Source organism: Leptosomus discolor, chromosome 1, assembly GCF_034619465.1.
Source record: "Leptosomus discolor isolate bLepDis1 chromosome 1, bLepDis1.hap2, whole genome shotgun sequence".
Lineage (NCBI taxonomy): Eukaryota > Metazoa > Chordata > Aves > Leptosomiformes > Leptosomidae > Leptosomus > Leptosomus discolor.
Genome location: NC_141391.1, coordinates 134,512,365 through 134,563,533, shown reverse-complemented (window position 1 = coordinate 134,563,533; position 51,169 = coordinate 134,512,365). Strand labels below are relative to the sequence as shown.

The window sequence follows — 51,169 nt, the reverse complement described above, 5'->3', positions numbered from 1 at the left end:
GGGCTTTGATGAAAGTAAATAAGATTGTGTGTCACTTCAGCTCCTTCAGTTCTTCACATTCATCTCACCTGTATACCAGTCCACTCTGGAACAGAGACGAGGCCGGAGGGCCAAACCAGGTCTGGTCCTCTGCCTCATCATCAACAGTTACGTTGGATGATCCTCCAGCAGGCTTTACCAGGGCATCAGTTGCATCACTTCTGGACCCTAATAAACAATGTTGTTAATGGGTCTGGCTCCCCCATGAGCTGTGTTAGCTCTGCAGGGCAAAGAGGAGCAAGATTGTCAAGTCTGTAGAAAAATTGGTTGATCTCTGAAGCTTGTAGCTCTGGCTCAGGTTCCCATCAGGAACCACAGAAGTGCTGCTGAGCCATAGCCTGGTTTGGGTTGTGGTTTGGAGTTTGGGGATTTGGGGAGGGGAAGTGAAGAGGTTGCATGTTTTGTGGAGTGGTAGCATGACATTCATGTTTCAGTGTAGCCTTGTGCTTTGGCATGTCAAGATTTACCTCTATGAGCTATCAATTTCTCTGAAATATTGTTACTGATAATTACATTGCAGATTAATCTAAGCTTTGCAAAGAGAATTGGGGGGTGGGTGTGGATGACAACCATCTACATGAACTATTTGCTAAGGGTGAGGAACCTGGGAAACATATATGCTGCTAGCGTGTTGCCACATAATCAGGCATGTTTCTATGCTACAGACAGGGTAACACAAAGTCAGCAAACTCCAGTGAGGCTGCACTTGGTTTCTTGCGTTTCCCTCTGGGTGCTGTGGTCTTGCAGGAATAAGAGACCTCAGGAGCAAGGAAGCAATTCATGGCCCAAAGGTGATCAGTTTGGGGGAAGTAATATTAACTCATTGAGAAGACAACACAGTGGATGGCTGGTGGCCTGTGGAAATCTCAGCATGAAAAAAAAAAAAAAAGTAGGAGAGAGGTTTGAAAGGTTGTGATATTCTTTTGGGACCCAGGTGAAAAAAACCTTTTGCTCACAGCAGGAGGCATGTAGCAAAAGTCGCCTGGGCTCACCATAGAAAGCAGAGCTCTTGGGTTTCTCCCAGCCCCAGACTTGGAATGCAGAGCCATCTTGGTGGCACAGCCATGCAATGAGCTGCACAGGACAGCACAGCACAAACTTCCACCCCTAGCGGCAGCCCTGCCAGCATCCCTGCAGGGCATTTCCCTCTTCAGCACAGCAGAAGCCATCCTAAGCTGACCTTGCACTAGGGCAGGACTTGGAAGTATGCAAGATGGCAATAGGAGCATCCACTGGGCTGTGGTCCCCGTGAGACAAGGCTTTGTCTTGCATTTAAGCTCAGCAGGTCCCCTGTGCTGTGCAGAGTTTGAGATGGGATTAATGCAACTTTAATCACTGCCTAGGATAATGTGCCTCAAAGCTCCACACCCTCCTACAAAGCTTTGTCCACGGGGCTATACACCTTGAAGAAAATCTGAAGCAGGGAAGGACAGCAGCGTGAAGCAGGTCTTAAAGAATGGCTCTTTAAGGGGAGATGGGGAAGAGCAAAGGGGAAGCAGAGAAGCAGGGAAGAGAAGAAGGAATGGGCTGAAACATCAGGGAAAACGCAGAGAGAAGCCCAAAAGCATGAACGAGTGCAACACCAGGTCACCCTTAGCTCTCCATACAGGCAGACCCTGCAATACATGACATGAGGCAGAAGGAGCTACAGAAGAAATGGGGCCATCAGCCCCATCAGAAGTTAGCAAGGAGCATGCGGTCTTTTCAATTCTAGTAATAGAGGCTTTCACATGGAAAGACACCATCTCAGGTCTCTGGCTGCTGCTGGAAGAGAGCTTGGCACTGCTTACACTGACAGATCACACATCAGATATGTGGTCATCACGGCTGCGCTCCAAAACCTGCCCAGGAGCAACCAGTTCTGAGAGCCTGTGAGCAGGTGACAGGTCACCTTTGGCTCCCAGACCTTCCAAGTCACTCAGCACCTCCTGCAGCCCTTTGAACCGGCACCAGGAAGAGAACAACCCCCTTCCTTTGCGCCCTTCTTTCACCACCTTGCCCTTCCATGTCAAGCAATATTAAGATGATGAACCACAAGCCTTGATATGACTCCACAGTGTCCTTCATGTCGGGGCACTGCACAAGCATACACCCAGTGTCTACACACCTGGTGGCATCACTCCTTATAAGGCTTTCCACAACCTTCAGATTTTCTCAGTCTCTACTCTTTTAAAGTGCTACTAATTCATCCTGACCCTTCCTTCATTAGGAGAAAACATGCTCTCTCAGTTCAGTTTAGTTAACAGAAGGTTAAGTCACAGACAAGGGAAAAAAAAAGAAACCATCTTTTCAGTCTTTTCATGAGCCACCACTGTGCCCTAAATCTTTGCTAGAGCTTAAGTTCTAGCCAGCCCTAGCATCTGTGCTTTGGCTGCTCTGTCCTCACACAGCCGGTCAGGAGGTGCACTTCCCATACCCAAGGAAAAGCGTTTCTCTCTCTTTACTTCTACTTTTTTTTTTCTTTTTGTGTTTTTGGTTTCAGTTACACTGGGAAAAAGAAATCAGACCTGCTTACACAGCAAAATCGCCCTAAACAATGTGTTTGATACACTGAAGCCTTCCACTAGCACAACGCTTTTAACTTTTGTGTGTGTGCAACCAAAGCATTACAACCTACATGATTACTTGTGACCTGTGTGCCGTCAGTATGAATACTATTCTTGCGTCAGAATGAGAAAAAAAGTCAAGAGTAAAGGCAGTGTGATGGTGCTCCATCACTCCCAAAACGTTTGTCTGTGGCGTGAAATAAGGAAGCTGGAAAGCATTTCCCTCAATGCTTCTGCACTGGCACTTTCTCTGAGGCGGATGAGTCCCCACAGATTTCAATCCAGTGGTCGTATCTGTCCAAACTGCAATTTGCTGACATTGGTCTTGGCTGGTTCTGTTTGTCAGGACCTTGTCTTGCATTACCTAACGCATTTAGGAATTATACCTTTGCTTTGTGTTTATGGAATGGCTGCTTCTGGTAGGCTACTCTGCTGACTTCAGCCTAGCTGAGACATCTGTATTTTGCATGCCCATCGGTTTTCCCTGACCGTGGCACTTAATGGGTCCTGAGCATTTATCAGTTCACCCTGAGCCTTTTATGCAGGTAGCTCTGAATGGCAGCTGACAATAAATTTCAGCAGTTGATGCTCTGTGAAAACTGTGTGGTTTGGTCGTTTTTCTCTTTGGGTTTGTATGAAAAATCTCATTCTGCAGATAATCGGGCATCCTAATTTCTAATCTGCAGGATGTGAGTAACTCTCTGCAGAAGCTGATTGCTCATATCCTGTGGGGCAGTTGTAATCTAGCCTACATGTATGGTAAGATACAGTCTTGAAGGTGTTGCTTTCATTACCAATGAAAATATAGCTATGGTGTGCTTAGTGGAAATTTTCAAAGGCCACCCATCATCTCCCACCACACCCGGCTTCCTTATCTGTGGTGGTTGTTAAAACTTGACAGTGGTGAATTTCTCAAAACAAGTACAATATCTGTGGGAACATGACGCAAATCCACTGTGATCTACCTGGAGACAGGACCAGTACAGGTTCATTAGGAAGCCCCCAGTTAAAAAGAACCATAGTGAAATACGTCATGCCTCTGTGCAGAAACTCAGTGAGAAAGTCGTGGAAAGGCTCGTACTATATTTGTCCTTCTTCCTCTCTCTACAAAAGCAACAGTCAAGTCTGTGGCTCTGCACTTCTATTTGATTATGTCAAGATTTCATTTAGGTAGGCATGAACTTTGCCCACCGACTTCCCTAGGGCCATCACTGTGTTCATGAAAATATTCAGCTGCAAGGAGGGGAAGTGGTTTGCTTAAGATCACTCAGCTGGTCAGCAGGAGAACGAAATGCAAGCTTCTCGGCTCAAAGCCCCTGCTCTGACCAGGAGGTGGCACTGCCAGCTTTTCTGCCTGAAGCTGGGGAGCTTTTTGCACAACCAGCTAGCATGGCCAGCAGTTCCGGTTCGACCCCTGCATGCCGAGAACCACCCCGATAAGACCTGGGTGATCTACCTTGTTCTGTTTGCTCAACTTTCACCCTGATTATCCCATCTTCCAATAAGGTTGCTCAGTTCAAAAGCCCAGAAAAGAAAGCACACAATGGCACAACATTTTGCTGCACCCAAAATACCTGGCCACCACTCCTCTCCCTATCTACATCAGCCTCCTCCCTGTCCCTATTCTCCCCTGCCTCTCATCTCAGACCTGCCAGAAGAAATCCGTAGATGCTGCAAACAAGTGCTGTGTCATGTGGTATTGCTGTCTGCTTTTAACCAGCAGGCTCAGCACTGCACTTGCATATCCAATACATTTGCAAGCACACTGATGTTTCCCCACCCTTTTCATCAACTGCTGTCAAGCTCTGCTTTATCCACAGGACAAAGAGGTCCAGAGCACCAGTACCTGTTTCTAGCTGTTGGAACAAGATTAGCCTTCAGTATAGCCCTTACTCCAAAGCCACCTGCATTTTTTTGTTAATTCCCACCACCCCAGTGTGTTTGGCAGCTATCTCTTTGTACCCACAGAGCACTGTTGGATGCACGTGAAAGAACTGGTTTGGATGGAGCATGGTGACAAAAGGACAAAGACTGCTGGGGGACAGCGAGTGCTGAGCTGCACATTCTTGGAGGATATAGGTTAGAGTTTATTTACCTCCTCTGCCTCTCAGCTGCCTTCTCCCAATCCATGTAGTCATGACACCATGACTAAAAAGCAGGATCTCCTACTGAGACACCTAATAGCTAGCTAACACTACCTGGTGGACACTTCACCCTGCTTTGTTCAGCTCCCCTCACAGCCACACTGCTTTCAAGTATTCTCCCATACAAGGTCTTCTCAACCACTTTTGCCTTCAGAGACCTGACCGCTCTTCACCACATACTTCCCTCTCCTTGTAACAAACAGTTTCCTCCTGTATCCTGCTTTAACTGCTAGACATACTGCCAGCAAGTGATATGCTCTGGGTATATGATAATCCTCCTGGCTAGTTTGCTACAGTGATCACCTTTTGCTTGCTCTAGGACTCCCTTCTGGAGTCACTCACTGTCTCTACCAGGCCTTCTGCTGCATCATCTCTCAGTGCTCCGCTCCACTCCATCCTTCCTTGGCTTCCTCTGTTCCCTAAACATCACCTTCAATTTCAGTTCAACTTTACCCCTAGTCCACCAGCTCTGTGCTGCCTCTCTGAGCCTGATGTATTCTTTTGACTGCTCTGAGACAGTGGAAGGTGCTTGTTTTGGGAGCACTACATTGTCCTTCAGCATGGACAGCCTCCCTTTTGTTCACATTCATGGGAAGCAAGGTAGGCAACTGTTTGTGTCCCAGAAATCCATAGTTTCAGTGGTGCCATCAGTCGCTCTTCCACTTATTTGCAGCATCAGAGGGTTGTAAAAAGACAATGACACAGCATTAGCAACTGTTTGCCCTGGACTAACATCTTGGTGGGTACAGGGAGATGAGGAATAAAAGACAGCGTCTTCAAATCATTTGTTCTGAAGCAAGTCTGGGAATTTTAGATGAAAGCTATTCTGGCTAAGGAAGGAGTTTGACAAAGAAATCAAATGCAAAAAGCACATCTGCAAGAGGTGGGAAAAAAGGGTAGGCTATGCAGAAGGAGGACAGAAGCACTGCTACTGAAGGACTAAATCAGAAAGGCCTCTCAGAGCCCAGCTGGAGCAAAAACTTGCATGGGATAGCATGGGTGACAGGAGAGACTGTAATTATCTTAGTAGTCAGTCCAGGGAAAATACAAGTCTGCTGAGGAATGGGGGACAAACTAGTGATGGATGTCTTGGCCTTAGAAGAAGATGAGGTGCTCAAAGCTTTCCTTGCAATAGTCTGTAGAAGCAAAGCCTTCTCCTAGATCTCCAAACATATAATAATGGTTTGTAAAGTTGAGGGATAGCCAGGAGTGGAGCAGTAACAGGCTTGGTACTACTTAGAGAGTCTGTATATATAACAATGCATGGGACTGGACAGGATAAACTTCAAGGGTGCTGGGATGCAACCGAAGCTGCTGAAAGAATTGCCTGATGTGATTATGAGACTGCAGTCTTTCATTTATCATCCCTGACAGATGGAAAAAGGGTGACTGTGCCAAACTGTACAGAAAGCAAGCAGGATGACTCGGGGAACTCCAGAGGGAACTCCAGACCAGTCATCCTTACCTCAGTACTATGTCTTCTTGGCACCCAGTGCCAAAAGCGCAAATGACAAGAATGTAGTCTGGAAAGGTTGATAGTGGTTTACCAAGGGCAAACTGACTGCCTTTTAACAAGAAAGTTCTGGCTATATGGATGAGGAGAGAGTGGTTGGTGTAATAACGTGAGTTACACCGTAGGTACTGTCTCACGCAGCATGCTTCTTTGAAGAAAGGTGAGGTATGGCAGCAAACTACAACTCAGCACACTGGGAAATGGGAAGATGTAAAATATCCCAGTGAAGGTGAATGACACCACCAGTAGACTAGCTCCTTCTCATTCCTTGCTGGTGTCCTGGCAGTGTGACATTGCCCAAAGAGTGCCTTGAGCAACCCATCACACACTTCAACACTGACACAGCATAGAATACATGAGAAAGACTAAGCATAGCACCTACACCAGATGATTGCCCATTAAAATATTCTGTAGCACTGAAGGTTGAACTGAAGGCACAGGTAAAGCGAGATAGACTATACAAAGCCATAACCAACTGACCAAACATTAGCAGATTTTCCCCAACATTTTCATAAGTAATATCTGGAAATGGAAGAAGCATCCCTCTCACATCTCTTTCCCCACATACTTCTGATGTTCTGCTAATGTACATCCACTAAATTTTTTCTTGAGCATGTAATTTGTAGGGATGCATTTGCCCATTTGGCAGCTCCATGATGCCAGAGGATAAGTCAACAGAGAATTCATAACCAGGGAAACAATGTGAGGAAGAAAGGCTTCACAGTAGCTTCAGCTCATGCATAATGGTCACAGGCTATTTCTTAAAAAAAATGTAACAGTGCATCTATCTAGGCACAAGCTGCTGGGCCCACTAACCTGTTCTGGTACAGTGCTGGCCACGGTGGGAGAGCCAGCAGGATGCTTCAATGTAGAATGCAGGGACTAAGATAGATAGCAGGCCATACAGGTTGACTAGCATTTTCTGTGTACTGGAGTGTGGAACAGGCTATTCTTCTAATAGTAGAAGAGGTGGGTCAGACACTGAAGCAGATGGGCAAAGTGCAGCGTGCCAATATCTGCAGGTTAGTATGGATCTGGAATGACTGGAGATGGGACTCAGCAGCTACTGGTCCATGTTCTGACACACACAACAGGGTGCTTCAGAGAATAAGGCATTGCTGTTTCCTTAGAGCAAAGAAGCCCTATTTCTATCCCAGTCCACTGAGAATGAGGAGCTAGTATTAAAGGCACAGACAGAAAATATGTAGAGGAGGGAGCTTATGGCTCCCAGTTCTAGGGTGATCAAGGTAAAGTGGAAAACCCCAGGTAGAAGGACTATTTTGGAGGAACAGTTAATTTTAAAAGGCAAATAGAGACAAGGTGACAGAGCAGGGTGATGACAAAGCCTTCTCCAGTGTCAAGACCTCCCCACAATTCACTCATAAAAACCTGCCACCTGTCCCTCTTAAGCTTCCCTTCCAGAGAAGCCACTTTTCTTCATAATTTTCTGATCTAGCACAGACCTAGCTGCTAAGGACTCACATCCAGTCCCTCCTCACTCCCTGAGACACTGTTCCCTCTCTACCCATGAGGCTACTATTGCATCACAGACACCTACAGCATTGAATCCTAAGAGTGTGGTGTTGGCACTGAGGCTGAGTGGCATGATAATGGGCTACAGACAGCTGGTCTTCATGTCTTTCAGTGTGATTAATTACTCTGTTATCTTGCTTACCTCCTCCAAGAGGACATCGGCACATCTTAGTCTCTGGAGTTCTGTAAGAAAAGAGATAAAAACAGTTTTGCGGGTTTCATACCTGTATGTCAAGGTTTCAATATGAAACAAGGGTGCAGACAGAGGAACGTAATATCATATTATTTAAAAAAATGGGAAAGATAGAGAGTCTGGTTTAAACATAGAAACATCTTCTATCCCAGCTACTTTGGCCTGCACATCTAATGCCATAGATTGAGCAAGTAATCAAGCACAATGGATGCGTGCAACCGAAGTGTTCACACCCACAAACCACACATCTGATATTTTTTATCTCAGAACAAAGACCAGGCCTCTAATATGAGTCTTAACTGGGTTTTGCAGTGTTAGTGTGGAGCCACTTCAAATTGGTTTTCATGGCTGCGCTCCAAAACCTGCCCAGGAACACCCAGTTCTGAGAGCCTGTGAGCAGATGACAGGTCACCTTTGGCTCCCAGACCTTCCCAGTCACCCAGCACCTTCTGCAGCCCTTTGCACTGGCACCAGGGACAGTACAACCGCTTCCTTGTGCCTCTCTTTTACCACCTTGCCCTTCCATGTCAAGCAACATTGAGATGATGAACCACAAGCCTTGCTATGACTCCACGATATCGTTCACATCAGGGCACAGCACAAGAAAATACACCCAGTGTCTGCTCATCTGGTGCCAAGCAAATGCATTTTGGTGTGACCATTCCAATGTCCTTTATGGCCTCCAGTCCAGTGAGGGCTTCTAGGAAACTGAGGTGTGTCCTGCCTGCTCTCCTGTCCCAGTTCAGGTTGCAGCAGCTGGTTCTGGCTCCCACGAACTGTCGGCATTTCCAGGCATGACTCCCATGTTTCCCTCCCTCCCAAACCTCTCAGCAGAGTTCACTCCTTATAAGGCTTTCCACAACCTTCAGATTTTCTCAGTCTCTACTCTTTTAAAGTGCTACTAATTCATCCTGACCCTTCCTTCATTAGGAGAAAACATGCTCTCTCAGTTCGGTTTAGTTAACAAAAGGTTAAGTCCCAGACAAGGGAAAAAAAAGAAACCATCTTTTCAGTCTTTTCATGAGCCACCACTGTGCCCTAAATCTTTGCTAGAGCTTAAGTTCTAGCCAGCCCTAGCATCTGTGCTTTGGCTGCTCTGTCCTCACACAGCCGGTCAGGAGGTGCACTTCCCATACCCAAGGAAAAGCGTTTCTCTCTCTTTACTTCTACTTTTTTTTTTTCTTTTTGTGTTTTTGGTTTCAGTTACACTGGGAAAAAGAAATCAGACCTGCTTACACAGCAAAATCGCCCTAAACAATGTGTTTGATACACTGAAGCCTTCCACTAGCACAACGCTTTTAACTTGTGTGTGTGTGCAACCAAAGCATTACAACCTACATGATTACTTGTGACCTGTGTGCCGTCAGTATGAATACTATTCTTGCGTCAGAATGAGAAAAAAAGTCAAGCGTAAAGGCAGTGTGATGGTGCTCCATCACTCCCAAAACGTTTGTCTGTGGCGTGAAATAAGGAAGCTGGAAAGCATTTCCCTCAATGCTTCTGCACTGGCACTTTCTCTGAGGCAGATGAGCCCCCACAGATTTCAATCCAGTGGTCGTATCTGTCCAAACTGCAATCTGCTGACATTGGTCTTGGCTGGTTCTGTTTGTCAGGACCTTGTCTTGCATTACCTAACGCATTTAGGAATTATACCTTTGCTTTGTGTTTATGGAATGGCTGCTTCTGGTAGGCTACTCTGCTGACTTCAGCCTAGCTGAAACATCTGTATTTTGCATGCCCATCGGTTTTCCCTGACCGTGGCACTTAATAGGCATTTCAATGCCCTCCTTCATGTGAGCAGAACCCGAACTTTGTGGACCAAGAGACGAGGTCCCACTGCAAGGAATGCTGCGGCTCTGACATAGCTATTTGTTTCAGCTGCATTTCAACAACATTCATGGTGGAGGAGACGCTTGTGTTTCCCTTTCCCTCAAGAACCGATGACCTCTTGTCTATGAGTCATAAGCTACCAGAGTCCTATGAGGCTTCATTTTGTTTTGCATGCAGCTCAACAGCCTGTACTTTGGTGCTGTGGCTGTTGCCTTTCTACCACACATTGTCGTCTGTCAGTCCCCCACTAAACTCATCCTCTCATCTGCATCTGTCAAAGTTCCTACTCCTTTCTCTCAGACCTTACTCCACCTTCTCACACTTATGCCTCACCTTCCTTCCAGATCTGCAGGATTTTTTAGCTTGCATCTCATTCCTCCTTCCCTTGGAGGCCCGCAACGCACCGTTCTCTTTTTACTGATTGCTTCAGTATATCCTCATAATCTTCACTGTTTCCCTTCTGTATTCAGCTTCCTATAGGCTCTTCCATACATCATATACTTCTCCAGCCACACTGCTGCATCTGTATCCCTCACACTTTTACCACTGCTCCCAGCTTTCATCCTTTCCTGTTTCTGCATCCCTATGCCTTCCTCAGTGGAAAATTATTCTGGTGACTCTGTCCTAAATCTTATGTGCTCTTCAGGTCATAGACTAAACTCAAAGCAGAACTATGAGGTTAAGACATGTCACTGAGAGCTTTGATCCATATCAGAGAGAGCACTTTGAAAGAAGTAAGCAAAGCAGAGGGGAACAAAGATAGTTCAGACCCTACAGTATTTAATGTATGAATACAAGTTAAAAACAAGATAATATTCAGTCTGTGTGAAAATAGCAGAATAAAGGAGGCAATAAACATCTGAGTTTGTTCATGATGGAGAACCTGTATGAAAGGACAGAGTGTACCCTCAACAAGTTTTCTGATGATACGAAACTGGGAGGAGTGTCTGGTACACCAAAAGGTTGTGCTGCGATTCAGTGAGACCTGGACAAGACAGAGAGTTGGGTGGAGAGGAACTTAATGAAGTTCAACAAGTGCAAGTGTAAGGTCCTGCACCTAGGTCAGAATAACCCCATGCATCAGTATAGGCTAAGTGTTGACCTGCTGGATAGCAGCAATGTGGAGAAGGACCTGGAGTTTTGGTAGATGGCAAGTTGGCCATTAGCCAGCAATGTGCCCTTGTGGTCAAGGACAATGGCATCCTGGGGTGCATTAAGTGTGACCAACAGGTTGAGGGAGGTTATTCTCCCCCTCTACTCTGTCCTGGTGAGGTCACATCTAGAGTACTGCCTCCAGTTCTGGGCCCCCCAGTTCAAGAGGGACAGGCAACTACTGGAGAGAGTCCATTGGAGGGCTACAAAGATGATTAGGGGACTGGAGCATCTCTCTTATGAGGAAAGGCTGAGAGACCTGGGGCTCTTTAGCCTGGAGAGAAGGCTGGGCGGAGATCTTACCAACGCTTATAAGTACGTAAAGGACAGGTGTCAAGAAGATGGGCCAGCCTTTTTTCAGTGGTGCCCAGGGACATGACAAGGGGCAACAGGCACAAACTGGAACACAGGAAATTCCATCTGAACATGAGGAAAAACTTCTTGACTTTGAGGGTGGCAGAGCACTGGAACAGGCTTCCCAGAGTGGTCGTGAAGTCTCCTTCTCTGGAGGTATTCAAAACCCACCCAGATGTGATCCCATGCAACCTGCTATAGGTGAACCTGCTCTGGCAGGGGAGTTGGACTAGATGATCTCCAGAGGTCCCTTCCAACCATTCTGTAATTCTGTGAGAAGTAAATTTGTTGTTGGACAGCAATTTTTTTCAAGATGGAAAGGAGACGAAAACAAGATGAAACAGAGACGAAAGACTGGGTGATATTTGATCAGGTTGATCATTGCATGGATGACCAGTTATTTGTTCAGTATATGATCTGCAATGGTCCCACATAGCACGCCACAGTGACTGGTCCACCAATGTGACTGCCTTACACAAATCCATGTGACCATTTGCTAAACAAAAAATGGTTGTGCAATGCAACCAGAAAACAGACTTAGTAGGTCAGTCATGTGTCTATCAGGCAAGTTGAAACTGTGTTTTATGCAGAAGAAAAAGACAGATCTTGTAAACACTGTGTATTTTAGTGGGGTATAGCATAGAAACAAGGTTTACCACAGCAAGTGAATTGTTTTAAAAGTCATACAGCCTGACTTCACTATATATGGCATACTTTTAAGTAGCACCAATCAAATTCTCTTCGCAATATATATTTTTAGGCAACAAAACCATTTTCTTTCCTCATCTAAGCAAGCCTCATTTCCCTGAGTGCTGTCTCTTTCCAGCAGCTACTATGAAGACATCTGTCTCTTGTCTGGTAACTCACATTGTAAAGACAGAGCCAGGCTAAAGTGTAAGCACGAGAGACCAGAGCCATGCATCCCAGGTTTTCCAGTAAGCATCACACATATATTCAGAGTCCTCAAAGTGAAGAAAACCTTGGAACTGTGTCTTTGGTCTGGTCTGCAGAAAGCATGAAAAAAGTCAGAGAGATGTAAAATTTTTGTGCAATTCAATGCGTATTTCATCTACCCGCTGGCAGGACATTTCTCATTACATGTACAGCAGGAGAAAAGGTTGTAGCGAGTCACATCCCACTGCTGCTCCATTGTGGCCCCACCACAATGGCATTAGCAGAGTGTCCACACCTTCCTTCCTCTCAAATGAAACCAATGATGGCACAGTCCCCCACTAAACTAGCTAATGTCAGGGCAGCTAGGGCTTAGCAGCTTTGCTTGGAGGTAAGACTGCAGCACTGCTTGGGCTCTCACCCAGGTACTTTCACAAAGGAGAAGCATCCCCGTGGCCTCTCCAGCCACTGGGATGTCTGGAACTTGAAAAGGGCACAAAATCTGGTACAAAGATATGTGCACAGCGCATGCAGCAGTGAAATCTACCTCCAATAAAGTGGTTTTTTTCACATTTCTTCTCACAGAAATTAACTGCTTTTCTTGTCTGGTACATGAATATGTTCATCAGAAATAATACATGCAAAAAGTGACAAATGTTAGCAGTGACACCATGACACTCTTTATCATGCTCCAGCCTGTAAAATGGACTGAAACCTTTGACGCGGCTGATACCACTTGTGACACTTGGGGATCTTCTCTTATCCACTCAGCAGTGGTTTCTCTCCTAGAAGGGTTCTCCAATGATCTAACTACTTGTATATATCCTAGGGCCTTCTGGTTCTACAGACATGTCAAAACTTTCCATGCCATTTGGGATTTTTCCAGTGGTTACACCTCAGTCAATGCTGCCTAGATCGGGAACACACTGGAACAGTGATGGAATCCAGAGTGTTCCTGATCTGGCGTGAACTCTGTCTTTGCCAATAGCATGACATGTGAGCAGGTGCGAAGAAGCTCACAAGTTTTGTAATGTAGGTTGTTGGGCAAAGAGAAGGGAAGTGGCAAAAGGAGGGGTTTTCCTCCAAGACTTATACTGTGATTAAATTTTTACTTCCTTCATTATCATACTCTCCTTTTGTGGTCCCTTGCTTCCTTCCTCCCTCACTTCCATTTCAGATCCACTTAGGGAGCGGGATGCGGAGACTTGGAGTGTTTTACTTCCCTCCAAGGGTGATACTTTACCAGCTCAGAGTATGCCCAGGAGGTAATGTGGGGCTATTAGCAGGAAAAAAAGCCCGTTGCAGCTGAACCTTAACCCCACACTCAGCTCTGGGGGGCTAGCTTGATTTTCAGAGGCCTATGCAATGCTTTGAGGGTCTCTGCAGTGCCACTTACACACTGCAAGCCAGAGCAAAGGTCTGTGGGTAGTCTCAAAGACATACCTTTCCAAGCTAGCTCTGCCACCCCCTCCCAGAGTTGAATGACATTTTGGGGGGGGGAGTGTGGTGGCCATAAGAGCTGCCTGCATGCTTGCTTGAATATGATTAACAGTTTCAACTGAAAACAACCCATCTTCAAGCGCTCAAACCATTTAATTGCAAGCAGATTTTCCTTTTGAAGCTTCCTTACAACTTTCAGAAATAGAATAACCACATCTAAAATACTCATTCCCCAACCAAAGGTTTATCACAAAAACTATATAAAACATTAATTTAGGGCTCAGTGAATCGCATGCTTTGGCCCTAAAATGATCTTGCTCTCCAATTCTCATTTTGACAACAAAACAGAAATTAAATTAGAGTTAAGTCTGACCTAGATAAACTTGAGTTTGGATTGCTGGGGATATTTTTTTTTTCCAACAACTCGGCCAGAGTTGAAAAACAATCATACACAGCTTAGTGCAGAGCACTCCCCAGCTCTGAGGTTGGTTGCATAGCAAACTTCGCAAAACACAGGCATAAGCTACGAATGTGCAGCAGTCTGTAACATTAGGGTTCAGAAAGCCTATACTGGCTGTGTGTTATGCTGGGCTTTTTCACACTTTTTCCTAGTTTCCTGGTCACTTTGTCCAGTCTGCTGACTCTGGAATTGTATTAGCCTGACTCTTCCTCTAGAGTACTTTGGGTTCTGTCATCTTTTCCTTCCTCTCACTTCCCTCCATCCTCTTCCTCTGAAGGACATTTTACCTCCTTACTTCATGATGAACTGTTCTCATAGCTTCTGCCTGTGAAACACAGTTAGACTCTCTGGGTTTGTCAGATGGCTGTACGGCAGGGAAAGGACTAGAATAAGAGTTTGTTGCCTTGTGGCAATAGGCGAGTGCTCAGTACTCTCTAGGCAAGAGAGCCATGGATGAGCGCACCCCACAAACCAGCCAGTGGGTCAGGAAGGCCTCACCCCTGGGGTAAGGGGGCAGCTCCTGGGGACTGGTCTCTCCAAGCACTGGTGTTTCCTCTTCACCACCCTGCTCCTGTCGGGCACACAGTAGAGCGCACACACAGGCAACATTTCTGAGGAGGAGATTAAGGTCACTTGCCAGACAGAGGGAGCAAAAAAAAAAAAACACCCACAAACTTACAGGGGGAGGGGCTCCCTCTTCATCTTTGTAACAGGGAAGCTGAGGACCACTCAGGGGCAGAAGTCTCAGGTGGTATAGCTCTGGGCAGGATTCCTAACCTCCAGCCACTTCCCTCTCCCCTCCTGTTACTGAGAGATACTGGGAAAGGATTTGAGCAAACAAGAGCCAGAGAAGCACATCTTTTTCGTTTAAAAACGCCTAAGGAATAGTAGTAAGGTAACTTATTACAGTGACATGCATAGAGGCTGAGAGAAATTGTCATTTCCAGTAGAATAAAACAGCAAACCCAGGCTGCTGGGCTAGCCAGAATGGTTGCAGTGCAGAAGTCAGTGACATTCCAGGGTGCAGTCCCAGGCTGTGATAAAGGAGTAAGAAACAGAATACCTACAGGGTAAAGGTAAAATCCAAACCAGGTACTTAGTTCTGTAGTTTTTATTTTCAAAACAGGAAACAACCACATTAATAAGCATATAAAACCCATCCAAAATATTCACAATGCTGTTACAGAAAAAGAAATTTAACAAAGAGATACCATGTGAGAAAGACCTACACATTTCAGTCCAAGCCAACACACATCTCTGATGCAAAGTATGGAATGCTCTTATGCACAGCTGTAAGTGGAACTTCCTAAGATATAGATGCCCATATAGAAATATGTCTGGAAGTTCTGGGGGAAGGACACAAATACATGTAACCGAACCAAAACATGAAAGTTGGGAAAGAAGTCACATGTAATACTTCCGAGAATAAGTATCTGGCATTGAAGCTTGATAGAAAGCTAGGGAAAATTGGATATAATAGGATTGCATGTGCAAAGCTGGAGTATTTCAAATGAAGTCACAGGAAGTATTTCACAGCAGCAAATCTTACTGATCTTTGCAACTCTATTATGGAAGGTAGAAGTGTCATCACTGTAGTTACTGAAAATGCCAGACACACACCCCCAGAATATACACCAATAGGAAATTCTCAGACCTGCTCTGAAGAAGTATGTTGTCAAGAAAGCTTGGGCTATCCATGCTATGACAATTCTGCTATCATTCTTGCATTCCTGAGCCTTTCTTCCTTTTACCCACCTTGGAATCTGTGGGCCTGCCTCTCTTCTAGGATATCCAGCGATGAACTCCAGCATAAGTTCGCAGATAGACCAGAGTTTGATCAAGTCTGAAAATGCAGACGATCTTAGAGCAGGACCTTAAATTGGACCTACCTCTGTGCTACCTTTATACAGCTTGTGCAAGGTCTGGACAGACACAGGCCTGGAGTCTCTCTCATAGCGCTGCAGTCAGCGAAGCAAAGCTCCCACCCATTGATTGCAGGGTATATCATACGTGCTACTCCTTGCCTTGCTGGACTGAGCTAGCTTAGCAGCAAGAGTAGGTGTATACATACTCTGCATTGCCTAGCAGTATGACAAGCAGGGAGACCAATATTTACACATGTACGATTACTGTCTGCCATATCCCTTTCAACAGAACCACTATTACAGGGCTGTACACATCCACACAGCATGCTGCACACTGGTGAGCATCACAACAACATCATGCAGATCTTCCAGAAAAGACACACAAGGCATAAATATTTGGCCTGCAATCAACCAGTGGACTGAGCACTACAGACCTTTCACACTAAGCTAGCAAGTTGAAGTAGCTCTGGTCTCTAGTCCTGTATCTCTACCTTTATAAATCTATACGTGCCATAGCTGACCGTGCCTCTGTCCAGAAGGGTCATGCTACATGCCTCTAATATTTATAATAACATTTGCTAAGAAAATACAGCTTTAGAAAATAATTTTTATCCTCGCACACCCTAAGTAGCAATCTGCAAATTTCAGACTTTCTGACCTAACAGAATACAGCAGAGAAACCAAAATAATAAAATTAAGAGAAGGTAGGAAAATTTACCTTCTGGTTTGTCATCACCACCCTCAATCATTCCATACAATGCTTAACCATGACTGATAATATAAACTAACAATACCCATTTGCTGCAATACCACACTTTCCAATCAACGCTTGGGAACAAGATTTAAAATTGCCACCTGAAAAAAATCCCAAACAGAGATTTTGGTGGGCAAAGAAACAGACCTCTTCTCACTAGTATGGAATTCTTTGAATTTCTTTCCAGAGGGCACAAATAACTTAGAAGTGATGTGCATAACTGGCTCTGTTGTACATACCATCCAAAATGCCCAGTCTCCCATTTAGTACCACACTTCTCCTTTACAGTCTTATTGCACCTCAAGTCTACAGCATCTTTTGTTAGAATAGCTATTTCTTAAACATCTTCAATTTCATTATCTGTACATTTTTTACACCATTAAAAAAATATATATTTACAAAATGACATACAAATAAATAAACTTAAGTAAAAGAATGCTTTCAGTCTGTCTATACAAAAAAATAAAAGAGCAGGAATATGCATGTAACTTGGTCCCCTTTTTCCTGAGGCTGAAAAAAGTGCACACTGGATAGGAAAAAGCAAGGAGATGGCTTTTTGGTAGGCTTGTTAAATTCCAGTGTAACACTGCACACACAGTAGACTCAAAGGGCCAGGGACCTGTTTAGTGGGTCACTTCAACTCACTACAAAAATAGTAATTAGATTCAAATACGTTATGGTCACTGCGTGCATAAGTATGTTAAACTCAAACAGCAATTACAGGTGAGAAAAGCAAGAATATTGCCAGCTTTTCTCTGTTCTCCTGATGTTTGTGACAGGGGAGATGAGATTATTTTTCAAGTGCCAGGTGCTTTCCAGTACTTGAAAACGGGATCACCCACATCAGATTTGCTTAATGCTAGTAAGCCTGGCAGAATGGGCGAGTATGTGGGTGCAGAGATTGAAATAGCAGCAATAGAGAGGGGAAAAAGTCCCAGTTCTCATGGTTTTCTTTGCTCATTCCTTTAATGACTCATTAAGCAAGTAAGAGTCAAAGAAAGGGTGTGTCATGAATCTTAGGCAACTTCTTTGTCAGGTTGTATGCTGTTCAGCTCCACCATGGGGTTCTTCTCTACAGGTGATGTGGGGCTGACTTCTGCTCGTCCTTCAAAGCCCCTGGAGATGTCTTCAAAAGTCCTGCCCTTGGTCTCTGGCACTTTGAAGAACGTGAAGACAAAGAAGATGACCAGGAAAACAAGGAAGATGAGGAAGACATAGGAGCCACATAGTTTCTGCAGGGAGGACAAAAGCAGGAGGTTTTAATTCAAAAAGCTAATAAACCTAAATGCAAGGTCATTTGCTGCTGACAGGTCAAAATTCTAACACCTTTCTCCAACAACACCCTTACTGACTTTTTCTTGCCAAAGCAGAATTTTAAATGAAATCAGGTGCTGTGGGCTTCAGAAATGCTTTGCTGTTCCTGGGGGCGACCAAAATCGAGGCTTTTAAAAGGGAAAGCCTTGATGTGCTAATTAAGATGGCTCCTCCAACTATTTGCAAGCTACAAGGAGTTAACAGCAGAATATAAGGTGAGCCACAACACTCTTAACCTTCAGTAACAACCAGAACACAGAATCAGGGAGCTCTGGAAGACTGACCAGCCCTCTGCTCAAAGCAGGGACAACTTCAAGGAGAGATCAGGTCCTTAAGGGTCATATAGTCACGTTTCAGAGACTCCAAGAATGGAGACTCTACAACCACTCTGGACATCTATTCCAACGCTGCAGCACTCTCACAGTGCTTTGCAAACTGGGTCCTTACCTCTGCATAGGGGAAGAGCATTCCCACCAAGAAATTAGACGTCCAATTGGAACAACCAGCCACTGCCATGGCTGCAGGCCGTGGGCCCTGGCTGAAAAGTTCTGCCACAATGAACCACGGGATAGGGCCAGGGCCAATCTCAAAGAGAGCCACAAAGCCAAAAGTGGCAACAATGCTGATATATCTGATCCACTCCACAATGTCCTGCAAGGAAATAAAACATGATCAGCTGCAATTTGAGGCAAACATGACACAGCACAATACCATGTCCAGTGTCACAGCTTTCTCAGCTGCATTGTGAACACTGTGGCACAGTTTCCACAGTTCGGAAATTGCATTCTCTACTGTACACTCAGCTCTAGCCCAAGCTGTACCTGCCTAGACAGCAGAATTGCAGGGCAAGGCACATAGGTCCCTTGCTAAGGTCAGCCTGGACAAGAACATCACTTACCTTCAGAGCTAAAGCGATGGTCATAAGAACAGCACACACAGCCATGCCACCCAAACCAACTAAATGGAGGGTCCTACGCCCTGCACGCTCCACCAGGAACAGCTGGAAACATGGCAGAAGAAAAAAAATCCATGACTTTTGCAGCAAGAGCAGAAGGAGCTTTCCGGCTCAGTGTGCCCTGTACCTCTCTTATCTACCTGTAACTCTCCATGCCAGTAGTGATCTCAGTGCAGGTCACCAGGCTGCTCCACCCTTGGCACAAGTTTTTCCTCTCTGGTTCTTTACTATTGCCTTCTCTCCATTCTTTTCCCTCATGCACTCCTTTTCACCCTCCCTTTCTTCCAGAAGTACAATACCTCTTTCTCTCCTCTCCTCCCACAACAATTTTAATGCATTCTTTTCTTTGCTCTTATAGGCCATTGCCTAGCTTTGCAACAGCCTGGCTACTTGTCTTCAGTCACATCTCCCAGAGAAGCCCAGGCAGACAAGTTACCTCTCACCCTAAGGCCCCATTCCACTTACCGACACAACAGTGAAGACAGTGTTTACCACACCAGCTCCAATAGTGGCATACACAGGCTGTGTGATACCAGCTCTTTCAAAAATCCCTGTAGAATAATAGAATACCTGGGAAGAGAAGCAAAAGTTGGATACCGTCACAATTCCAGTGTTTGAGAGCATGTCCCTCGTTCTCTGCCTAATGGCTTGCAGGCCCAACAGGGAGTTTCTAAGAAGCACTCAACAGTATAAAACAGCATGCTTCCAGTCAAGGTTCATTCACTTGGTGCAAGGCTGCAATGTCTTGCAAGGGTGCACGGGGAAAGTGAAAGCCAATATAATCTCCATCTTCCATTTTGGCAATCTCTGCAGTATCACAAAGCAGTGACCTCCAGCCAAGATGCAAAGAGGTTTTTGGAAGCACAGTTCTCTCAACACTAGTGGCAAGTGAAGTGTAACCAGAGATAAGGAAGGCCAAGCAGATGGGACAGGAATGTAACTCACAGCATTGATGCCTGAGAGCTGTTGGGAGAGCTGCAGCATGATGGCAATGATAATGGCTTGACGGTAGCTTGGAGAACGGAAGAGCTCTGGCACAGTTGCTTTCTTTTCCTGGGACATTTTAGCACTCTCTTCTTTCATTTCCAGGATATCTCGAGACACATCTTGTGTGCCACGGAGCTTCTGGAGAACTGGAGGAATCCAAAAATGCCACATATAATAGAGCCACAGCCAGTAGGTTACCCACCACCACCCTGCTATTTCAGAGAGGGCACACTCTGAAGGCTAGACCACCTGCCAGTTACTGTCTGTGCCTGCTGTGTGGAAAAGACTGAGCCTCTACATGCAGCCTTGCTCATCTTTTTAACCCAGAGGCTGGGGTGCTGTGATCAGCATGGAAACCAGGCCCAGGTCCCATTCATGTTGCTCGATCTCCAAACTTCTATCTGATCCCTAATTTTGTTCACACACTTGCCACAGCTGACTCGAGCCCTCTGCAGTAGGAGAGAGAAACACCCTCCAAGCTCCTTGTTAAATGTCAAGTCCTCCTGAAAGGCAGGAAATAGTCTGACAAGAGCTGCAGCAGCTGGCCCTGCAACATCACACCAGGCCATGTGCCACTCATCACATCTTAATCCCACCTGGAGTCTGTTAGGATGTCAGGTTTCTCACACTTCCTGGCACTGGTGCAACCTAAAGGATGGGAGGGTAACATCTGGTGCCCTCTGGGACTCACACCCTGATCCATCACAGGCTCCAGAGCCAGTCCTGGCCTCCCACTCAAGTTCAGTGAAGGATGAGAGCCAGAATACAGCCCTGCCTTTTCAGAGATGAGTTCTTACCTGCTTGCGCTTTCTCTTCCTCCATCTTGTTGATCAACAGGAAACGAGGGCTCTCAGGGCAGAAAAGAAGAGCCACACACTGCAGGATTGCTGGGAGGACTGTGAACCCCAAAAGCAGCGGCCAAAGCACTTCAGTCCCCATGATTGCCTCCAGGCCAAAAATCTACATCAAGAATTGGAGAGAAAGAGGGATTTAAATACTCCAGTTCCTTCCCCCCACACCAGTGAGTATGACAGGACCACATACCACACCTGATGGCAAGTGCAGCCCACCTCACCCTCCCCCAGCTCTCCTTTCCCCTGGGGGCAGGATCAGGTATTGTCAAGCCTACCTGGGCCACCAGGATGCCCACAACAATGCCCAGCTGGTTGAGAGTGCCAAAGGCTCCACGGAGGCTGGTGGGTGAGACCTCACTGATGTACATGGGCACAAAGCCAGTGCAGAGACCACAGAAGAGGCCAATAACAAAGCGGCCAATGATCAGCATCTCCACTGCCTTTGCCATCTTAGAGAAGGCCATGAGAGTGCCACCAGCAAACGCCAAGATGTTCACCAGTAGCATGGAGTTCCTCCTGCCAGGGTAAAGATGTCAAGACTGAGTTTAAACTGGCAATACAGCGGGAAAAATCATTGGGAGAGGGGTAAACCTACCCATGACCCCCCAGTCTCGGGGTGGTAAGAAAACAGTAATTCCCATTCAGCTCCCGCCTTGGCCTACAACCCTTTCTTTTTGCAGCCCACACATGCCTGCTTCCTCGCAGGCCACTGCCTCCTCCTCCTCCCTTCTTCTTATCCAACACTCCACTGTAGAAGGGAAAAATTCCCTAATGGCTTGAAACCCTTTTCCCAACTTACCTGCCAAATCTGTTGACGAACAGGCTGACTGAGAAGGAGCCAATCATACCTCCTACTGAGAAAATGGCCACAGAAAGGGACCATAGAGAGGTGAGGAGCTCTGGGGAGACAACCTCCCCGCTCCGTTCTGACAGGGTTCTGTTGAAGAACCTCTGGATGATCTGCAAGAGAAACCGGGTGGAGACAGAGTTACAATCCAGTGGGAGTCATGTTGCACTGGTGAGAGGGGAAATTACTTGTGAGGCCTTCCTTCTGTTTTCATGGAAGCAACAAGGATAGACACTAAAAATCCAGGAGGCAGAAACAAGCCATACAAGTAGAAGACGATGGTGCAGAAAGAGGAACTGTCATTGAGAAGTTCAGTAGATGGGTAGCAGTACAACGAGGGAGAGATTGCTTCACTGAACATGGTGTGGTGGGACAGTGTTTATTAAGGAAAACAGGCTTGTATTCCAAATGTTTATGGATGATGTGAGCCACTGAGGAGTGACAGGGAGCAAGAAAATATGACAAGCAAACAGAAAGGAACATTTCTGGCAATAGCAGCACTCTGGCAGCAGGAACAGGCTTTCTGGGATGGAAATAGTTTAAGAGACACAGCAAGTTTCACTGAGGTAAGCCTGGAAAACTCCAGCATTATGTACAACAATCCTTTGTTGTCCCATGGGGATGTGACAGGGCTGTGTTGCTGATTTCCAGGGCATCCTCTTTAATAACAAGGGAAATTCTGCAAAGGCTGAGAGGGACATGGCCTCACGAGTGTCTGCCCCCAGCAGATGGCAGCAGGACATTAGCTAGGGAGGACCCCTGCCTTGCACCTCCCCCCACCCCCCATGATGTGACATCTATTCCCGGACACAGGGTGGATGTGGTATTGGTGACTCAGTTCCTGAGAGAGAGGAACCATCTTATAGTTACGAGAAAACCACATTTCTCATTTTCTTCATCTCGTCTTTCTTAGGCTATAGTCATGAGACTATTTGATCAGTGCTCCAGTCACAATCCTTTTACAAGCACTGAATCTGCATTTAACACAAGGAATGAATAAATTAATAAAATAGCCTATGATGGTTCCTGAGATAGAATAAACTAGAGCAACTGTAATCCCTATCAACCCTCAACTTTTCTTCTGCACGTTGCTCTCTACATTCCTTCTGCTATGGCTGGTTTGCTCTGACTCAAAACCAAAGTGGTTCACATTCCTCCATGCACCAAATATAGACCCACCAGGAAATGGCAGATGGAGCTCTCCTGCTCCCTCTGTGCTCCTAATTAATTAGAGAATTAACCTCTCTGCTTGCTCCCTCTCCTCCGCAAAACTTTGCCCTCTTGTCCATTGTTGTAGTTGAGAGGGAGTTTTTAATGTCTTCTTGACTTCATAAACCATAACCAAATTATTAGCTGCTTGGGAGACCACTCATCTCCTTTTGATACCCTTGTTTTCCCATCAGCCCCTCACCTTCTCAGGAGCATTGATGACACCAGTGTTGTACCCAAACTGGAGAGATCCAATGGCAGCAACGGAAACAGCATAGATAAGGGGCGCTGTAATTTTCTGTGAGAGTAAAAAGCAATTATTTAGTTATTCATGCTTTCTACACAATTTCTCTCAGCATGAACAGCAGCTGCAGCTCATATGTGTCATGTGCAAGTGCACCAAGGGCAAGGAATGGGCTTTTATCCCACAAGGGTGGGTACCAGTAACAGAGACCCTGGAAAGGGAGATGCAACTGTACAGCAGGAAAGAGTTCTGTGACTAGAAGTCGCAGGGCCTGTCAGAACCTCCCCTGTATTATCTCCTGACCTGCATCAACTGTTCAGCTCATTAGCAATGAATACACTGGCTGTATTAGTGGCTGTTATTTCGGGTTGATCTGCTTTACAGAAAAGCTTTTGCTGATCTCTGGCATGTCATGAAACAAGGGTCTAACTCTTCCCCATGCCAACTGACAAGTTCCCATAAATTGCGTCTCAGATCTGCCCATAAGCTATACTGACAGTGACTCCTAACAGTTAAAACAAGCATTCTTCAGCAATAGGCCTGCTTTTCCCAGGCTAGAGCTTCCCAACCCTGGCCCAGGGCACCTGGCACAGCAGCCTGCCTCAGAGGTGGCAGGAACGCTGCCAGCTTTCTCGCGTATTGAAGCTGTGGCAATACTTGGTATTTTAAATGAAGCACAGTCCCTGGAACTTGAGTATGTGTGAATCTCTATTAAAATAAAATAAAAACTGCTGAGCCCTCAGAGCCATCGAGGAAGCTTAAGCTTGAAGGTCCAACCTCACAAGTCCCACAGACTGAGAAATTTAAGTGTCAGTGAAAAGCATCTGACATTTTCTACATTCTTAAAGCTTGTGGCATTTAAGCCAGCTCTGTGTTAGGCAGGCATGGCGGAGCAGGTGACTCAGGAGTTGGCAGTTAGACAGCCAGTTCTTCAGTTGGTACAATTTGGAAAGATCATGTTTCTCTCTCAGGAGGGACTGGAAGCTTTTCCAAAAATATTAACATCCTCTTTTCCAAGGCTTTCCAATTATTGTCCTAAGGCTGGCAGAGGAGAAAGTGTGCTCTGTGGAGCCTACCGTCACAGCTCTTCCAGTCTCTCACTTTGTCTCAGCTCCAGGAGCAGTGGCTCCCAAGGCTGCCCAAAATTTTTGCCAATAACCTTCTGCCAGTGCTCATACCACCTTTACCAATCTTTCGAGCCAAGCACGTAGGTGCTTCAGGCCTGCACAACCCTCACACAGCTACCAGTTAGGCCCCACTAAACAGAAACTGGGGAAATTACTCTCAGGCATGGTTTCCCCCACCTACATCATGTAAATGTCTCCGGCTGAGCTGTCTTCCTGCCGAGGTTAGTGACAGAGACAAAGGGGACAAGGTCCTTTTCTTGCAGGGAGCTGATTATTCCTGAGGTAGTGTTCACACCTGAACACACTCTAGGCAGTCTAGACCTTCTCCCTGCCACTCTGTGACCACTCCCCTCATTTTTGTTGCAAGGAAATTTGGCACAGAACCACAAGGACACGGTTCTCCCAAAGCACCTGGTTGCCTGTAAAAGGGCATTAAGACATCTAAGCACTTTTAGGACTCCAGGCCAGGTCATCCCTCATCAGCAGGTACAGCAAAGCTGAGGACAAAACGCAGCTCTCCACATTTTCAACACAGTCACTCGAACATCTTTCACCCCAGGGCTCTGATTTGTCATGGTTTGCAGTGGTCACAGCTGGCCTTTCGCTTCTAGGTGTAGCAGGGACCACAGGGTACCTGCTTTGTGGGTACCCCTTACCTACATGGTACATACATAAACTATATGGAGATTAGTTCTACCCTCTTTCATACTCCCTTCTGGCTGTTGCCCGCTATTCATCTCCTACCCAGTCTCCTACTATCTAGGCATCACATGGCCTGACCCATCCCCTCCAGCGAGCCAGACCTTGATCCAATGTATGGATCATTTGTTACTGCTGGAAATGCCTCACTTCCCATAAGGCAAACAGGGAGCACAGAAATAGTACAGCTACCCCGACCGTATCCAAAGACTCAAGACTGAGGCCTATACACCAGCAAGGAATTCAAACCACCCCTCCCACTGACCACAGGCCTCAGCAGCATTCATTATCCAGGAAATGCTTCTCACCAGCCCCCAACTTCTTCCCTGGCTGGAACCTCAGAGCAGTACAACTTGTTGAACCCAGCTAAGGCGTCCTCCCAGCCCTCCTCTGAGCGACCTTGACCAGATGTTCTCCTTCCCTCGTTTTCTCACACTACCCACATCTCCCAGCAATATGGCAGCAAGGGCCTTGGGCTTCCCCAATCCTGCTGTTGCTGTGTAACTGTAATCCCCTGGCATCCTGCACCGGGTTCAGCTGGATATTTGCCGTCTCTTGCCCCATGCCTGCCTGCTTTTCTCCCTTGATGCATGCAGACACACGCAGTCATTATCTCACTCCACTGGTGCACGCCTCACTCGTAGCTGCAGCTGAACTATGATACCGACAAAGGCTCTGTTCCCTGCTCTCCAAAGGAGAAAGGGGGAGAGGATATGCTTTACTTTCTTCTTTAAATTAAAAAATACCTTTATTATAAGCCACACCACCAACAACCAAAAAAAAAAAAAAAAAGCCTTTAAAAGTAATCCCCCTTTTAGCATCAGGAACCTTGGGACAAACGAGCGCTGCCCTGCCAGCAAAATAAACCCCGCTATCAACGCAATAAAACCCAGACGGCATCATGTGAATCATCAGGCCACAGGCACGAAGACAAGTCAGCCTTGCAGTCTGCATCAACCCCTGCCGAACAGCGTGTGCGCCCCCCCCCCCCCCCGGCAGACGGTGCCTTTCCCAAGCCACCCGCCGAAGGACGGCAGCAGGGGCCTGCCGGAACCCCCGCCGCATCCCTCCTCACTGCGACCAAGGCACACCCGTTGTCAGCGGACCAAAGGCAGACGCGAACCCCGACCACCCACCGGTGGCGACCACATTTCCCCTTCCCCGGCCCTCCGCCGAAGCGCCCGGCAAGGGGGAACGGACCCCAACGGCAGCTACCGGCCGGCGACCACCCTCGCACCATCCGCAGCGCTGCCGGCGGCGGGGAGGGGGAGGAAGAAGAAGAAACCTGCGCTCCTTCCCTACCTTTTTGGTGTCCATCGTCTCGGCTGGCAGCGAACGGCTGGCAACGATCGGCTGGCGGCCAACGAATCCCGGTCTCACGCCTAACGGAACGCTCGAGGAGGCAACGGCTCCGCCCACGCACCGCGCCAGTCCACACCTGCCCTTCGCTGCGGCCCGGGGCTTTATGGACTATGTTGTGTGGGAGGGGCGGAGGGGAGGAGCTGCCCGGCATCCCGTAATCAGCACCACCCACCCATCCACACCACCCCCCCCCCCCCCAAAAAAAAAAAAAACAAAAAAAACCCAACCACCACCAAAACAGCCCTCTGAGCTCACACCACTCTCTGACTTCAAAATGACATCAGCGGCCTTCCGCAGGCGTGCGTGCTGAACGGCCGGGCTGCCATGGTGCGCGGATGGGCGGCGAGCGAGCAGGGGCGGCCGGCCGGCCGGCCGGCGGGCAGCCCGCGGCTCCTGCTGCCCGGCTCCGGGGAGAGCCCTTGGGAAAAGTCACGACCGTGGAGAAGCGTTCCCCACAGTTTTGGTGCCGCGCAGACGCTAGCTAATGGTGGGTCGCTGGTGGTTTGCGCCAAAGCACCTCCGTGACGTAAAGCCGTTGCCCACCTATATCAAAACGGCGAGGCAGGCAGTGACGGGCGCAGGCAGCCGCGCAGATAGCACCGGCAGAAGCCTCAAAGGCAAATATTGTGCTCTGTGGGATGCTCATCCCACCTCCCAAAGCTGTGGATGAGGCCCAGGTTTGAGGGATTTTTTTTTTTGTTCGTTTTGTTGTGTTGGGGTTTTTCTTAATATATTTTTTCTATGAAGTTAGAGTCTAGGGGGGCAACGTGAAGTTGTGACGCTGCAGCTACATTTAGCCCCAAACTTGTACCCTTTCAATCAAACTGTGCCGCTGTGCTTCGCATTCATTTACTGTCCATCCTTCCAGCAGAGTGATGAAGAGCTGTGCTTCCAACCTCGGGCAAAACCGCTGTCAAACAGTAAAAGCCTTCGCTGAATTAAGAATCTGCCAAGCATTTTGACTCCACAAAACGACAACAGCTCAGAGCTGGGGCTGGGAGCAAGGGTGGGGAGAAAGCTGACTTATGCCGTTTTTTCGTTGTTGGGAAAATTATCTTAGGACCAGCCATCGCATTCGTCACCAGATACCGAGGAACTGGAACAGTCACATTTTAATTTCACCTCTGCTGTTTATTTGGCGTCCTCACTTGACCACACATAACTGGAAGTTAACAGGTCAAATGGGGTGATACTTTCCCTCACTCCCTTCACGGGTATTTATGTGGTGGTGTTAAAATATTATTCCCAACAGAAAAACGGTTGTGGAGAAGGGCAAGGGAAGCTTGCACAGCCATCTTTCTCAGGCTATATGATAAAAGCTCATCTGCACTCCCACAAAGGAGCAGAGAAAGACAATGGCAGGATGAGGACCCCAAATAACACCCTGGCCCAGCTACTTCCAGGCCAATCACAGGAGCCATCAACACATCAAAGGCCCCATTTTCACACGCCTGGAGGAAAACAGGGACACAATGCCAGGTGGCAACCCAAATTAAGGACTCAGAGGAAGGGACATCCGGCCTGGGCCCACCCCTCCCAGGGCTGTCCCAGGAGAGCTATCAGCCCCATTGTCCAGGTGTGAAACTCATCATGAAGGGTCAACATGTGAAAGCATCTTTCAGCCTGGGGGAGAGAGGGGTGCTGTGTACAGGGGCACCACCGGACACGTTACAGGGTGCAAGGGAAGAGCATTTTGGGATTCCATAGGACTTACTCTGGGTTGTTTAGGGGAGGAATCAAAGGGGGGAAAAGGGAGGGATCAGGGGAAAAAAGTTGCATGTAAACTGTTGGATGTCCAGCATGTGTGTCCAATCTTGCCCTGCACTTGATTAGCACAGTTTGCCCCGTTATTAAATTCTATTTCTAACTCCTTTCCTGGGTGAAGTACTCTCTATTTGGGGATGGGGTGATGTGGTGTGTATGGGGGTCTGAGTTCCAGGTTATAGAGGCCCATGTGCGCAAGGTGCAGTGAGTGCGGGCATGCAGGGGAGAGTGTGAGCACTAGTTAAGATCCAGCTGGACCAGCTGGCAAGCAGGTAAAGTGGCCTAGGAGCCGAGGGGTGCCTGTAAGGGAGGAGCTGCCTGTCAGAGGGACCGGGACAGTCCCAGCTAGCTGCCAGAGAGACCATGGGGTCTGAGGTTCTATAGGGGTGAGACCCACTGTTGGCTGTGTCTCTAAGGGCAAGACCATGGCAGGCTGGCTACTGGAGCGACCTGAGGGACCACACACTTGTGTGTGTATGTGATGGGGTCTGTACCAGCAACCGGAGTGGGGCTGCAGCCTTAGAGTCTCATGTGCCTAGGTGCCAGCAACTAGGGAGACTGCAATCTGGGGCCAGACTGAGTGTCTGGGCTCAGCTCCTGGAAGGATTCACCTTACACACGTGTATATGTGTGTGTGTGTGTATATATATATATATACATATATATATTTCCCACTATTGGACCTCCATCCTGCTCAGTCTGGGAGGGGAACAGGACAAGAGCATTGCTGCTGTTTTGTGTATGTGTAAATGCTCCGTATGTCTGTGTAGATCTGTGTGGTGGCTGTGTATATATGCATACATATGTAGTGTATACATGTGTTTTTATGCATGCACCTACAGGGAATACATTCTCAGCTTTGCTACTGATTGCACTTGGGAGCAAGGAGCTGTGGCAGCCTTTCCTCTATCAGGCTGCTGGATCTGTCCCTAATTCCCTAACACGCTTTGTTTGACGAATCTTGGCTCACATTTATTTTTCCTTTTCCTAGCTTATTTTCAATTTGCTTGCAAGCATAGCAAACTCCACCTTGAATCTGATCATTCAGCTGTCTCGAACTCTGGCATTAGTTCTGGAAATACTCATTTACTGGTTAGTGTGAGAAGTTGCTGTATTTGGGGAGGCTCTAAGCATATCCAAATTTCAGAGGCAATCTTTGGACTGAGCAAAGCATTCTTCTGAAATAGCCTCATTCCTAGTTTATTCTTGACCTACGTGACTCTGTTGCAAGTGCTAAGCAATCAAAACTTCGAGATCAGATTAAATACAAAAGTAGCTACCAGTCCAACTTAGAAGCAATAAGCGTTCAGCTGAAAATTGAATCTCTAACACTTGATGCAGAATGCAGTGTGTGGCACTTCTTTATCTTTACAGAGCTGGTGGAGTAAAGAGCAGTAAGAAAGAGACACAAGCTCAAAATGTATAACCAAAACCCGAATTTCCACAAGGAATGTGGGGAAAATACCCCACCTTCCCATTTCAGTGAGTTTTGCTCCAGTTTGAACTCATCCGCTGATGCTAAAATAATTAGATTTGAAGTTTGCATCACAGCCTGTTCCTCCTAAATATCAGTTTCTGTCTTAGGACACACACCCACCTCCTGCATCACAGATAATTCTTCTGAAGATCAGCTGTTGGGGGAAGTACCTTAACACCTCCTTAGCAGAGCTATCTGATACCCACCAAGTAAAACTATCCACCTAGTCTTTTTGTGAATACAATACTTGTGTATTATGCAAAGTGCATTAACCGCACTAGGATGGAGGTCCACTGCAGGCTGTGCGTGGCGAGAGCCAGATTAAGATTTATAAGGGAAGGGCCAGGCATAACTGGCCCTAGGTAGAACTTGATGCTGGCTGCCACACATTAAACACCAGTATCCTCACCGCAGAGCTATGGGGCTTGGGAAATGCTCATCTTTTGCTTAACAAGTTTTTTTCTTTTTAGCTTTGAGAACACTTGCATGTCTAAACTAGTGCATGCCAGCTAATATTTAATTTCCAGGGAACTTGTATTATCTGAGGGAAGCTGTTTTAATCAGACAATGCCTATTTAGCATTAAGCAAGACCCCCAACAATGGGCAAGCCTGTTATCTTAATTTATCTCAGAGACTGGAGCTGGCATGTGACTCCACAGAAGCACTTTGCTGTGGCTTTTTGAGAACATTAGTGGAGCTCCAACAGATACAGTTCTCTGGCAAACACATTTCATATACACAAGGCCTTAACTCAAGGGACAATTGAGAAGAAGGCACAAGAAATTGTGTGCTCATATATATATATATATATATAGTAATTTTTGATTCTGTCCATGCCTCCACAACCTAATGGGAACAGAGACTGATCAACAGGGTCGTCCAGGCTCCTGGCAAGCTATATTTCACCTTACACAAGCTGCTTTGTCATATCTGCTCAACTTTCAGTTCAGCAGTGCTGCCCCATATGATGAAGCTCTTTCCAGTCTCTTTCCCCTCCAAGTTTAATGAATCCTTTCTCATGTTTCTTGTTATTTTGCCTGGAGAACAAATTATTCAGAGATAAGAGGAGCAGGGACAAGGAGGATTATTATGCAGTGTTTGCCTTGAGAGATGATTTTGTGCTTTTCTCTTTGTTGTGTTTATAACAAAAGAGCATTCAGAACAAAGGAGAGAGAATGAGAGCCAGCATGGGCCAGATGCTTCACCCACAAGCCATGAGTAACTTTTATTGTTGAGAGGAGCTGAGAAGGAGTGAGGAAAAAGGAGGAAAGATAAAAGAGAGAAACAAGATGATGGGTGGGGGGTAGGTTGGCTCGTACACAACAGGAGGTTAAGAGGGTGAGAAGAGAACCAGTAGAGAGACAGTAGGCAAAAACAAAAAGAAAGGAAAGGGCATAATGAGGTGAGGAAAGAAAGCACTAAAACAGATTGGAAAGGCAAGGCAGAAGAATAAAAGAGAAAATTAAGGAAAAGGCAGCAGCAAAGTACCAGAGGAAAAGGGACAACAAGTGAACAGATAGAAAAGATGAACACAGAGAGAGGAACAGGAGGAAATTGTAGAATTACCCAACTAGGAGAGCACAGTCACAGCACTGGGGAGATCATGGCATTAAACCAAAATCACCTTTAACCTCTGCCCTCTACCACAGTGAAATGTAGTTTGGATCTAATGCCTCTGAACACTTTCCTAGTCAACCTAGTCGATTAATCAAATCGCTGAAGTCAAAAGGTTTCAATACATTAACAATCGCTTGCAAAGGGGAAGTAGCCTTCGATTAAAAAAAAAAAAAAAAAAAAGAGTTCTGAAGAAATCAACATGCCAGAGAGTAAACCACAAGCAGTTGCATCATATTGAAAATGTTGTTTCTTGTACGTATCTCAGTGCTATGTGAGAGACGTGACAATACCCAGAAAGTCATTTAAGTTTTCCTAGTCCTGCTTCCCATTACACTTCAGGCCTTGTCCTCTTCTTTTGCTCCAATTCAAGAAAGACTTCTGCCCAGCATCTAGGCCAAAACCCTACTTTTTTCTGATTGATGTTGTCTGGGCAACCAGGCTTTCTAGCAAAGAGAGGAGCTATATATCTGTGCATTTGCCTTTTTCTTGTGCTATCTGTTTATCTTGTTTTATTCTAATGTTGCTCCACGTCTAAGAATAGCAATAATGAAGTACATGCATGTGACTCACAGAGAATGCTGTAAATATATTGTTTCCACAAGCAACTGCCCTTCTTACAATCTCTCTCAGTTTCTGCCTCCTTTTCTCTGGAACACACAGGCAACAGGTGAACTACATCTGAAACTGTCCCAAAGCCCATGTCCTGGACTGGAATGCTGCAGGGGCTGGAAAGGTGGAGGCACCAGCAGAGCTGTGATGGGAGCTCAGGGGTGAGTGAGCAGGAGGCTGCAGGGCAGGAGCAAGAGGCTTTGGCTAAAATATCTGTGGTGAGGTTTTTTTTATTTAGCAGCATCTCACTGGGGTTTTCTCCACTCTGAGCAAGAAGCTGAATTTGAAGGATGCTATAAGAAAACAACCTGGCTAATGAAGTTCAGTTAAAACCCATCAGCATAAGTAGAGAGTAAAAAAGTGTACCACAGGGTAAAATTGCAAAGAGAATTTCCTAGCAAAATCCTGATCGGCAGCATAGCAAATACACCCACTTCAGGAGCATGGTCTGTGAGTCAGTTCATGAAGAAGCCAGGGGAGGAACAGAAGGTATGGGATAGAGGGAATTAGGGTTGCCCTTCAGCTGAGACCACAGATGACCCTTCCCTTCTTTTCCCAAGGGCTTGTTTTTGATGAGTCTTCACAAAACTAATCTTTACTTCATATTTCTCGAGAAAATACCACATTCAGGTGGAAAAAAATGTTATTTCTTAAGAAGGGGAAACAATTTGTCTCTGGAAGACGTAAAAAGAATCCCTCTCTGGTACATGCCAGCCGGATGAAAGGATGATGGCAAGTTTGACAAATTAAGCTAGACAATATTCTCTAGCTGCTTAACCAGATGCAGAGTTTCAGTCACACAGATACCAATCAGAAAGCATAGGTTTCCTCACAGCAGCATTTTATGCCTAGCTTGGTCAATCCAGCACCAGTGCAATAGGCGCTGGGGCTTGCTGCCTGCTGGCACATGGAGCCAGTCTGGGCCTGCAAGCCATGGCATGGGGTGGAGGTGTTTCAGCAGTGTAAGCTGCCTTATCTCGTGTCCCCATTTAGGCATACTTCTCACACCCCAACATTAGTAGGAGAAAACTACACCACAGCCAGCACATACGCATGCAGTGTGCAGAGTCGAACTCACTTACTGTACACACACACTCCCAGCAAATACGCACATTAGACACATATATATCCACACTGCAGCTCAGACACAGAAATTCACTGCCACTAACTGGGCACAAGCAGAGCTGCAGATTCACAAACACCACTTCTGGAGGCATTTCTCCTCAAGCTACGTTCTGCTCCCCAGTAGCCTGGGGCAGGGAATGGGGGAGGCAGAGGCGGTGAAAATGGCTCACTGAGATCACAAGTGATTACAGCAGCACGGTTCGCAGGAAAGAAACAAAACCCCTGGCTCCCCTCGCCGTGGTAATCTAAAATTAGCTGCTATTGATCGATTTGGAAACACTAAGGCAGCAGGATTTCAGCCTCCCCCCTCCCTATGCGGGCTTGTTTCACCTCCTGGGCTAACAATGGCTAAGCCAGTCTAGCACACAGGGGTTTATTGCTCCTCTCCCAGCAGCAGATGCTCTGAGCTGCCCTGCGGGAGTGGTTCCCTCTCCCCCCAAAGTACCAGCACCCCACACTTGGCGCTCAGTAGCCAGGAGCACAAAAAGCAGCCCGTGAGGGACGAGAAAGAGGGCGATGTGAAGAGTGCTTCAAAACACCGTGCACTGCTCCTGTGCTGAGATCCAGCCGGAGCAGATGAGGAAAGATGAGATTAAATCATATTTAGGAAGAGCTGCTCTATGCAGCTAGTCCCACTCTGCATTGCACAGCACAGTCAGCCACCAGAAAGGGGGCAGGAGGGATCCTGGCTTGCATCCCATCCTGGCAGTTCTGCCCTTCTCCCCCTTGGAAACGGGGTGCCAGCAAGCCTGGGTGGGCATCTCACCTAAGCTGCCTCCTCATTTTATACAAACACTTTTCAGGGGAAGACCACACACTTCCTGATTCATGCTCTCTGTCTCTTCCCCAGTCTCCTTTCTCACCCTCCAATGATGCCTCCTCATGCAAACCCATCTGGCTCTAGCATTGCTCTCGCTGGGTGCTCCACACACCCTTTGTCCTCCCCCAGGATCATTCCTGTACTGCTCACTTCCAGTCCTACACACACGTGTATCTGCTTGCCCGTGGCCCTCCTCATCTTTTTGAAAACTAGAGTGGTTACATTCAGGTGGCCTAGCTGTGCGAGGATGCTGTGTATGCAAATGCTCAGGTGTGCTTCTGTGGGCAGATGGAGGATTCTCTGGGGCCTGTATTACACTTGCATTTCTGTATAGAATGTTCAAAATTTTGTTGCTCCAAAACAGCTCTCACTGTGGCCCTGTTTCTCAGTAACAAACAGGCCAGCTGCTGAGAGGTCAGGTACTCCTTCAATAGGCTTAGAGGCAGAGGTAGTTTAAATAACTGAGAAGCTTCAGCTCTGAGTTCCCCAGAGATAACACACATTGTGGGACAGCTGGGAGGAAACAGCCTAAGCACTGCTCTGTGGCTTTTGGTCTATGATAGCAACAGCTTCACAAAGCATTGAAGCCACTTGTTCCAGCAGGGGCTTCTCTCTTGTAGTCATTCCTTCAAGGGATTGGGGTGGATTGTACAGGTATGTATCTCACAGACACTACCATCACAGTTGGCTCCGACCCTGCTGTGGTCTACCTGAGCAAACAGGCAGTGGACAGTGGGGATGAGCTGTTCATCCCACAGCTCCAGGTGGAGGTGGTGTTCACAGGGGAGCCATCATACATCTTTCCAGGAGGAAAAGTGTTTGGCCTCAGGTCAGTGCTTCTGCACAGATTTGTTCCAGTTTAATTAACCAGGTGGGAACAGGGTGCACTTTGTTTGAAAGAGATTATTCTCCTGAATTAGCTCTCCCGCCAAGTCTGTTATTGCTCTGCAAACAATGTGAGTATGGGGAAATGGACCTGGGAAAGCAGAGACTGGATGCATGAGGAAGACTGTAGATTCCTCTGTTGATGACACAGATAAGTAGGGCTGGCCATTCCCCCTCTCAGAAATTAAACTAAAGAAATGAGATGGCAGGTCTAGGATAAGCAAGGAGCCATAGCGCAGGGACTACATGCTGGCCAGTCCATTAACTCCGGCTACTGACAGAGCTACAAGAGCACTAACAAAGGGACATACAGAAGGGAAACCTACAGGGAAAGACTTTAAACGTGGTCTCTTCAGCCAGTGGTCTTCTCCCCACTAAGCAGTATTTTTAATCATCAGTGGTCCTAGGCAGGGCCAGACACCATGTTTGTACCCACTGCCTGGGTGCCTTGGTTTTGGCATGTCACATAACCCTCCTCTAGCCAGCTCTTGGCGCCTCCTGTATTCATGCCATCTCTCTTCTTTTCCCCTTGTTTCTCTTTCTTCAAGTCTCTTTCCATCTCGTTGTGGTTTCTCTGTCTGTCCTTTTCCCTATTGCTGTGTCTGTTTGTGAGCAGCATGTCTTTCTGTACACTCCCCCTTTGACATATATTGCCTCTTCACCCTGCTGCTCATCAGTGGCTCCTCCTTTCCCCAGCTATGCTCCCTCTCATCACTTCTTCCCTCAGCATTTTTCACTGCTTATGTCTCCCCATTCCTCTCCCAGCCTCTGCAGCTGTGATCCCTCACTTCCATCCCACAGCCCCTTGGGAAAAGATGCTGTGGTCACCCCAGGGTTAAAAGCATGAGTGAGGGTGGGAAGCTGCCCTTCTCTGTCCTTGATTAGTGCCATCAGCCTTTTGGGAGACAACAGGTGGCCCGAGGGAGTTGGCCTGCATCTTTGTGCAGTCTCTCACGTCCTCAGCATGAAGTGGGAGTGCAGCAGTCCTGCTGTCAGCTGCGCCACTGCCAGGCAGCAGGGAGGGAGGAAGGGAGGCCAGGTAAAGCAGGCTTTTTGTCAGATACAGCCAGTACCACGTGTGGAAGCTCAGAAACATGAGGATTGAAGGGAATCAATATAGTGAGTGACTACTTCTTTTTTAGACTGCTGGAGCACATTCAGTGTCATTGTCCTTGTGCTCAGCCACTCTGCAGAGGCCCCTCACTCCTGCAACACTGTTCATGTGTTCCTCTAGGCTGCGATGAGGCTCCTTGTCTTTGCCTTCCCACAGTATACCACGGAGTCCCTCTTATAATCCTCACTTCTGACCCACCTACTCACACATACATATGCACATATCTCAGATCCTCAAGGGGCTGAATTTCTAAAGAAGTGAATATCTCACAGCAGTCGGTCTGACAGACATCCTCCCTGGAAAACTGAGTCTCCTTGGCGATGGAGAGAGTGAAGGGACAGACACAACAGAATGAGATTTTTCAGAAGAGCAAGGAGCAGACGTCTCCCATTGAGACATCCGCACACCCTCCACTCAGAAACACAGTAGAATTTAGGGGGTAGAAATAAAAGAAATGCCAAAACCAAAGAAAACCTGGCTGAATAAGACTGAGCATGGGATTTAGGTGTGATGTCAGGGACTGTGCCTCTGAGCCAAATGTCCCCAACTGAAGAATTGCTCCTGCTTCTGGTACAGACAGTTGGAACCTGACATCAAATAGAGCAGTACCTTGCCAGATCCCCAATCTTCAGGGGATCGCAGAACAGTATGTCAAGTGCTCCAAAATATGTTGCTAATTGCATGGCCCTGCCCGCCATGCATGAGGCATGTATGCATATACACTGCTGTGCAGCAGTGTAGCATCTGGACACCTCACAGCCTTGATTTTTCACAGCACCCCACTGAAAGGAGAAAAAAGCCTTTTTCAGATGCAGACCTGAGACAAAGAGAGATTAGAAGTAGATCCCAGACTGAGGTGCCACAATGCTGAGCACTGCAGCATAAGCACTTCCTCAGTCCCTTAAATGGAAACCAAAAGTCTGGAAGGAGAGATGAATATTGCTACTATGGATCCAAAAAACCAGCACCCAAGGAAGCTGTACTACAAAATGGCACAGAGGAAAACAGTAGAGTCCAGCACTCTCCAGGCTATGTTGTTGCTGGGAGGTGTCTCCCTTCAGGGGGACCTACAACTTCTGCCTTTCTGAACCTGCACTCACCCCTCTATTTACTTCTAAAAAAGCAACTACTAAAAAATCTGCTCTTTCTCTCCATTGACGGAGTAGCTCTATGGTTAGTGCAGTACCCTAGAACATGAGACCAGTGTTCAGCTTCTCCATTCAGGGACCCTTTTTCTGCATTCTTACACACAGAGTTCATGGATTCACAAGTTGCTGCTGGAGGACAAACCCACTCACCATGATGCTCTGAATGCCTGATTAGGACTCGTAACCGCCTGTGGTAGTCCTTAAAATATACATACGAGCTGCCTAATAAATTCAAACATGTTCATGGTGAAAAAATGACTGGACTAAAGACTAGAAGCCAAGATCACCTGCTGTCTATGCCTATGCCAGGTAAGGTAGGAATCAGGCTGCTGCATGCCTCATCCCAATGCATCCTTAATTGTTCTTTTTATGGGGATGTGTCCCACTGCCTGAGCCAGAATCTGCAATCAGTAAATTCTTAGGGCCTCCACTACCCCAGTTGCCTCCAGTGGTGAGAAGGGCTTCCCAAGGAGACTTTTTTACAAAAACACAGTATTTTCAGAAATAAAACAATGACAAAAATTTGCCTCCAGTATATGACGGCCACCAAGTGTAGTTTTTTGGGAACATGTTTTTAAGGTGTAGTTGCCTAAACACTGCCTATATCCCCCTCCAGATTAATAAGCCCTTGTATTGAAGTCTGTCTTAAATAACAAGCACTGCACTACCTGTTTGTAGAATAAGCAGCTGAGCAAAGGGTGAGTGAACTACAACAGACATCGATATGGGCCTGGGAACCTCTCTCAATGGAGGAGGTTTTTTGCATAGCTGGTGGTTGGGGTACAGCCTGTTTAGACCTACTCCTCAACTCCAGCCAGTGTCCTGGCACCACAGCCACTCTAGCACTCTTTTTTTCCAACTTTAACTCTCATCTGTTTTTCTAAATCTTCTTGTGGTAGTACAAACAGTGACCAAGAAACACAAATGGAAAAAGGGATGAAGAAGAACTGAAGAAAAAATAAGGGAAGGAAATGTCTATCTTACAGAAAATGAAGGAAGGACAGAGAAATAAAGTGAGATGAAAACAAGATGCAGGTTAAGACAATGTAAGAAAGGAATAGCCATGCAAAACAAATGTATTTGTGAAAAAAAGAACAAGAATGTAATAAAAATTAAGAAAAGGAGACAGAGCAACAGACAGCTGATACAGATATATATGTCTTTCTAGTAGGCGATAACCTTCCAACTTTCAGAAAGTAACTGGGTACAACTTGCATGACAGTGTAAGGGAAGGATGTTCTTGCAGCATTTTATGTACAAAACGATGCAATTAATGTAGCACTGACACTGAGCAATGGGGACAGAACATGTGCAGGACTCCTCCACTGCCCACAGAAGGATTTTCTTTTCAGTTGAAAGCCCAAGTACTTCACTGACTCAATAATTTTCAGGACTTTGACGTTTTTCTTGGTCAATAAATATCCCTTGCACTCTGCCTGATGTTAGGTGCAGGCTCTGCGCAGCTCTTTGTGTCACAAAGGTGCAGGGGCACCACAACCATTCAGCCTAACCTATGCCAAGAATTCAGCTTTCCCTAGAATTTTCCCTGAGCCAAACCACATTTAACAGGTCCAAAGACTTATCAGATAACACATTCTTCAGCCTTTCAGAAGAATCACTGGATCAGAGACAGAGAGGACAATGTGCTAGTCACATGAGACCCTAAATCCTGAACTGACCTAAAAATGCAGTGAAGCTCAAAACTCCATAAATAACATATTTATCTGCAACTAATTCCTACTCAAGAGTTGATGCAAGATTTATGAGAACACCTTAAACTGGGGTGAAATGTAGTAGCAAAATACATGTCTGACCACTGTTGCCACTATCTGTGACAAGCAGATGTTCATGTGGCAGACCCAGGCCTCCCTGAATCCCATCCCATTCTGTGCCAGGCTCAGTGTAAGATCTGGAATTACTTCCCCACAGCAGCCACTCCCCAGCTCGTTCCAGAATTTGCCCCACAGAGCTCAGAATACTGCAGAAACCAACAAATGAAACTGCTGATGACATGATCTTCAGAGCCTGGAGCCAGCTAGGGATGGATTGTTAATAGGACTAATTAGTCCTTCTAAAGGGTCCAGCTTAAATCAGGATGAAGCTGTTGAAAACACTGTATGTATACAAACAGTAAGAGAGAGATCTTGAGAACGTGGCTATCTCAAGATCTACCTACATAAGGGAAAAAAAAAAATAGCATTAACTGTTTTGCTGATATGGGAACCACGTGTGCAATGATTACATGGTTTGGCCCAAGAGAAAATCTGTGATGGAGCCATAAATCAAACTCCAGTATCCAGAGACCCAGACCAGTGCTTCATCAGCTAGGCAATCCATGATCTTCCTCTGGACTAAAAGCAGACACCATGACAAGTGCATTAGCAGACCTAATGTCAGACATTTAGGTCTGCTAAACAGAGACACACACTTCAGTGTGATTCATGTTCATCCCAGATTTCATGCTCCTTTATTTACTTGAAGCCTCTGGCACTAAACAATAATTTGCTGGGAAGCAAGAATGTGTAGTTATGGATCATAAACTCTCACTTGCCTGCTGGGAATGTGCACAGTTGATGCTATCAGGGGAACATACACATGTCAGATTCTGTCCATCTAGCCCAGACCAGAAAGAAAATTACCTTTAGAGTCATACTCCAAATTTTTGTGCTTAGATAACCGGGAAACTGATGTTCTAGTAGGACAGTCTTCCTAAAGTAGGAAGAAAGCCAAAGCCACTCACTGGTTGGTGTTATGCACCAAAAGAAGCTGGGGGACAGCCCTTGGGCACACAGAACATGAAAGTATTACCATGACCACTTATGTGAGCCTGAGCATATTCTTACTTTTTACTGAGAGGAGTAAGAGCTGCTCAGTACCGTGACATTGTTCCTAAACTGTTGCTGGCAGAAGAAAATCTGGTCAAAGAGAGGACCAAACTAATGCTGAAGAATACAAACCAAAAATGCAACTTGTAGCCCTATGGCTTGTTCTCCCCATTAGGACCTTCAAAAGGCTAAACCAAACCTTGATGGCTTGTAGTGCAGTAAAAGGCCTGCCTTGGCCCCAGTCACAGAGAATTGACATGTCATACTTGAATACCGTACATGTTTTTCTGTCTCTAATTTTGGCTCCCTAGACGCCTGATATCTGGACCTGATATAAACTGCTGTCCTGAAGCAGGTTTATATGAGTTCAAAACGCTCTACAGAGATCAGATATTTCCTCCTGCTAGGCAGCAGGTGGGGATGTTGAACCTGCCCAGCCTCTTCATCTTTCAGTTTTCAAGGTGCCCAGAAGACAGCAGGGAGGTCAGTTTGGGTCCTCTGTTTTCTAGTATGAGAAAGGCTACAGAGATCCAGAGAGGGATGTGGTTGACAAGTGTACACAGCTCTCAGGCAATAAACCATGTCCACATTCCCCAGCAGATACCAGCCTTCCCAGTTCCACTCTGTTTTACCTCTGCTGTCACAGGCTAAGCTGGTGGGCAGTTATGTTCAACTCCCACCAAACCAATGAAGATGTCAGAGATACCTCAGTGAGGTGACACTACAATCAGAATACCTGATATGAGGACATTTTATCTTCCAAATTTCTGTTTGAGGATGACTTACAAGGTGGGGAAGCTACTCTTTATGCTCCACTGCAAGCTTCCATAATGAAATACCTTATCCTCCTCTTTTGTTGCCTCTGTACCCCTTTCTGCCATCCTTTAAGAAGGAAGGCTCAATCAGAATAGGAGCAAGTGCATACATACACAAGAGTTGGGGGCATGTTAAGCTGTGGGAGTAGGACACATGGAGCAGATACGGATTTTATCCATGGCAGGGAGGATCTTACAATTGCCCTGACTTCACTCGGTCTCTTCCCTAGCTGCAAAGATACTGCAACATCTGGCAGCAATCACTGGTATTCAAGAACTCTGTGTTCCCACCTTGAATGCAGCCTGGAGCCCCACCAGAGCTCCCCCACTTTGTGACCCACCACTGGGAATTTGTCAACCTGCACCAATGGGAAATTAAGACAGACCCGCAGCAGTTTAAATGACAACAAATTTAACTCCCTTTCAAAGAGCGCAGGAGAATGTATGTCACCTGCCCCACTCACTGCACAAACCATGTGAACACGAGCTATTGCAACCTGAAAAACTGGGTGGAGACTAAACACAGCAATCCAACATAGACAAGTCTGCATCTGCTTACCCCAGATGCCACCTCTGTCGTTTCTACCTTACAACAGCCTCCCACAAGCCTCTTTCCCTTGGCGCCCCCTCTGCCTCAGCATCCCTCTGCTGCGAACCCAGGTAATCCTCATGGAGGAGCTCTGTTACCATTTGAAATCTTTGCTCTCGTTGCCTTGCCTGCCCAATGACATTTTCTTCAGCTGCCTTCCTAACTCCCTGACATGCAACCACTCTCACACTTTCTAAGTACCTTCCTCAGGGCATCACCTCGTGGTGTTCTGGAGCCTGTGATACTGTTTTCCCCCCCGGCTTCAGCCTCAGCTGACCTGGCTTGTTCTCCAGCCTCCACACAGCCTGCCAGTCTCACCTGCCTTCACCAAGGAAAATAGGAAGGTGAAAGGCAGCACAGCAAAAGGAAGAGCTACATCTGGGTCACCATGTTAGCTGTGCTGTCTGCAGGACTTCTGCAAACCTCTGATTCCAGGAGACGTTCTCTCCCATTCTGAAGAACAGAGGGGCTGATCTCTTCATACTTGTCCCCTAAGAAGGCCACCGTTTGCTGCCCAGCCACAACCACTAACCAAACAGGACTGCTTGTACTGGTGAATAAAAGGCCAAGGAAAATGGAGTATGTCTGCACCAGAGACAGTAAACCAGAATCCAGCACTGCTGGGTCTCAGATCCAATCCAAGATCAGACCTTCAGGACCTCCTCTACTTTAAGCCTTGCACTTCTTCCTTACTTCCCTCACCTATGCTCTCCTTCTCCCCCTCTCATCTCCAAAGGGCTAGGGTAGAGGTGTTGCTGAGGGGATCTCACTGTCACAGCGACAGAGTCAGCATGCCAGCGCTGACCTGAGACCAGCAATCCCAGAGACTTGGGGTCTGCAAGCTCTGCAAGGTCCCTTGGCTTTGCTGTCCTTTCCTTGCTCCACAGAGGGGCTGGAGGGACAAAGACACAGGCCTTGTGGGGTCCAGGCTGACCCCTGAAGCATGAGCAGGCTGCAGAAGTTCCCTAGTGCCTCTGGGCTTGCCACAGGGCATGGTGCAATCCAACTCACCTTGCCAGCTCAGCTGTTTCTAGGAAAACCTGGAAGAATCACAGGCCACTTCCTTTCCTTTAAAAGCTGTCTGGTTGTCTTCCATTCACAGCTGAAGCAATCAGGTGTCCTCACTTGCTCTACATCGGACAAGGACTCTGCCTTTAGGTATACAACAATTATGACTACTTCAGAGTTACTCTGGCTCATTAATTTTGTAAAAGGGTGACAGTTTTTCTTCTCTTTATCTGCATTTGCTAAAGTGTAGGTCACAAATGGGCAGCTTTTGAGAAGTGTAAAAAAAATTCCTCTGTTTTTTACATGTCATCTTGTCTGAGATCTGTTATAAAAATCTCTTATCAGCCTGTTTCACAATGAATGGTCGTTTTGATAGTTATATGATTTGTTTCTGGTGTGCATGTTGTTTCAAAGTTCTACACTTTTTTCCAGACTAAAAATGGCTTTGGAAGCAGCATACTTATTGAGGTAATTGAGATTATTTTATATGTTTTCTGTAAAAACAGATGTAGGGATAACCATAGCAGTGTTAAGAGATGCTAGTTGTTTAGCTTAAATAAGTAAGTTTTAAATAGAATAAATCACTTAAGAGTTATAGTGTAGTGTGATTTATTACGCTGTTTGCTTAGCTTTACTTACTCAGCATGAGTAGCTAGATTTGCTGAAGCCATACGCCACAAATTGTAAACTTTCACCTGGATTTACTGAACATATATGGAATTTGTATCTATTTAAGCAAGACAAGGCCTCCAGAGCCAGCACAAACCCTAAGATAAGGAAGGTACAAGCGTCAATGGCAGCTGCAACTAGAGAAGATAACGGCCTGCCTGGAGACCGTGAAGGAATCCAATAAGGAAGGAGTCAGAAGGTGTCGGAGGATCTCTGGCCAGAATCACTGTTGGACCAAAGGGCGCATGAAAGGAGCATGAAGATCGTATGAAGGGTGGATGCATAGTCTGTAAGGTTATAAATGCCTAGGGATTTATTGGTTCAGGGTCCCTCTCCAGAGGCACCCAGTTCAAGCTGACCATGCTGCTGTACCATTCTATTAAATTATTTATTTTTATGAGATTCGATGCCTGAAACTCTGCTTCGGGAAACCTAGGGTTTGGACTGCAGAGCAACTAACACCGGACAACCCAGACCAGACTGTGCTTCTTTAACAGCAGAATAATTATCCCACCAAGATGAACAGCAGTTTATTTTTCCTCGTAAATAAGTGTGGCTAGATTCAATGACAACATGAGCCATTATAGCCAGTAAGGCCTTAGAACAAGGGGATCTTCTCGGGTGTATTAATATCTCTACAGATAAAGTCAGCCTTGATTTGTCATTAAGTCCTCTACTCAGAACACCATGTTAAGGACTGCACAGAGAAACTACCACAACAGGGGCAACTAATATTCACAATAGTTTACAAAGGTCACAGTTATTTAATGCCCTTGCCATATGACAAGGGTCAGTCATGCCAGACATGGAAATAGACTTCAAGTCTTCTAATTTTGTAATCCCATTAGCCCCTGGTCCCCACCTCCACAGCAACTGGAATTCCTGGCCCTTCTTCTGTTCTCTTCCACCTTAGCATCTTTGCAGCCAAAGCTCCAAGACGGGTAACATGATGGGAATGTGCAACTGAATCCTGCAGCCTCCCCACCAGACGCTCATGCATCTGCCATGTACTTGCTCTCTAGGACAGGTCTCCTTTCACCCCTGAGCTTCTGCACTGTGCTCTGTACCCAGCACTGCTCATCTCCTACATTCCCTCTCTTGCATATTACGTCCCACTTGTCTTTGCAACAGTTCTCTTCTGTATTGTATCTTCTCCATCATCTTTCTCCTCGCCAGCCTCATTTTTTTCCAACATCTACCTCCTTCTCACTTTCTCAGGCTTAATCTAGACTGAGTTTAAGGTGTGATGTTAGCCACAAAGGATAACCTAGTCATTTAACCAGTCTAATGTGGACACAGCAAACTGTCTTTAAGTCATGTTAAGAAGGTGTATTTTAAATCCTAAATGAGGCAAGAAATCAGTGTTTCTTTGCATATCTCTCAGTTTTACTCTGACATCCTTTCCAAGAGTCTCTGACTTTTGTCCTGGTCATTGTCTTTTGGAATCTGTCTTATTTTCCTCCATTTCTGTCCCAAAGAGGCTCCTTTACACAACTTCATCATCACACTAAACAGGATGCAAGTCTTGGTTTTCCCCTTCATACCCAATTACACACAAGATGTTTTTTTACCCACTCTCAGGTGAATCACATGGCTTTTCTCATTTAGCTGCTTCCCTTTTGCATGTGTTTGTGTGAACATATGCTGGCTTTTCATTCCAAGTTTATCACTCCTGCCTCAAAGTCTAAGACAGTATTTTTTTTTTAGAACAAAGAACTTCTTTTCTCTCTGAGATATGGATCAGTTGAGGCCAGGATCCGGGTGGACTGTCACTAATCATACAGGGAGGGAAAAAGGGAGACCCTAGAAAATAAGGCTGGAGTGAAAGCATGGAGGCAAAAGGTTACAGATAGATCTAAGTAACAGCTAATATAAAGAACAACGAGTAGGCCTGATTCCACCTTCCCAGTGGTGCCTTTGGTACCCAGGAGAGGGCAGGTGGCAACAAAAATCGGATTGCATAATGGGAGCCAACCCACTCCAGCACTCCCCTCTGCTGGCCAGTGGCCGGGGACACTGGACAGAGCGAGAAGTGGTGGGGACAGGGTGCTCCAGATTGCTCCCCTTTGACCTGTGAGATAACAGGACCCCTATTAGCGCTGAAACCATCTCTGTCAGCTGAACCACAGCGTTCTTGTTTGATGCTGAGGATGGCTGAATTATTGGGGAAATTTTAGCAAAATTCTAGATATTTATTTTGAGTTACTCATTCAAGTTTAAGGTCAATTAGTAGGTCTTTTATGTCCTTAAATGCACACTAATGTACTACAACACTCTTGTTTCCTTATGGCACCCAACCATTTCCTCCTGGGGCCTGGATTTTCTTTCCTCGCTGCTGTTAAAAGAGGGCAGAAGCTACAAGAAAATGATAAACAGGAAACCCTAAAAGGCCAGATCATTTACAAAACAACACGTAGGCACACATATCCATAATGTATTGTGCCTAATGCTAAATAGCATTAAAAAGTTATTTGTTTTGATGTATCCTTTTATACTTAAAGAAATACTGATGTATGATCTTGGTTTCACAGGCATAAAGAGCTTCTTGGCCAGCTCGCCAGATGTGCACAGATCTGTAAAATTTCCTAGAGCTTTCTGTTGATGGTAAAATACAGAGCTCTTGCTGTTTTGTTGCAGGGGATCTGGAATGTACATCATGTCTGTTGCATGGGTATTGAAGAAAGTTTCCAGATTTCCTTCCTGTGCCTTAGGACTGCAGACTTAACTAAGGTTCCCAGCTCTAGATCTTTCTGCAACTTAAAATTTCCTTTATCTTGGTTTTAGCTATAGGTTTTAGACAGGTTTCCTGGGCTACTTAAATCTTGGTAATTCACTTCAACATACACTCACTCCCCAAACCTCCCACCTGTGGCTGCGTCCCACTCTCCTCTCTGGCACCCATCACGCAGTTTCCCAGCTGCCCTCCCAGTCATTCCACTTTGCTGCCTCTCCTCATCCTAGATCACCCACCCACTCCCTCTTTTTTGTCCGCTGTTTCCCTCACCAGTCTCCCCTCCTTCCGTCTCCTTCTTTCCTCCCTTTCTCTTCCTTTTTGCTTTCTCTCAATGACTGTAACACTGCCACAACTTGGCAGATGAGCCGCCCCCTGTCTCTGGATTAGTTAAATTAGCTGTATTAGCTATATTAGCTGTGTGTGCTACAGGGAAACCCTCTTTCGCAAGCTCGCCTCTGCCAATCCTGGACAAGAGGGGGATATTTTTAGGAATTCAGTTTCCTGTGGTCATGTAGCTGTCTGATGGCTGCTTGCTTCTGAACCAAGCCCTGGTGCCCAGCCAGGACACGCTGTGAGGTGTGCGGTGATGTGCCCGAACAGTTATCCATGATATAAAAATATGCCCGTTGCCCCTGGAAACCGGCTCTCCCGCTCCTCTCAGGCAGGAGTTGCTAAGCGATGCGCTTGTGCTTGGGGGTAGGGGGATAAGATCTGGCAGCGCTTCTCTTAGTGACCTGTTGCAAAATAGGAGGGCAGGGACAGAGGACCTGCTGCTTAGAGGCAGAGGCCACAGAGGGGACGGCTGAGTTACTGTAATGTTTGACTGACAGGTAGTTGCTTGCCAGAGACAGTAAGTGGATGGCATGGAGGGAAGAGCAAACCGGTTCCCATGGCAACAGTGCTCAAGTCATCTGAGGTCAAAATGATGACTGAGGCTGCCAGAGAAAATGAATTTTGATGCGAGGACAAATCCCACAGCAGTGCCTGAGCAGCCCTGCACCCGCCTCCTCCCCGCCCCCCCCCCCCCCCCCTCTAATGGACTGCATTGCTCCCCCTTACGGCACTCCTTGGGGCTCTCCCAAAGCCTGGTCGTCTATCCCAATGCCTATCCTGAATTCACCCCTAGCTATTTTTGTTTCTGGGTCACGGAGAACCCATCTGCGCAGCCCGCCGAGGCCGGTGGCGGCGCGGGCCGGCCCAGCCGCGTCCCTCCGCCACGGGCGAGGGCCGCCACGGCGGCTGCGGGGCCACAGCGGGCGGGCAAGGAAGGCTCAGCTCGCCCGTCACCACTCCTTCACTGTCCTCAACCACCCGGCTTCATAAAAAGCCAACGTATACACGCTTAGTGACGATAAAATCACGTCGGCTTGTTGGTTTGGGTTGTTGGTTTTTTTTTTTGGGGGGGGGGGAGGGGGGAAGGCGGGGCGAGGGGAGGGGGAGGCAGGCCAGCCTTTCGGCCAGAAAGCAGCTGGAATGAGCACTCTCTGCAGAATCCTGCTGCGCTGAAGTGGATTTCTGTTGCCACCTGGTGGCAACTGAAGAGCAGCTGGAAATGCAGAATAAATACCACGATCCACCACACCACACCCCCCCCCGCCCCGTTCTCTGTGGGGGGCTTGTTCTCCTCCATTTATTCCACGGGTCTTCACTCTGGCCACATCACAATTTCCTCACTTTAGAGGGAAGAGGATAATGTTAATGCTATTAGATTATTTATTTATTTATTATTTACTCTAATATGTTATTAGATTCCAGGTTATACCTGTCATTGCAAGCCTTCTCCACAGTTCTCAATTGGGCACTGACAATTTTCTTGACTACTCCATGTGCTGTAGTCAAGACTTTCTCCTAACCTCTGAACCTTCCAGTTTAGCTCACCCTAAGTTAGAAATCTTCACTCTAGCCCTGAGAGCTGCTGAATGAGTCATCCACAGTGGGTGAGTTAATGAAGGTAAAATTACCAACCCCATCTGCCTGTGGCAGAAATCTCCTTAAAGGATTGCACCCCTGCTTACCAAGGAACATACAAATCATCAGCCAGCCTCAGACTCCGTCTCTATCTTGCCCAGGGCCCCATTGCTGGCTTAGGGGCAAAGGCCTCAGGAAAAGCAGTGATCTCAAGTCAGATGGTTTGCCCTGACACGTTCCTTTCATGGGCAGCTTCTGCTGGAGCCTGCCTTAAACTGCAGCACAAGAATTTCTGCAGGTAGCCACAAATTCACCCTCTTGTCTTCTCATTGTTTTCTGGTAAAGAATAATTCCCTTCCCATTTAAGGAGGGCACCAAACCCAAAGACTGCATGGACAATTCAAAAGCAGGGCATCCCAATGGCATTTGATTTCGTCCTTCTTTGGGTTTTGCTCCCATCTATGCTTAGCTCCTTGTTGGAGCCCTGTCTTTGTGCCTCCCCACATGCCAGCCTTGCTCTTGCCCCTGTTCCCTGCTCCAGCCCAGGCACATCTGCCTGCTGGAATCACCCAACTTCATTTGTGACCATCTTGCCTAAACTCCAATATATTGACTTTACCAGCCAGGCACAGAGCAGTCTGAATTTCCCACTCCGGTGTTCCCAGAGGCAGGAATGACTCATGAAATCTTGTCACTCCTAGTAACTCAGTTGATGAAATCCCAGGGGCAGCTAGTCACGCTCCAGCTCCACACGGATGTTAGTGCTCCAGCACCAGCTTCTGCCCCATATGAAACTATCTGTGGAAGTGCAGCAGCTCCTCAGGCCACAGAGCAGAGACAGGCACTAGAGAATTGTTTGCCACCACACTGCTGGAAGGCAGTGGGGGGACAAACAGTGGTCCTCAGCCATTTTCAGTTAAACACCCGATTCCACAGACATCACAAACCTAGGCAGTCCAAGACACTCCACTGACCTGTCAGCCCGCTGCTCTGCTCCAAAATGAGGTAACCTCATCCCACCACAGTACGATGTCAATGGGTCATATGGGTCTGAAAGACACAGGGGTCTCTAGAAACTTCATAGATGAAGGATTTTATTAAGAATATTCATGGTTTTTTACAACTTAGGCCAGGAGCAGAGTCCAAACTATTTTGTGACAGAGATTATTTGGTTACACAACCACACTAGTAAATGAAACAGTGGCTGGGAGTATTCCCCAGCACTGACATTTGATATTTCAAGTTTTGTTAGCAGCCAACTAGCAATCTCCCACACAGTTCTATTCACGGTTTAGGAGTCAGCACGTGGCAGGGAACAGTCCAGAAGGAAGTCTGCATGCAGCCAGCCTGTTATGGAGGGTAAAAGAATTTAACAGTATGGCCACTCCATGCCCGTTAACCTCAGAGCCAGAGAAGAGTCTTGTTTAATTTATTACCACAGAGTCAGCCTTTCTTTCTGTGCCACTCTCACTTTTCAGAGTGCACGCTGAGCCAATTTATAGATACTTCATTCATTTTTCATACTTCCCAATTACTTTAGGCTCTCTGCATGGTACCAAAACCATTTGGGGGAAGGGACTAATGCGGTTTAGGTCCAAAGTAAGTCACCTTTCACTAGCATGTCTCTACATGTGCTTGATTCACTATGATGACAGAGCCAACTCTATTGACTTTTTTTTTTTTTTTTAAGTTGCATTGCCTTTAGAAACTTAGAGCTTGTTGCTGGTTTTTGGGATCCAGGTTACTGGAAACACTGGTTAATAGGTCAAGTGCATTGCTTTACCATTGAGTCATGCTTTACCACATGACTCTCATTGATTTGATCCCAGACACGAAGACTCCCTGTCAGAGCCAAAGCCAATGCTGCTTTGCAACAAAGCTATGTTACTCTGAATACTTAATATAGGGTTCATGTGTTTGCAGAGCTTCAACTACAGATCTCCATGTTCTTTCTGAACTGGAAAGGAGAGCTTCCTTAAATCTTGTGCTGACTATCAAAAATCGAAGAGGAGTACTGGGAAATACAAGTACCTCTTTCGTTGCATTCCCCAGCTACTGGCTTGCATGTGGCAAAAATCACTACAAAGCTAGAGTTGGTGAAGCACAGAAGTTTTAAATCCAATAAGAAACAAGTGGTAAGTAAGTCTTCCAGGCTAGAACTGGTCATTTTGAGTATATGGTTACTCACCTTGCTGACAATAATTATTTCAGAGGCTGCAGGCTAACTTATCTCTGAATATTTTCCATCATCACGAAGTGCGTGTCATAACTGCAGCAACATCATTTTAAGCAACCCAGAGCAGAACTGCTGGCTCATACCAATTCTTAAGAAGGGCTAAGGATGATTCATGTTAAGATTTCAAAGCTTACAGACTGAACCAAGACTACTGGTGTTTAGAGACTCTGCAAATGTTTACCACAAATTTGTTACCAAGTTATCAAGCAATCTAACTCCCTGACACAGACTCCTTAAGCAGAGGACAGTATTTTTGGGACAGCAGCCATTCAAAAATCCTTTGAAAACCTTACACAAACCTTTATAAATATTTTTTTTTTCCCCTTCTGATTATGCACAGGAACACAGTTATCCAGTTCCTTGCTCCTTGGACAGAAGGGCATCTGATGCTGATTATTCCTATAAACCAACAACTTCAAACATAATTAGCAACATTGTAAAAAAATCTTGCAAGTGATTAGGACCATGTATGGCCAATGGTAACACCACTTGAAGGAGTATATTATGCTTTCAAATGTGGACTGATTAGAAAGCTTTAACAGTTCAGAGAAGAAACTGAATCAAGTTCAAGTTAAATGGCTGTCTCCTTTTCCTGTTTCCACTCTACCATCTCAGGCTGAGTGGAAGAGTAGGACAGCAGATGCCAGTCTGTGGAAGAAAATGTTAGTCAGCCCCCTTCTCGAGCTATGTATCTTCATTTTAAATTCAGCTATGTTTCAGTGTGACTCACACACCTTTGGACATCTTTCACTACAGTCTCTCCTGGGCATCAGTCACTTACCAGATAATTCAGTGTCCTCAACCAGGATGTTCCCCCTCACAATCTTTGAACAGCTCATGGGGACATAACCCTATCAAACACCCCCATCCCAAATGTATTGTCACTGATGACAGTGCTAGACTACATAAATGTCCCATCCTTTCTCAAAGCTAGTGAAGTATTTGGCTCAACCGCTTTCTTCAGCAATGAATTCACCAGTGTAATCTCATGACACAGAAAAATTGTTTCCCCAGTTTCATTGAATGTTCCCTTTGTTCTCATATTATGATACAGGAAGAACAAAAGCTCTCAAGTCTACTTTTCCTATTCTAGTAATTATTTTATAAACTATCTGTCGACTTTTATATCCCTCCATTCCAAAATAGCAACCTCAGTTTTTCTAATATCTCAGAGTTTTTAGATGTCTTAATCTCTCATGTTACCATTTCCTGAAATCTCCTCTTTAAGGGTAGACCCGTGTCCTCCCTAGAGCATTCAGGCAAGATTGTTCACACTGGTGCTGAAATCTCAAATGTGATTATGATAGAGTTAATTTAAACCCCAGAAGGTGTAACATCAGCCTAAATTTTTCCCTTGCCACTGCACTGTTGACACTGAATTTCAGTTACAGTTGTGCTGCCCTGTCACCTTCCCTGTTTAGGTCTGACTGAAGTCTTCCAGAGACCTTTCTAATATGGCTACACTCTGAATTACCTTGTCTTCTGGAGATGTTCTTGCTTCACTGTTCGCTTT

The 51,169-nt window shown here is 46.4% G+C and overlaps 1 protein-coding gene across 1 annotated transcript; it reads right to left on the bottom strand.

Annotated features, from left to right (window-relative positions):
• Positions 1-17,150: 17,150 nt before the first annotated feature.
• Positions 17,151-26,348, bottom strand: LOC104340240 (solute carrier family 2, facilitated glucose transporter member 3). The gene is made up of 10 exons (XM_086465258.1): positions 26,253-26,348; positions 23,083-23,178; positions 21,624-21,784; positions 21,100-21,340; positions 20,768-20,930; positions 19,929-20,116; positions 19,449-19,553; positions 18,927-19,028; positions 18,476-18,679; positions 17,151-17,946 (listed from the first exon to the last, which is right to left on the bottom strand). Exons 1-10 carry the CDS (start codon positions 26,265-26,267, stop codon positions 17,731-17,733), a joined length of 1,491 nt encoding a protein of 496 aa, XP_086321384.1. The 5' UTR covers positions 26,268-26,348; the 3' UTR covers positions 17,151-17,730.
• Positions 26,349-51,169: the final 24,821 nt, after the last annotated feature.

Coding starts and splice junctions, on each gene's coding strand:
- LOC104340240 (XM_086465258.1), bottom strand. Junction 19,554..19,928: donor AGCTCTCAGGCATCAATGCT/GTGAGTTACATT, acceptor TTCTCTTCCCAG/GTATTCTATTATTCTACAGG. Junction 18,680..18,926: donor CCATCGCTTTAGCTCTGAAG/GTAAGTGATGTT, acceptor ATTTCCTTGCAG/GACATTGTGGAGTGGATCAG.